Source organism: Bos taurus, chromosome 24 (assembly GCF_002263795.3).
Source record: "Bos taurus isolate L1 Dominette 01449 registration number 42190680 breed Hereford chromosome 24, ARS-UCD2.0, whole genome shotgun sequence".
Classification (NCBI taxonomy): Eukaryota; Metazoa; Chordata; class Mammalia; order Artiodactyla; family Bovidae; genus Bos; species Bos taurus.
In genome coordinates, this window is record NC_037351.1 from 38,669,268 (window position 1) to 38,740,925 (window position 71,658).

General features: G+C 43.1%; 1 long non-coding RNA gene and 1 pseudogene across 1 annotated transcript; both read left to right on the forward strand.

Annotated features, from left to right (window-relative positions):
- The first annotated feature begins 35,450 nt into the window (after positions 1–35,450).
- On the forward strand, positions 35,451–41,728 carry LOC132343773 (uncharacterized). Its single transcript, XR_009492726.1, has 4 exons — positions 35,451–36,253; positions 36,626–36,826; positions 38,187–38,390; positions 39,536–41,728. It is a non-coding gene; the product is annotated as an uncharacterized lncRNA (long non-coding RNA).
- Positions 41,729–48,660: 6,932 nt separating this feature from the next.
- LOC781066 (small ribosomal subunit protein eS7-like) lies at positions 48,661–49,544 on the forward strand (annotated as a pseudogene).
- Positions 49,545–71,658: the final 22,114 nt, after the last annotated feature.

Consider the following 71,658-nt stretch of genomic DNA (forward strand, 5'->3'; position numbering starts at 1 on the left):
GGTAGCCTACTAAGCTCCGCGGTCCATGGGATTTTCCAGGCAAGAATACTGGAGTGGGCTGCCATTTCCTTAAGAAAATGTGGGAGAGAAATAAACAGATGAACCTGCACAGACTTCAGGGAGAGTGAGAGGCAGCTGTGAGAGAGACACTGGAGCAAGTGGGATAAGGGATATTTCAGGAGAGGAAGGGTCTTTGGAGATGTGTTGAGATATGTGCTGCTATGGTTTACACGTTGAATACCCTCTAATGATAATGACATTTCCTTTTATTACCTTGGGTTGCTGTTAGGGCTTGGGTTTTTTTCCCCCTTTATTTTTAAAATTTTTGTTGGAGTATAATTGCTTTTCAGTGTTGTGTTAGTTTCTGCTGTACAGCAAAGTGAATGAGTTATATGGATACATATATCCTCTCTTTTTGGATTTCCTTCCCATTTAGGTCACCACAGAGCACTGAATAGAGTTCTCTGGGCTATACAGTAGGTTCCCAGTAGTTACCTATTTTATACATAGCATCAGTATAAGTCAATCCTAATCTCCCAATTCATCCCACCCTCCCTTTCCCCCTTGGTATCCAAATGTCCATGCTCTATATCTCTGTCTATATTTGTGCTTTGTAAATAAGATCATCTATACCAGTATTTTTCAGATTCCACATATAGGCGTTGATATACAATATTTGTTTTTCTCTGCTAGGGGCTTCTTTGATTGTGACTCCACACATTCTTAGACCACATAGGAATCTAGCTTATGTGTGTGACAGTCGTGGTGGTGACAACAAAGACAACGGTGATGACTGTACGGCGCTCTTCTTGTATGCAGATGTGTGCTGCCGTGGTGGTCACTACTTTTCCATGGAAACGGCATACTGTTCTGAAGTCAAAGTTTACTCAAAGAAGAGAGCACCAGAAGAATATTCTGGGTCCCACGTGGGAAACTGATGCTATTTCTTTGAAGAATTATAAGCAAAATTTTAAGAAACTTTTAAATGTTTGCCACAATTATTTATCTAAAACCCCCAAATCAGACAACAAAAGCTAGCCAGAGGCTCCTAAAAAATTCTGACATATAAGAAAATATACTGGGCAATACAGAATAGAGAAAGACAAAATCAGATCAAGCAACAATAGATAGCAATCAGCATTGACAAGAAGAAATTCTTGGTTCTCAGTTTCCACACTTGTAAGACAAAAAGGGTAAAACAGATCATGCTGCCCTACTAACCATTAAGGTCCCATGGAGTTGCCTTTGAGATGAAAATGACTGGGCTTCCCTGACAGCTCAGGTGGTAAAGAATCCAACTGCAATGCAGGAAACCTCGGTTCAATTCCTGGGTCAGGAAGATCTCCTGGAGAAGGGATAGGCTACCCACTCCAGTATTCTTGGGCTTCCCTTGTAGGTCAGCTGGCAAAGAATCTAACTGCAATGTGGAAGACCTGGGTTCAATCCCTGTCTTGGGACGATCCCCTGGAGAAGGGAAAGGCTACCCACTCCTGTATTCTGGGCTAGAGAATTCCATGGACTATAGTCCGTGGGGGTCACAAAGAGTTGGACATGACTGAGCAACTTTCACTTTCAAGTTGTAAGGGCTCCAATCCTTCATGCCAACTTCAATCAAAGAGACATACCCTCTGAACCTTACTTGACTGAAGATAATGTTACATTTGTATTCTTTTTTAAAAAAAGAACTCTCTGGCTTACTTTTTTTTCAATATTAAATTAGCAAGTTTACTCCCTGCTGGATCTAAAGCATTCCCAGACCTACATGTGTTTTTAAAATTGCTATAAACAATATTTCCCATCTAAAATGTGTGCAAATGGATTTTATCAGTGATTCATTCAATGTTTACAGAATGTGATTTTATTAAAGAATACTATTTGATGGGAAAGTTCATTTTAAATCAATTAAGCATTCAACTGTAGAATTTAAATACAGAAGAGCAAAGCAAGAGCAATGACATCAATAGATAGAAAAGAAATGAATTCATATGATAAAGGTAAAATTCTTATCACAATGCCTGACACAGAGTAAGTAATTACACCTCTAGCCAAATAAAGATAAAAGGTTAATTCATAAATTAAAAAGCAAAAAAAGTAAAGCAGCACTTCATCCAAAAGCAGGATCTAGAAAGGAATTGTGTGGGGTGTGGAGAAGTAGGGTTGTTGTTGCTTAGTTGCTAAGTGGTGTCCAACTCTTCTGCAATCCCATAGACTGCAGCCCACCAGGATCCTCTGTCCATGGAATTTTCCGGGCAAGAATACTGGAGTGAGTATTCTCCAGAGGACCTTCTCCAGAGGACCTTCCCAACCCAGGGATTGAACCCACATCTCCTGCATTGGGAGGCAGATTCTTTACCACTAAGCCATCGGGGAAGCTCAAGAAGTAGGGTAGTGTCAGGAAGCATTTAACAGGAGGCTTCCTGTGTGCTGTTTTGGATCTGTCAGGAATTCTCTACTCCTTATTAATTCCTGAATATTCAGGAATTAAGAGGAGAGGCAAGCCTCTCCCGGGACTGAGGAATCCAGGCATTTCCTTCAGTAGTGTTTCTATATGATGATAAGTACCCTCTTCCTTCTTGTGAACCATATGGTAAAAGTGATTGTTTACAAATCTCTCTCTTTAATATGGACTGACTATGTTTTGTACGTCTAGAATTTTAATCATTATCTTTGCTGAGAATAACTACTTTGTAATACAGTATATATGCCACGGAGAAGGCAATGGCACCCCACTCTAGTACTCTTGCCTGGAAAATCCCATGGACAGAGGAGCCTGGTAGGCTGCAGTCCATGGTGTCGCTAGGAGTCAGACACGACTGAGTGACTTCACTTTCACTTTTCACTTTCATGCACTGGAGAAGGAAATGGCAACCCACTCCAGTGTTCTTGCCTGGAGAATCCCAGGGATGGGGGAGCCTGGTGGGCTGCCGTCTCTGGGGTCGCACAGAGTTGGACACGACTGAAGCAACTTAGCAGCAGCATATATGCCCACACCATGTTGATTAAAACACCTTTGCTCCATCAGAGCTCTGGTCCCCGTGTCTTTCTTTCTTTCTCTCTCTCTCTCTCTCTCCCCGCCCCCTCTCTCTCTTTTTCAGGCTGATCCCCTGGAGCACAGAGGCTATCTGAGTTCACTTTCCTGCCCGGGCTTCTAAGACCCTCTCAAGAAGGTGCTTTGCGCCTTCACCCCATCGAGAGGGTGCCTGAGGCCTCCATGAACAGAGCAAGTCCTGTGTCAGGGGCTTTATTAGCTTTCTGTGTAAACCAGGGAATATCATCCTCTTTCTCTCCTCTACTTTCTTATCGTCGACTCCAGACCACCAACTTCCGGTCCATTAAAGGACCTCAACAGGGTAGGAGACCCTAAAACAGACCAAACATGGTGGATCTGATCAAGGAAAAACAAAACTGCAATCTAAATAAATATCATTAGAAAGAAAATGACACAAGTGATGTAAAGAGATTGAGAATTATCATCATCTTTAAACAAGGTGAGAGCATTTATCTAAACTAGGAAAAGCACACAGAAACATGAGGATTCAACGTTTCTGAGGGTTCCTTATTTGCTATTGGTCATGAGGAGGGAACGTGTGAGTAGATTTTGAAGATTTTGAAGATTTCAAAGGCACTTGAGTAGTCTTGACAGGTGGTATTTGCTTTCAACTAGAAAAAGCCATAGCTCTTATTTGTGAAGGTTTAGAAGCCCCAGGAAATTCAATATATCTGAGTGTACACAAAGGTCTAGATCCCACGTACAAATATTCTATTCTTGCCAAATCAGGGCCCTGACTTTGTCACAACAGACGTGGGAAGGTTAAAAATTCAAATTTTCCGGGACTTCTAAAACTCTTACAATCAAAACACACACACTACACACACACATGTAACAAAATATAATAAATATATAATTAAGAAAAGAAATAAATCTAAAAATAAAATAAGCCTGAAGGACTGAATTCTATGCTTCCTTTTCTTCTGTGTGTACAGGGTATTTCCAAAAGCAACACATGAATAACTGAATGAGTGAATGATTGCTTGTTAATTATCTGCACATAAAGAAAACTTACACTGCCTCAACAAAAGGAAATATTAAAAACTGTATCAGGGTTAATCTAGAAAATCTAAATGCAAAAGGTGCTAGAAAATTTTTCTTATAAAATTTCTTATAATTTTTTGATATATACCACTCTTCTAAGCCACACGAGTATAAAAGTCAAAAAGAAATTACTGGCTAATTTGAATATTTCAAATCAATGTATTGAGAGAAATCACGTCATAATTATATTAAAATATAGGTAAAACAGGGAGAAGGCAATGACAACCCACTCCAGTACTCTTGCCTGGAAAATCCCATGGCAGAGGAGCCTGGTAGGCTGCAGCCCATGGGGTCGCTAAGAGTCAGACGCGACTGAGCGACTTCACTTTCACGCATTGGAGAAGGAAATGGCAACCCACTCCAGTGTTCTTGCCTGGAGAATCCCAGAGACAGGGGAGCCTGGTGGGCTGCCATTTCTGGGGTCGCACAGAGTTGGACACAACTGAAGCGACTTAGCCACAGCAGCATAGGTAAAACATTGTATTCTTATCCCTTCTTCTGTCCGTGTGTTCTTCCCCTTTTTTAGAACAGGCTTTGCCAACAGTCCTTGCTTTTCACCCTCCTTTCTTTAACCTTGAGATTAGAAGTTAAGTTCTTCACGTGAGAAGCAGTTGATGCTCAGAAGCCTTGTGAACTGATTTTGAAAACCTCTTGAGGTCTTTAATGCCACTTTAAGGCAGTTCTTCCTATCAGTAGGTATTTGAAATCTCTCTCCTGTCTATTACCATTTCTCTTGGTTCACAAGTTCAGAAATAGGTCAGGGATTTGAAAAATTCAAAGTCAAGTCCCCTGATAGAAAGCAATGTGATGACATAGAGAACTCAAGAGTCTAATCAGTTTTGATGCCTAGATGGGTCATGAACTGAGCAACGCAGTTAAGTCTTTGGCTCTTTCATTGTGTAAAACCAAGAGAAGCAAGTGCTTGGATCTGCCAGTTTTGTAGGAGAAATGAGATTGTCAGGAGCAATGGTTGCTGGAAGTGAATGCACACCTCAAAAGACAACCCAGAAATCCATCATTCCTCCACTTTGCCAACCTGAGCATGATTCTTTGCTTCTTTGTAGCCCCATGGAAATATGTGCTTAGTCACTCAGTCATGTCCAACTCTCTGGGACCCCATGGACTGTAGCCTGCCAGGCTCCTCTGTCCCTGAGGATTCTCTAGGCAACAGTAGAGTGGGTTGTCCAAGCCCTCCTCCAAAGGATCTTCCCACCCAGGGATTGAACCCAGGTCTCCCGCATTGCAGGCAGATTCTTTACCATCTGAGCCACCATACTATTAAATAAAGGTTTGAGTGGCATGCAGCCAAGAGGTAGTACTAAGGCTTGATTGGCATATAGCTCCAATTACCAATACTTTTCCCTCAGAAACCCAGCTTGGATATTACCAGGAAAGAGGAGGCATTTAGATTGACCAAAAAAGTATCATTAGATGCCCTTCTCAAAACTACCTACTCTGTCTCTTATCACATTCCATCAATTCAAATTAATTTAGATAAAAAGCTTCACTTTAGGGCTATAACTGGGTATTAAATATAGTATAGTATAAATACAGTAGTCATTTACTCCTTAATGTTGAAAAGCACAAAGTTAGTTCAGGGTCAATAATCGGGAGTTATTTTTTATTAAAGGAAACAGAAGGAAGAAAAGCAATCATGAGAAGTGCATTACTTAAGATGGAGGTGTAGAGCAGAGCACATGGGAACTTGAGAACTTGAGAACATGTCAGTACCAAGTGGACACTGGGAGCAGGAGGTTGGGGTGCGTATGAAAGTAAAGAGGAAAAAGGAGAGAAGTGGCCGTGGTTTGCCAAGTAAGTGTCCCAACACATATTTGTGGGAAATCTTGTTGGAGGTTCCTCTGACTAATGTCTTGATTGGAGTAATGCAGCACATTTGCTTGGAAAACTGCGATCTTCTGTTTGCCACGATTTATTTCCCACTCCCCAGTCCTCAAGTATCATTCCAGTTCCTGCCTCCTTGGGGATAAAAGTGAAAAAGAAAATGGAAAAGAGACGGGGGAAGGCCAGTTGCCTGCAGACACAGGAAAAGGTAGGTTTCTCCTGCTCCGAGGACCTGCACTCAGTCCCATTGTTGTTGTTATTCAATCACTAAGTTGTATCCGACTCTTTGCGGCCTCATAGACTGCGACATGCCAGGCTTCCCTGTCCTTTATCTCCCAGAGTTTGCTCAAATTAACATCCACTGAGTCAATGATGCCATCCAACCATCTCATCCTCTGTCCCAAATCTTTCCCAGCATCAGGGTCTTTTCCAATGACTTGGCTCTTCACATCAGGTGGCCAAAATATTGGAGCTTCAGCTTCAGCATCAACCCTGAATATTCATTGGAAGGGCTGATGCTGGAGCTAAAACTCTGTCCCATAATATTCTATTAAGATTTCGCCTACTCATGTGAGCCACTAGAAATTATTCTCCATAAATGAGTTAGATCTCCAAGACTGACATAATTCAGAATAGAACTGCCTTACCACAGGTCTTTTTCAAGTGGTTAGGGCGATTTAATTTTTTTATTTTTATTTATTTACTGTTTTGGTTAGGGCTATTTAGACACAAGGAGGAGTCATTATAAAGTAGAATCAGTCTTAGAATGGTCACTGGGTAGAGGCGTAAGACAAGACGAGAAAGATTGCAAGGCCAATGTCAATTCCTAAGTTAGGATCCACTAAGGAGAGAGATGGAGAAGGAAATGGCATTCCAGTATTCTTGCCTGGAGAATCCCATGGCCAGGGGAGCCTGGTGGGCTGCTGTCCATGGATGGGGTTGCGTAGAGTTGGACATGACTGGAGCGACTTAGCATGCACAGCATGCATGCAAGGAGAAACCACGTAGTAATGTGAATGAGAAAAATGTAACATAAAGGATTACTAGCATGGAATTGGAATAGTGGAGAGCTGGCTAATAAGAATTAAAGAGAATTCTTAAGAACCAGGAGGAGCAGATATAATACATGGAGCACCCAGTATCCTTAAGGTTGAAATGGGTACCCCCAGAAGGGTTGAAAGGCAGTCCCCACTGGGAAGGGCAAAACCATGCCCCTCTGGATGGTGGGGAGTGGCTAAGGTGCCTCATTAGTGCGATTTGCAGAAAACCTGCCCTCCAGGCACCACGGGAAACTGTTGGCCTCTAGGAGATGCTGAACCTGGGAGCCCCAGGAAGCCTTCACTGCAGGAGCCCACTGCAAGAGACCAGGACTCTGCGGGCACCCAGAACAAGAGGAAGCCAAGCCATTGCAAGCACAGAGCACCAAGCAAAGTGCACCATGAAGGGGCCAGGATGGAGAACATGAGGTTGCTGCAGAAATCACACTCTCCAGGAGCCCAATACTGGAGGCACTGGAGATGCTGGCCGAGGCGAATGCACTGAGCGTGTCGTGGCCAGTAGCACACTCATCAGCAGGGCACCAGGAGGCCTTAGGTGCAGGATGTCCACATTGGGTGGTCACCAGGCCAGAGTTAGGGCCAGGGTCTTTCAAAATGATGGTGTGCTCCAGGACAGAGAGCTTGAGTTGAGTGCCACTGGATGGTACGTTCACACACACACACACACACACACACACACACACGTGATAAATTCACGGAGAAGTAGCCCACAGCTGCAGAACTAGGAAGCCCCATCTTCTATTGCCACCCTCCTTATTTAACTTACATGCAGAGTACCCTGTGTGAAATGCCAGGCTAGATAAAGCACAAGCTGGAATCAAGATTACTGGGAGAAGTATCAGTAACCTCAGATATGCAGATGACACCACCCTTATGGGAGAAAGTGAAGAGGAACTAAAGAGACTCTTGATGAAGGTGAAAGAGGAGAGGGAAAAAGCTGGCTTAAAACTCAGCATTCAAACAACTAAGATCACGGCATCCGGTCCCATCAGTTCATAGCAAATAGATGGGGAAACAATGGAAACAGTGAGAGACTATTTTCTTGGGCTCCAAAATCACTGCAGATGGTGACTGTAGCCATGAAATTAAAAGATGCGTGTTCCTTGGAAGGAAAAATATGACAAACCTAGACAGTATATTAAAAAGCAGAGACATCACTTTGCTGACAAAGGTCCATCTAGTCAAAGCTGTCATTTTTCCAGCAGTCACCTATGGATGTGAGAGTTGGACCATAAAGAAGACTGAGTGAGGCAGAATTGATGCTTTTGAACTGTGTTGCTGGAGAAGACTCTTGAGAGTCCCTTGGACTGCAAGGAGATCAAACCAGTCCATCCTAAAGGAAATCAACCCTGAATATTCAATGGAAGGACTGATGTTGAAGCTGAAGCTCCAATACTTTGGCCACTTGATGCGAAGAGCAGACTCATTAGAATTAGCATCAGGGACTCATCATTCCCCGATGCTGGGAAAGATTGAAGGCGGGAGGAGAAGGGGATGACAGAGGATGAGATGGTTGGATGGCATCACCGACTCAATGGACATGAGTTTGAGCAAGCTCCGGGAGATAATGAAAGACAGGGAAAGCCTGGCGTGTTGCAGTCCATGGGGTCACAAAGACTCGGACACAAGCGAGTGACAGATCATCTACCATGTCCCTCTAGCTCCCCCTACTGGCAAAGCTTGACATACTTGTGTCAGAGAAGGTAGTGAAGGGCGAATAGGCAGCTGAGAAATAATAGATTGACAGTGGTCACTGTGCCTAGCAAAGAACTATAAAACTCAATTGAATGTAACTATAAACACCACTACATATGTAACCCTGAGATAACTTCGTGTTGTGTTAGTCATTCAGTCGTGTCCAACTCTTTGTGACCCCACGGACTGTAGCCCATCAGGCTCCTCTGTCTATGGGATTTTCCAGGCAAGAATACTGGAGTGTGTTGCCATTTCCTTCTCTATGAGATTACTAGGAAAGCCCAATTAAGGTATAGCCTTGGATAGGTAATAACTAATAACAGTCTCTTGGGGATTCCCAGGTGGCTCAGTGGTAAAGAATCTGCCTGCCGAGCAGGAGATGTAGGTTCAATCCCTGATCTGGAAAGATCCCCTGAAGAAAGAAATGGTAAGCCACTCCAGAATTCTTGCCTGGGAAATCCCATGGACAGAGAAGCCTGGCAGACTACAGTCCACAGGGTCACAAAAGAGTCAGATATGATTTAGCAATGTAACAACAACAATTATCTAGTTTACTTTTTATTGAGATATAATTGACATATGACATTAGTTTAAGGTGTGCAACATAATTTGATATTTGTATATACTTTAAAATGGTCAATACAGTAAGTCTAGTTAACATCCATCACTATATAGAATTATAACTTTTTTCTCATTATGAGAACTTTAAGATTTGCTCTCTTAGCAACTTCCAGATATTCAATACAGTATTGTTAAATGTAGGCTCTGTGCTGTAAATCACACACCCCTAAATTATTTATTTTACAACTGGAAGATGGTACCTTTCGATTGTCTTCATCCATTTTTCTCACACCCCAACATGGCTCACCTCTGGCAACCACCAGCTTGTTCTCTGTATCTATGAGCTTAGTTTTTTTATTCTACCTATAAGTGAGATCATACGGTATTTGTTTTTCTCTGATTCATTTCACTTAGCATACTGCCCTCAAGATCCATCCCTGTTGTCACAGAAGATTTCATTCATTTTTACAGCTGAATAGTATTCCACTGTTTATATATACCACATTTTCTTTATCCGTTTATCCATTGTTGGACACTTAGGTTACTGCTATATTTTGGCTATTATAAATAATGCTGTTTTTTTAAATAAACACACAAATGCAAAATTTCTGGATGATATAGTAGTTGAAGTTTTATTTTTTTGAGGACTCTCCATGACATTTTCCATAGTGGCTGCATCAATTTACGTTCCTACTAAAGCTGCATGAGGGTTCCCTTTTTTCCACATCCTTGCCAACACACTTTATTTCTTGTCTTTTTGATGATACCTCTTCTCATGGGTGCGAGGTAATAACTCACTGTGGTTTGGATTTGCATTCCCTGATGATGAGTGAGGTTGAACACTTTTTCTTGTACCTATTAACCATTTGTATGTCTTTTCTGGAAAAATGTGTATTCAGATCCTTGGCTCACTTTTTAATCATATTGTTTGGGTTTTTGCTATTGAATTGTAAGAGTTTTTATATACTTTGGATACCAACCTTTTAACAGATATACAATTGCAAGTATTTTCTTCCAGTCAGTGGGCTGCCTTTTAATTTTGTTGGTAGTTTCCATTGCTATGCAGAGGGTTTTTAGTTTGATGTAGACCTACTAATTTATTTTGTTTATGCTGCCTTTGATTTTGGTGTCAAGTCCAAAAATGCACTGCCAAGACTGATGTCAAGGAGATGACTGCCTATGTTTTTTTCTAGGAGTTTTATGGTCTCAGATCTTACAGTCAAGCCTTTTGAGCTAATTTTTGTGTATGGTACAAAAGAGTGGTCCAGTTTCCTTCTTTTGTGTGTGGATGTTCAGATTTTCCCTCACTGCTTACTGAAGAGACTGGCCCTTTCCTTATTGTATATTCTTGGCTTCTTTGTCACTAGCTTTAGTTGTACTAATTGCAAACCATGCATCACTTACCCAATTCACTAACAGAATCTAGCAAATGAAAATGGCACAGTTCAAACTCATCACTGGTCATGACCCCAAAAACTTCCTTCCTCATCCTCCAAAGACCCAAGCTTTCAAGTTGTGTGTGATTCTTCTGATTCCACAGCCCTTCTGCTGCTCCCAGCATTTCATGAATCACCACCATGGTTGTTTATCTTCATTTTTACTGCTAACAGTTCAGAAAATTTGCTCTTAACAGAATGATTTTTATAATAGGTTTTTGGTTCGTGTTTCTATCTTCCCATTTATATAGTGTATAATAACTGTCACTGCAGTATTCTTGCCTGGAAAACCCCATGGACAGAGGAGCCTGGTGGGCTAAAGCCCATCGGATAGTGAAGGTGGACACAACTTAGTGACTAAACAACAAGAATAACAAACTGTCACCCTTTAATCTCTCAAAACACTTTGACTATAGCACATTTGTTTTAAAAAATGAATAACCATACTTATTTGCTCAAATTAAACTTTTAAAAATTTACATAAAATGTACTACACCCATGGACCTCAGATGACTTTTCCAAAGCTATTTGATTAAACAGCCCTTCTGCTTTGTATCTTTCTATAGGATGTGATTTTCTAGGCCTTCCAGTATTTCTCCCTTGTCTGATAAAACAGGAAACTGATGCTTTACTCTCCTCGAAGAAAGTGGTCTCTGGGTGCTCTCTCACTAACCTTTTTGGTACAGCTGAGAAAAGGAAATGACAATACTTGACTCGGCTGTAGACATCCTTTTTGGAAAAATGTGTCCTCGGGTGCACGCATTCTCTGCTTCTCTGGGTAGTTACCTTATAGAGGCATAAATCTGCTGCTCCGAGAAATCAATGTACCAAGCAGAGAAGCAGCGGAATGAAATGTAAGAGGTACATTGGCTGCCGATCTCAACCACATTTTCCAATCCAGCTTTTACAAAATTAAAATTTATAAGATGGAAATGTGGTCTCCATCTGTTTTTGTAACATATTTTACTTTCATGTGATTCCAGATTTTGGAGAGGAAGAAGAATGTTACTTAGCTTTGTGCCTGAGCCCCACTCCTGTGCCTGGCAGGGGACCCACAGCTCACAGCAGGACACAGGTAAAGACTCTGGTGCCCAAAGAGGTTAAAACGACTAGCCCAACTGTGTGCCCATCTAGTGAAACAATGATTCGTGCAGTCCAGATTTCAGAAGTCCAAGTGTAAGATGACTGGTAATAAACTATGATTCTTTCTATGTGGGAGTCACTGGGGATCCCTTCAAAAATCTAGTGAAAGCAAAGAACCCTCTCTTCTAAAAAAATGCACATTATCACAGTAACATTTGCAACAATTTCAGGAGGATTGCAGACTCCCTAAAGCCTAAAACTGACTCTCACGTGTTCCATGGAGTCCAGGGAAAGGACTTCAAATTAACTTTTATTCTGTTTCTACCTTTTTAATTTATATTTATACTCTTCCTTCTGCTTTCATTTCATCTTCCTTCCTAAAAATCTCACTGTTTCTACAATGTCCACTGGTTTATTGGTCATTTAACTTAAAATTTTTAAAGCATTAGCTAGCATGTTTCCCAAGTCCATATTCCTAAATGAATGGCATTTAATCATAGAAATGACTAATATCCTGTCCCCCCAATCCAGACAGCATGGCACAGCTATTAAACTGTATACAAATGTTCCCTCTGTACACAGACTCATGAAACTGGCTTTTGATATAGTTGAACTGAATCTAATTTTGAATATTGAAGCAATGACTTTAATTCACACACAAAAAACACTCAAATTCTAAAATAAGTAGGTCTCATAAATTTGGAACACACAGGTTTGGTCAGCATCATCAGGATGCCTAGAATAGAAGTGACCAAGCATTTTAGGTTGAATTCACATATAAAATGGAAGAATAAGAACAGTTGGCAGTACTCTAATATTCATTGATTCTCAAATCATGCCAAGTTTTTTTGTGTGTAGACTGAAACATGCAAATTAAAGTTATTCATAGTATGCAACGTGAACATAACAGCATCTGTCATCCTCTTCATGAAACGGGGAGTTAAGTGCAGGTCTCACCTGAACACTTAAGGACATCACATGGTACCTTCAAAAGGAAGAGGGAGACCCCATGCAGAATTCATAAAGGAGATGACAGAAGCAGTTCATAAGCCTCACTCCCATCCCACACACATGAAGTGAATGAAAAAATTTAATTTGGATATGGAAGGAGTTATCTTGAGGGAGTATCTTTGGAGAGAGTTCTCCCTGGAAAAATAAAGACAATGGATGTATCTCCTCTTCAAGTCAAGAAAAAGAGGCTTTATGTGTCCCCTAAGTTAGAGTTTGTAGTTAAGTGCCATTTTGTTCTTGCCTAGGAGACCCAAGGTATAAGTTCAGTTCAGTTGCTCAGTCGTGTCTGACACCTTGTGACCTCATGGACTGCAGCATGCCAGGCCTCCCTGTCCATTGCCAACTCCTGGAGTTTACTCAAACTCATGTCCATTGAGTCAGTGAGACCATCCAACCATCTCATCCTCTGTCGTCCCCTTCTCCTCCTGCCCCCAATCCCTCCCAGCATCAGAGTCTTTTCCAATGAGTCAACTCTTCGCATGAGTGGCCAAAGTATTGGAGTTTCAGCTTCAGCATTAGTCCTTCCAATGAATATCCAGGACTGATTTTCTTTCGGATGGACTGGTTGGATCTCCTTGCTGTCCAAGGGACTCTCAAGAGTCTTCTCCAACACCCCAGTTCGAAAGCATCAATTCTTCAGCACTCGGCTTTCTTTATAGTCCAACTCTCACATCCATACATGACTACTGGAAAAACCATAGCTTTGACTAGATGGACCTTGTTGGCAAAATAATGTCTCTGCCTTTTAATATGCTGTCTAGGTTTGTCATAACTTTTCTTCCAAGGAGCACGTGTCTTTTAATTTCATGGCTGCAGTCACCATTTGCAGTGCTTTTGGAGACCCCAAAAAAGTAAAGTCTGTCGCTGTTTCCACTATTTCCCCATCTATTTGCATTGAAGTGATAAGACTGCATGCCATGATCTTTGTTTTCTGAATGTTGAGTTTTAAGCCAACTTTTTTATTCTCCTCTTTCACTTTTATCAAGATGCTCTTTAGTTCCTCTTAACTTTCTGCCATAAGGGTGGTGTCACCTGCATATGTGATGTTATTGATCTTTTTCCTGGCAATCTTGATTCCAGCTTGTGCTACATCCAGCCCAGCATTTCTCATGATGGGTGACATATACAGGGTGACAATATACAGCCTTGACATACTCCTCTTCCTATTTGGAACGAGTCTGTTGTTCCATGTCCAGTTCTAATTGTTGCTTCCTGACCTGCATACAGATTTCACAACTCAGGTCAGGTGGCCTGGTATTCTCATCTCTTTAAGAATTTTCCAGAGTTTGTTATGATCCACACAGTCAAAGGCTTTGGCATAGTCAATAAAGCAGAAGTGGATGTTTTTCTGGAACTCCCTTGCTTTTTCGATGATCTAGCAGATGTTGGCAATTTGATCTCTGGTTCCTCTGCCTTTTCTAAGTCCAGCTTGAACATCTGGAAGTTCACAGTTCATATACTGTTGAAGACTTGCTTGGAGAATTTTGAGCACTACTTTATTAGTATGTGAGATGAGTGCAGTTGTGTGGTAGTTTGAGCATTCTTTGGCATTGCCTCTCTTTGTGATTGGAATGAAAATTGACCTTTTCCAGTCCTGTGGCCACTGCTGAGTTTTCCAAATTTGCTGACGTATTGAGTGCAGCACTCTCACAGTATCATCTTTTAGGATCTGAAATAGCTCAATTGGCATTCCATCACTTCCACTAGCTTTGTTCATAGAGATGCTTCCTAAGGCCCACTTGACTTCACATTCCAGGATGTCTGGCTCTAGGTTGGTGATCACACCATTATGATTATCTGGGTCGTGAAGATATTTTTTGTATAGTTCTTGTCACCTCTTCTTAATATCTTCTGCTTCTGTTAGGTCCATACCATTTCTGTCCTTTATTGTGCCCATCTTTGCATGAAATGTTCCCTTGGTGTATCTAATTTTCTTGAAGAGATACCCCACGTCCAAGGGCAGAGGAGTCCCAGCAAGATGGTAGGTGCTGGAGCAGCTGCTCTGAGAAGATACCCCATGTCCAGGAACAAAGGAGAAGCCTCAGCAAGACATTAGGAGGGGTGAAACCATGTTTAGAATCAAACCCCATACTCACAGAAATGCTCAGAGGGCTCAAACAAACCTTGTGTGCACCAGGACCCAGAGACCCCACAGAGACTGAGACAGAACTGTGTTTGAGCATCTCCTGCAGACATACGGGTCAGCAGTGGCCTGCCACAGGGACAGGGGCTCTGGGTGCCGCAGACCTGGGTATGGCATAAGCCCTCTTGGAGGAGGTCGCCATTAATACCACCATACAGCTGCCAGAACCTACCCAGGACTGGGAAATAGACTCTTGCAGGGCACAAAGAGAACCTTGTGCACCAGGACCCAGGAGAAAGGAGCAGTGACCCCAAGAGACTGACCCAGGCTTGCCCATGAGTGTCCAGGAGTCTCTGGCGGAGGCGTGGGACAGTGGTGGCCTGCTGCAGGGTCAGGGGCACTGGGTGCAGCAGTGCGTGCATGGGACCTTCTGAAGGAGGTCGCCATTATCTTCATTACCTCCACCATAGTTTGGCCTCAGGTCAAACAACAGGGAGGGAACACAGCCCTGCCCTTCAACAGAAAATTGGATTAAAGATTTACTGAGCATGGCCCCGCCCATCAGAACAAGACCCAGTTTCCCCCTCAGTCAGTCTCTCCCATCAGGAAGCTTCCATAAGCCTCTTATCCTTCTCCATCAGAGGGCAGACAGAATGAAAACCACAATCACAGAAAACTAACCCATCTGATTGCATGGACCAACAGCCATGTCTAACTCAATGAAACTATGAGCCATGCCGTGTATCGCCACCCAAGACAGACAGGTCATGATGGAGAGTTCTGATAAAACGTGGTCCACTGGAGAAGGGGAAGGCAAACCATTTCAGTATTCTTGCCTTGAGAAACCCATGAACAGTGTGAAAGGTATAAGACAGAAGCTTTGATGGCAGAGCCAAGGAAAATTCCTAGATCTTAGATGCCTTGCAGGCAATGAGTTTTCAAGAACAAAGAATGTGTGCGTTTGGGGTGGATCAGATGTGGGAGGACACTCATGGGAGACCCAAAGTTTGCTCTTGTCTGAAAGAGCTGGCTGATTGAGGTTTAAACCCCTGCCAAGTACACAAGATGCCCTGGAGAAGGAAACAGCAACCCACACCAGTATGCTTATCTGGGAAATCCCATGAACAGAGAAGCTGAGGGGGCTTCCATGGGATCACAAAAAAGTCAGACATTACTTAGTGACTAAACAACAAACAAGTGTGGAAGTACAGATGCCAGGTCGTGGAAGAACCATCAGATAAAAATTTTCTTGATCTCCTTTCCTTAACTTTCTCCTTGCAAGCAACCCTGTGTAATAGAAACAGAAGTAGGGAAAGAGACAAGGAGGGGAATCAGGCCCCCCACCCAACCCAAACCATTGCAGAGAGATAGGTCCAGGCTTGGGGAGAGAGCCCACCTTTACATGGTAGGCACAGTTGTGAATATCATGGGGGTCTGGATGTGTTAGTCTCTGGAATGAAGCCACTTACATTTGCTGGGAGAGACCAGAAAACCCAACAAACATGACTTATATTTAATCCTGGGCAGGAGAGAAACGAGGGCCAGTGGGAGCCAAAAATAAAGTTGCTTATGATTAGATCTCCCAGAAAGTGTTTGCTCAACATTTATTTAATATCGTAAAACTAAAGGAGAGAAAATTTAATCTCCGTCCCTTTTCAAAAATAAATTAAGATCTAAAACTGGCCTCAGAGTGCTCTAGAAACATGTAAACAGAAGTAAAGATAAGCAGACCTCTGCCAGAGGGGGGAAAAATCCACAAACAGTGGAAAACAGGCCGATCAGTTTATACTAACTGACATCAGTGAAATGTAATTATCTCATTCTTACGTGATTTTAAACACATAAGCATAACATGGAGTACATGAACTTGGAGGAAAAATAACTAGCATTATGGTTATTGCCAGGGTACCAAACAGGGCAGACTGAAACACCAACCCAAACTTCATATTTAACAACAAGATAATAAAAGATAAATGCATTATGAACCCAACATCTGTGGGAAGATATTACTGCAAGATTAACCCTGAAGGAGGCATGAGGCAGACTAAAGAGAAGGAACATAGGAGGAAAATGTGTTTGGGTTTGGCATTTATGTGGGCATATCTCATTTTACTGCATTTTGCAGAGGTTCCTTTTTATCTTTTTTTAAAAAAACAAATTGAAGGTTTCTGGCAACCTTGAGTTGAGCATGTCTTCTGGCAGGCACCATTTTTTCAACAGCATTTCCTCTGCACATCCATGCACTGCATGTTGGTAATTCACACCATATTTCAGACTCCGTTGCTATTATATTTTTCATGGTGATCTGTGAGTAGCGATCTTTGATGTTGCCATTGTCATTGTGTTGGGGCACCATGAACCACCATAAAAGGGCAGACTTAACAGATAAATGGATGTGTGTTCCCAATGCTCCACTGATTGGCCACTCCCCTGTTTCTCTCCCTTTCTCTCCCTCTATTCTCTGAGACACAGCAGTATAGAATTTAGGCCACTTAATAAGCCTACAATGGCTTCTATGTGTTCAAGTGAAAAAAAGAGTTGCACGTCTCACTCTAAATCAAAAGTTACAAATGATTCTGTTAAGTGAGGAAGGCACACTGAAAACCAAGAGAGGCCAAAAACCAGGCCTCTTGCCCCCCAAAACCAAGTTGTGAATGCAAAGGAAACGTTCTTGAAGAGTATTAAAGAGGCTGACTCCAGTGAACATCTGAATGATAAGAAAGTGAAATAGCATTGTTACTGATATGGACAAAGTTTCAATGGTCTGGGTGATCAACGCAGCCACAAGATGTCCTTAAGCCAAAATCTAGTCCAGAGCCAAGCCCTAACTTTTTTCAATTCTATGAAGGCTGAGGCAGGTGAGGAATTAGCAGAAGAAAAGTTTGAAGCTAGCAGAGGTTGGTTCATGAGGTTTAAGGAAAGAATCCATCTCCATAATGTGAAAGTGCAAGGGAAGCAGCAGGTCGAATGTAGAAGCTGCAGCAAGCCATCCAGAAGGTCTTTGTTGCTGTTGTTTAGCTCCTACGTCATGTCTGACTTTTTATGACACCATGGACTGCAGCACACCAGACTCCTCTGTCCTCCAGTATCTCCCTGAGTCTCCTCAAACTTATATCCATTGTTTAATGGAAAGAGTCGGTGATGCTTTCTAACTATCTCGTCCTCTGCCGCCCCCTAGCTAAGATAAGTCATGAGGGTGGCCACACTAAACAACAGATCTTCAATGTAAACAAAACATCCTTCTATTGCAAGAAGATGCCATCTAGGACTTTCATAGCTAGAGAGGAGAAGTCAACGCCTGGCTTCAAAGGTCGGGCTGACTTTCCTATTAGGGGCTAACGCAGCTGGTGACTTCTAGTTGAAGCCAACGCTCATTTATCATTCAAAATCTTAGAGCTCTTGAAATGATGTTAATTGTACTCTGTCTGTGCTCTATAAATGGAACAACAAAGTCTAGATGACAGCTCATCTGCTTACAACATTGTTTACTGAGCAATTTAAGCCTATTGTTCAGACCCCCTGCTCAGAAAAAAAAAAAAAAAGATTCCTTTCAAAAATATTTCTACTCGTTGACTATGCACTTGGTCATCCAAGAGCTCTCATAGAGATGTACAAGGAGATTAACACTGTTTTCATGCTGTTAAAACTTTAACAGATGAGGCGATGCTTCTGTTGGAAGAGCAAAGAATGTGGTTTCTTGGGATGGAATCTACTCCTGGTGAAGATGCTGAGAAGACTGTTGAAATCACAAGGAAAGATTTAGAATATTAGGTAAATTTGGCTGATTAAGCAGCTGTGGGATTTGGGAGAACTGACTCCAGTTTTTAAAGAATTTTGACTGGAAGTAAAATGGTATCAAACAGCACTGTAAGCTACAGAAAAATTGTTGGTGAAAGGAAGCATCAGTTCACGCAGCAAACTTCACTGTTGTCTTATTTTAAGAAATTGCCACAGCCACACCAACTCTTAGCGGCCACCACCCTGATTAGTCAGCATCTGTCAGCATCGAGGCAGGAACCTTCACCAGCAAAAAGATCACAGCTTGCTGAAGGCTCAGGTGACGGTTAGCACTTTTTAAGCAATAAAGTATTTCTCATTAAAGTATTTATATTTTTTTAGATATAATGCTATCGCATGCTTGAGAGACTATTGTAGTATAAACATAACTTGTACAAGCACTGGAAAACCAAAAGGTCATGTATCTCACCATGTTGCAATCTTGTGCTGGTGTGGAACTGAAATCACAATATCTCCAAGGTTTGTAAAAAATATCAGAACCAGGTTTTCTACCAGGGAACTTCTTTCCTAGTGGGTAGTGGTGTGCTGGTAAAATTCATACAACTGATTCTTCTGGGGAGGTAAAAGCCCCAGTTTGTAGTGTATACTGATTTCCATAGTGTAACTACTTCCACCTTGCTGACTTCAAGCTACAAAGTAAGTGGGGTCACTGAGCAGAGATGCACACTCACTCACCTGTGTCTCAGCCTTAAAGACCATAGGAGGAAATTACCATCAATAAAGGGCTTCCCTCATAGCTCAGTCAGTAAAGAATCTGCCTGCAATGCAGGAGACCCGGGTTCGATTCCTGGGTCGGGAAGATCCCCTGGATAAGGAAATGGCAATCCACTCCAGTATTCTTGCCTGGAAAATCCCACGGACAGAGGAGCCTGGCGGGCTACAGTCCATGGGGTCACAAGAGTCGGACACAACTTAGCGACTAAACCACCACCACCATCAATAATAGTAAAAGTTGTGATTAGAAAGTCATGTTTCTGAGAACTTATTGCCATTTGTTCCTAATATTCATTTAATTTATATGCTTATATGGTTTGATTTCGGAGAAGGCAATGGCACCCCACTCCAGTACTTTTGCCTAGAAAATCCCATGGACAGGGGAGCCTGGTAGGCTGCAGTCCATGGGGTCGCTAGAGTCAGACACGACTAAGCAACTTCACTTTCACTGTTCACTTTCATGCATTGGAGAAGGAAATGGCAACCCACTCCAGTGTTCTTGCCTGGAGAATCCCAGGGACGGGGAAGCCTGTTGGGCTGCCATCTATGGGGTCGCACAGAGTCGGACACGACTGAAGCGACTTAGCAGCAGCAGCAGCATGGTTTGATTTTATAGTTTAAATGTAATGTTTAACAACAAGCACAAAGTCTCTGGACTTTTCACAGTAGATTTGGTGAGCCCACCAAGCCAGCTCCAGCACACTCATCAGCTCAGGCATCTGGTTTCTCCTGCTGACTCTGGGCAAAGATGGTGGCAGGGGAAAAGAAAAAGGTTTCTGGCAAAAGTCCAAAGGCTTGACAACACACTCGGTAGGTCAGGCCACGGGGAAGACATTGACACGCACACGTTTTGGGGGAGGAGGGGTGGGTTAAAATGGTGTGACCACTAAGAGTAAAAAGGCTGGCTTAAAACTCAACATTCAGAAAACGAAGATCATGGCATCCGGTCCCATCACTTCACGGCAAATAGTTGGGGAAACAATGGAAACAGTGACAGACTTTATTTTCTTGGGCTCCAAAATCACTGTGGACAGCGACTGCAGCCATGAAATTAAAAGACACTTGCTCCTTCGAAGAAAAGATACAACAAACCTAGACAGCATATTAAAAGGCAGAGACATTACTTTGCCAACAAAGGTCCATCTAGTCAAAGCTATGGTTTTTCCAGTGGTCATGTATGGATGTGAGAGTTGGACCATAAAAAAGGCTGAGCGCCGAAGAATTGATGCTTTCAAACTGTGGTGCTGGAGAAGACTCTTGAGAGTCCCTTGGACTACAAGGAGATAAAACCAGTCAATCCTAAAGAAAATCAACTCTGAATATTCATTGTAAGGACTGATGTTGAAGCTCCAAATCTTTGGCCACCTGATGCAAAGAGCCAGCTCATTGGAAAAGACCCTGATTCTGGGAAAAATTGAGGGCAGGAAGAGAAGGGGGTGACAGAGGATGAGATGACAGTATGGCATCACTGACTCAACAGACATGAGTTTGAGCAAACACCAGGAGATAGCAAAGGACAAGGAAGCCTGGAGTGCTGTGATTCAGGGGGTCGCGAAGAGTTGGACATGACTGAGCGACTGAACAACAATGTAATAATATACATATTTGCCCTTTGTCTCAGCAATTACACTGTGGGGCAATTATACTTTTAGGCACTTCTACAAGAATGAAACATATGTGCAAAGTTATTCATTGAGGCATTGAGCAAAATATTGTGAACAACCCAAATTTAGATTAACAGGGAATTGGTTGGATAGTCTATGTAATGTCCACATGATGAAATGCAATGCAGTCATTAAAAAAGAAATAATTCAGGATATATTGTTAATTCTTTTAAAAAGATGCAGTAAAATATATGTAAATACTCATCTATCCTTATAAGGCATAAGGCAATACATGAAATTAATAGTGTGTTAGTTTTCTTACTGTATAACGTTGCTTTCAAAGACACATACTATCATTCAAAGCCTCTCCAAGAATTAAAAAATCTACATATCAGCCTCTCAAAGCAGGTCAGTGGTTTAAAAAAAAAATGTAAATGTTTCCAATACTGCATCATGAATCTGACTGTAATACTGTGTTCCATAAAAATTTTATTATGGTTAGTGAATAGGCTTTGCTGCATGACCACAAACTCTCTTCATGTCTGATGTTTGGTTACGTTGAATTTGATCTGATGGCTGTAGCACACAGCATCAAATCTGAATATTGACTTCAGCATCCACGAATAACAGAAATCACTCAGCTTAACTTTTCCATTTTTAAATTGAGCATCAGTTTGTGTGTGTGTGTGTGTGTGTATACACACACGCCTGTGTGTGACCCTGCTACCAAAAACACACTAACACACGCTTGCTGTAAGCTCAGGTTCAGCAGAAACCAATGAACCTTAAAAAGAGTCTTTTCAATCTTGGGCTGGGAAAAACAGCAGATTACAAGGAGCAAATCGTTGCTCTAATAGCAATTTTAATTGCTGGTTATACTTCGAATCCACATTACTTTGAAAGAAAAGGCAGTGCTGATACCTAGTGCTATCAAATTTGGAGGTCTAAGCGGTTCAGTCAAATAAATTACTGAATCGCCCACTCTCAGCATCATTCTCTTGTTTTCCATCCTCTTAACCTCATGTGTCAAAGAAGGATGAATTCCGGAAATAAAGGAAGTCATCTAACATCTAAATCTCACATTGGAAAAATACTGAGACTTTAATTTTTCATGGCAAAGCTATACTAAATATTCATAGAATTTGGCTTTCCTTGACACACACGCAGGCAGCAGAAATAAAACTGACTGACAGTGGATAAAGAACACAGGCAGACAGGCACAGTTCATCAATCTCCTCTTTGAACCTGTAGCCTCACTGAAGCTCCCAGTAATACACCTTTGGGGACAAGCTGTTCCGGATGGTACCTTCCAGAACCTAAGAGGCTGGCTCCTCTGGGAAGTTGTTCCCTATTTGTTTGGTTGGCAGCATCAAACAATGCTAGTGACAGGTGTGATGTGGGGTGTCACACTGTGGGAACCGCCAGCCCCCGTGTCATCTCTCTGGACTGTCTACCCCACCAGGCTGTGTAGTCCTGGGCTCAGCTGAGCAGCCCTCCTGAACGGGGGCTTCACCTTGAACTAAAGGCAATGAAATGCTTCCACCAACACCAGTCCCCCCAGAACTGTCTTTGAGCCAGCCTATCGATCTTCTTGAACTCTCCAAGCAAGGGGGAATCTCCTCCTCCTTTGTATAAGGGGGTTTGAGGGGTGTGTGTGTGTTTTATGCATCAGATCTCATGTTATCCTCGTGGTGAAATGTACGAGCATAGACACCAAAAGTCATAGGGCTGGAAAGTGCTTTAAAACTGAACCTGTCACGTATCCAGCCTACCACGTCTTTACTGGAGTGGATTCCGAAAGTGAAAGTCACATCTGACTCTTTGTGACCCCATGGACTATACAGTCCATGGAATTCTCCAGGCCAGAATACTGGAGTGGGTAGCCCTTCCCTTCTCCAGGGGACCTTCCCAACCCAGGGATTGAACCCAGGTCTCCTGCATTGCAGGAGGATTCTTTACCAGCTGAGCCACCTGGGAAGCCCAAGGGAGGAAGAGGATTCTAGAAGAGGGATTTGTATGTTGGGAATGAGTGGGCTTTGTTTCATTTTGTCACTTCCTTTGGAAAAACCCCAAACTTACAAGACAGTTGCAAGTACAGCTACGTATCTTTTACCTGCATTTACCAATAGCTAACATTTTGCTACATTTGCTTCATCATATAATGGCACCCCACTCCAGCACTCTTGCCTGGAAAATCCCATGGACAGAGGAGCCTGGTGCACTGCAGTCCATGGGGTGGCTAAGAGTCGGACACAACTGAGCGACTTCACTTTCACTTTTCACTTTCATACATTGGAGGAAGAAATGGCAACCCACTCCAGTGTTCTTGCCTGGAGAATCCCAGGAACGGGGGAGCCCGGTAGGCTGCCATCTGTGGGGTGGCACAGAGTCGGACACGACTGAAGCAACTTAGCAGTAGCAGCAGCATAGATAGATAGGCAGGCAGACATATATACATGTAATAATTATTGTTATAAAATTAATTAAATGTTGCAGACAATATGACCTTTCGCCCCTATAAATGCCTGTTTCAGCATATACTTCCTAAGAGCAAGGTTATTATCTTACATAGCCACAGCAATCAAATTCAGAAAATGTAACACTGACATACTACTACACTGAGGCTGTATAAGTGCTCTATTCCCCATTAAACTTTGACTCAGTTTTAGTATCCATTGATATTTGCCAGAATCAATTATACCCATGATAGTTGCAAATAGTGGAAGGGTTTTTCACTGGCGTTCTACTCTAAGCAAGTTTCTCCAGTTATTTGTTGGTAGTTTGTTTTGAAATTCATATATTTATTCTTAATAAAACTTTATATTATTGCATATGGACTATGGATTGTGATGACGATTTACTTTCAATCTGTCCGAGATTTGACCACTGGCAGTTTGCACTGTTTGGTTATTACAAATAAGGCTGCTTTAAACATTCCTGTACAATTTTTGTTTGAACACCTGTTTCAGTTCTTGGGGTCTTTCCTGTCCCATTTTAAAACCATTTGGCTATTTGGGTCTCCTTGAAATTCCTTATGAATTGTAGAATTGGTTCTTCCATTCCTATAAAAAAAGCCATTGGGACTTTAAGAACAATTTGACTAACTCTATAGATCACTTCAGTTGTCATCTTAACCACAGATAATTTACCAGTTTTTCTACAATACCACCACCCCCTTTCGGGTCTATTCACTTTAGAGTTAGCTCTACACATAAATGCAATTTTATATCCTGTTTCTTGGAGTCTTTCTTTTTAAAACATGTATTGATTATTCATGACACAAACTACAGCTCAAAGAAATCAGAAGTGATTCCTATAAACATCTCCCATGAGTGGAAATATATATTTTCTGAAAATGGAAGTCATTCCATAGTCCAAAAGCAGTGAAAACCTATGAAACCCAATGACCCAAGTGTAATAAAAAAACAGGCATCCCAATGTAAACTGTTTAAGATGCTTAACAACAAGAACAACATTCTCTCTCTGCTCCTTCTTCTAAGTAGTATCTCCCAGAAAGAAGCTTGTACTCTGCTCATCAGAAAGTGTTAATTGTTCAATCGTGTCCAACTTTCTGTGACCCCATGAACTGTAGCCCACCAGGCTCCTCTGTCTCTGGGATTCTCCAGGAAAGAATACTGGAGTGAGTTTCCATTTCCTTCTCTAGGGGATCTTCCTAACCTAGGGATTGAACCTGGGTCTCTTGCACTGCAGTCAGATTTCTTTACCACTGAACCACCAGGAGAGCCCTCACCCTCCTCTGAAACTGCAGTTTCTATGGCTGCTGCAAACCTTATAGAGCTTGCCTGGCTCTGGTGGCTGGCGGGGGCTTGTCCTGGTGGTCCCACAGGACCACTGGAGACAGAGTCCTCAAATAGTTACCACCCTCCAGGAAAAGCAAGAGACAAACATTGGAGGAGCCTGGTTTTTCTGCAAAGAAGCACATTCACTTATCCTCACAGCTGCAGCCTGAGGGGCATCTTCTAATCAAGCTTATCTAGGGCCTAATACAATCCTGTCCAGAGACATTGGAGTGCTCCTGTCTTCTTCGTGTTCTCATCCTTGGCTGTGCTACAGAATGCTTATTTCCCAGAGGGCAGCTTTCACATGTGGTTGGTGCCCTGGTTTTTGCAGCTGCTGCCCGAGGGTGGTGGGGGTGGGGGGGCGGGGGAGATGTAATCCCCCTTGGTTACCTGGCTCAGGTGGCCACGGGGGCCTTGTGTTCCTGTGTCCCTTGGGACAGTAACAATCAGAGACAGTTCTTGGCAGGCTCCCAGCCCCAGGGCACCACAAAGACAGCTGACGGAAATGCTCCCAGGCTTTCTGTGAAAGAGGCCTATTTGCTTGTCCTGGAGCTTAAGCTCAAGGGTAGGTATCTCGTGTGGCCCACATCTCCCAGGAGGCCCGGGCCAGTGGGCATCGGCTTAGCACTGTCACTGCCTTGCTTCAGCTTGTCAGCATCCCTTGGAAATGAGTTTGTACATGAATCTAGTGCCCTGGATTTCATGGCTGATGCCCAGGGAGGTCCCTTCATTGCCTGGTTCTGGTGGCCAGCAAGGCTTGCATGCCAGTGTCCCACGGGATTGTGACAAATGGGGACAAAGTTTCTAGCCAGCTACCACGCAGGGCACAGCACAGACAGCAGACTGAACACACCCCCAGTCTCTCTGAGAAAGAGAAAGGCTCACCCTGGAGCTCCAGGCTGAGGGGCAGGCTTCAGGTTCTAACACACCTAGGGGTGCACAGAGTTGCAATCCAGGGATGGAGACCAGTGGGGGCCACCTCTGCACTCTCCCTCTGCCTCACTTCTGGAAAGGAGCTTGTACACTCACCTGGCACTGATTTTTGTGATTGCTGCCAAGGCGACACCTCTGGATCGCCTGGCTCTGGTGGCCAGTGGACTTTTGCTACAGTCCCGTGGGGCTGCGGGCTTCCCTGCTTGCTCAGATGGTAAGTCTATCTGCAATGCAGGAGACCCAGCTTTGATCCCTGGGTTGGGAAGATCCCCTGGAGAAGGTAACGGCAATCCACAACAGTATTCTTGCCTGGAGAATTCCATGGGCAGACAAGCTGGTGGGCTACAGTCCATGGGGTCACTAAGAGTCAGACACAACTGAGCAACTAACACTGTAAAGGCTGCTGCCTGAGGAATCGGCTTCCCGTCAGCCCGAATCTAAGTGCTAAGATTCTCCACTTTGGCCCTTGACAGGTATTGGCACACCCTCAACTACTGGGAGCCACTAAAACAGTCACTTAGACAATCACAAAAGTTTAAGAGACAATCAAGAGCAAGGGCAGAGTTAACGCTCATTTCCTACACAAGGCCACTTCTTCAAGACCGGGAGAGGGGGCTACTTTGTTTAATGCTTAGAAACAAACACAGAGAGTCAAGTAAAATGGAGACACAGAGGAATAGCCAAAAAAAAAAGAGGAAGAGTAATCACTTTCAAATCAATTTATGAGGCCTACATTACCCTGATACCGAAACCAGAGAAGAACACCACAAGAAAATAATAGGCCCATATGCATGATGCGGAGAAGACAATGGCACCCCACTCCAGTACTATCGCCTGGAGAATCCCATGGACAGAGGAGCCTGGTAGGCTCCAGTCCATGGGATCGCTAAGAGTCGGATACGACTGAGCAACTTCACTTTCACTTTTCACTTTCATGCACTGGAGAAGGAAATGGCAACCCACTCCAGTGTTCTTGCCTGGAGAATCCCAGGGACGGTGGAGCCTGGTGGGCTGCCATCTATGGGGTCGCACAGAGTCGGACACGACTGACGTGAAATAGCAGTAGCATATGCACGATGAACAAGATGTGAAAGTCCTTGACAAAATACTAGCCAATGAAATTCAACAATATCTTAAAAGGATCATATGCTGTGACCATGTGGGATTTATTTCAGGGATACAAGGATGGTTCTACATTCACAATAATCAATGTAATATATCATATTAACCAAAAAAAGACAAAAATTATGTGATCATATCAATAAATGCAGAAAAAGCATACAATAAAATTCAATACCCATCTTATAATAAAACTCTCAACAAAGAGGATGCAGAGAGAATGTATCTCAACCTAATAAAGGCCATACATGACAAATCCATATAATATGCTGTGTAGGACATCATAGTCAATGGTGAAAAGCTGGACGTTTTTCCTCTAAGATCGAGACAAGGATGCCCACTTTTGCCACTGTTATTCAACATAGTATTGGATATTCCAACCAGAGCAATTAAATAAGAAAAAGAAATAGGCGGTATTCACATCTGGAGAATTCCATGGACAGAGGAGCCTGGTGGGCTACAGTCTGTGGGGTCACAAAGAGTCAGACACAATGATGCGATTAACACTTTCACTTTTCACATATCAGAAAAGATTGTATAACTGTCACTATTTGCAGATGACATGAAATTACATATGAAAAATCCTAAAGATTCCATACACAGAAAAACTGTAGAATGCATTCAGTATAGCTTTGGGTTACAAAATCACTATACAGAAATCTAATGTGTTTCTATACGCTAACCTTATGCAGTTTCCATAAATGTTATGGTCAAATTCAAATAATGCATTTCTTCGGGTCATTTTCAGCCACAAGAAGAACCATTTCATTTCAGTAATCAAATGTCCAACTGACGTTAAATAACCTTATTACTTTAAACCAATTCCTCTCCTCTAGCTTTGGCGTAATTTGACCTTGAAGGCTCATTCTTAGCCTGCTCTGGTTTTCTGCACCTGCTTTCACTCCCTAGGCTGCCCCTAGCTCCCACAGTGCTGACCAGGGACTGGGAAGAGCAGAAAGGAACCACTGGCAAAGACACTCTGTGTGTTTACTGTACCATATCCTCTTCCTTCATATATGGGCAAACTACATTTCCCAGCTTCCTCTGCAGTCAGTTGGGCTAATAAAAGTCACTTCCAGACCAAGTCAGGAGCCTGTGTACCTGGCCCACTCATCCTAAGGTCCCTCCTGCAACAGCCTTTGCGACCACGTGTTGTAGATGATATGGCAACAAGATGCAGCAAGGCACTCAAATCCCATCCATCCCTATACAAGCACAGAAAGAGCTTTCACTGTGTTAAGCTGATGTGACTTTCAGTTAATTGACGATTGCGGCATAATCAATTCTTCTATGACTGATACCAACAGTCGGTAGCTGCAACGGTTGCAACCATGCATTGTCCTCTGGTGCGGCAATTTCCAGACATTGACTCTTCCTCACCCAGGGGCACTTTCACAAGATCCTCAGATAGCCCCACCCGCCAAGACGCAGGCAACGCCGCTCCTCTACCTGGCTGCTTTTGACTCCTCAGCCGCTGACTTTCCCCTTGGTCCCTTCAGCCCTCCAGACAGCCCTCTTGCACAGGGTTTTAAAGGACTAGGCTGGTCATACCTGGTCCAGAGGTGCCACATACATGATGCTCCTAATACAAGCCCATCTTTCCCTCTTTCTGCTTCTCTAGCCAGCTTTCAGAACCACCTGAGTTTAGATATTTTTTAAGCCATACCTCAGATCCCAGTTCTTCTGTGACCTGCAAACTACAGGAGACGCATCAGACTTTTTGGGTGACTCCCTCAAAGCCCCACACGCACACACACTTGGCTTGAAATAAGGAGAAACAATTTCCTGTTCTGTAGCAAACACAGGAAATGCTACAGTTGTGTCCTGCTTTTCTCTTCTGAGAGATTCCTCCGCCAGGGTCTTGAGCCTACACTGTTTCTCCTGGAAATGGATGACCAACAGTGCTAACCAATCTCCCTCTGTCTCCGATCTTGAATTTGGACCTACTCTGGGGGCTAATTAACTTAGTGAAAGTAGCTCAGTCGTGTCTGACTCTTTGCGACCCCATGGACTACACAGTCCATGGGATTCTCCAGGCCAGAATACTGGAGTGGGTAGCTTTTCCCTTCTCCAGGGGATCTTCCCAACCCAGGGATTGAACCCAGGTCTCCCGCTAGAGATACTTACAAATCACAACTGAACCTGAGAGGAAAAATAGCCTTACATCCAATTACATCAGTTTTTTTGTTACTTCAGTTATCCAAAACCATCTGAGAGTTACTTTGCTAAAGACTCTGCTTCTTCATCAATAAAATGAAATCATGCATTCAATAAATGTTCTTAGTTTTATTATCACATGGAAACTAAAGAGGATTGTGTATACCAAGTGAGATAAAGCATGTAGAAATATTTTATAATATGAAAAGGACTATTTTGTGTAGGAAATATAGGAAACCTATATTATTTACACAGAAAGTATGGGAAAGAACACAAACCTACCAGCACAAGCTATGATGGTAAAAAAAATTGCTGTTATATGATATGCTTAAATTGCTAAAAAAAAAAAAAACACACACACACAGAAGTTTCAAGGCAACCTATGAAAATGTGTTTTATGTAATCATTTAAAATTTATTTACTTATTTATTTTTGGCTGCACTGGGTCTTCATTGTGTGTCTTTCTCTAGTTGCAGTGAGTGGAGGCTACTCTTCATTGCTGTACCCGGGGTTCTCATTGCAGTGGCTTCTCTTGTTGCAGAATACAAGCCCTGTGGGCTTCCCAGTTGGTGCTAGTGGTGAAGAATCCTCCTGCCAATGCGGGGGATGCAAGAGACCTGGGTTCAGTCCCTGGGTCAGGAAGATCCCCTGGAGGAGGGCATGGCAACCCACTCCAGTATTATTGCCTGGAGATTCCCCATGGACAGAGGAGCCTGGCGGGCTACAGTCCATAGGGAACCAAAGAATCAGACACGGCTGAAGGAGTTTAACACGCATGCACGCACATGCACAGGCTCCAGGCACACAGGCTTCGGCAGTTACAGCACGCGGGCTCCAGAGTGCTGGCTCAGTAACTGTGGCCCGAGGGCTTAGCTGTTCAGCAGCATGTGGGCTCTTCCCGGGTCAGGGATCGAACCTGTGTCCCCTGTATTAGCAGGTGAATCCTTAACCACTAGACCACCAGGGAAGCCCCTACCAAGATTTTAAGCAGCAAAAATGCCAGGAATACCAAGGCCTTCTGTGACCACTGCTCCCCTCTCTAAGAATCTCTATGCCCCAGAGAGGCCAGTAACAACTGAGCGTTCCCTGGTCCGCATTCCATAGAAATCCATATCCTCCTCTCTGGGGTAAAGATTTCTCCTAGTAGGCAAATACCACTCCTAAACTCAGGTTTTGAATAAATCAGAGTTGCGTGTAACAGAATACTGATGAAGACTCAGGCCCTTCTTGACTTTTGACTTCAAAAAGCCACAGTGTTGATTTGGTTTCTTTCTTCCAAGCGCCTGTTGTCTTCCTGAATAACTTTAGGTCAGTTCTTTATCAATCATCCAAGAAGTGAATGCAATTATTTCTGAATGAAATGTATTTTCTTTTCCAAATGTATTTCCCTTCTCAACCTCATTCAGAAATCAGAAGCTGGATGGCTCCCATTTTGATGGCAAACGGCCTGGTTCCGTCAGTTTTGGCAAAAAGCAAGAACAAATAATTCTGACCTGAAGCTAATGGCTCCAGGCTTCATAGGACATTACAAATAGAAGGAAGCCAAAATCCTTGCCCAATGAAGTGTTGGGAGGTTACAGAATAAATTATTTCAAATTTATGTACTTTTTTTTCAGACACATGCATAAACCCACTAATTTTCATTATGAAATTACATTCATAAATATAGTTCAGCTTCTAGATCTATATTACAGAAATGCTGGCTCAAATATACTGAGATACGTGTATAAGATACTTCTACCCTGAGATACTCATTCAGTTTGCTTGGAACGCTCTTGGGTCAAATACTCACAGCGGTGGCCCCCTGACTTTACGCAGTTCTCTGTTCAAACGGTACTTTGCAGAGAGAACTTTCCCGAACCCCCTACCTAAAACAGATCCAACACTCCCCATTCTCTGCCACTGTGTTCAGTGGCACACACTGTGAACCTCACTGGTCTACCAGAACACTGCGCTGACCAGGGAGGTCATTTGCCCGGGTTCTACACGCATGTGTGAATGTCCACAACAGGAAAGTTCTGGGAGCCTCTTTGCCTCATGACAGTCAAGAGATGTTTCCAGGTGCTGTTTTTGAAACACAAATGGATAATTTTGCTGACAGATTCAACTTTTTAATGTTCTAAAAATAGGCTTAAAGTCATAGAAGTTACAAAGAAAGCACACCTTTATATACCTGACTTAGCTGCTAGAAGTCAATGTCAACGCCTTTACACTTATGTAACATTTTACAGTTTAGCAAAACACTTTTACACAAATCATGCCTTTATCCTCACCCAAATCCTCTGATGCCAAGCAGACAAAATCCTCATTTTACAAATAAGTGAACTAAAGCTGAGACTAATTACGTGCGCTGTTTACATTCACCCAGCTAAAATCGTACATTCAGTATAAGAATCCAGGAAACGTGATCTTTAATCCCTGACAAGTAATTAATGTCTACCTCCTGACTACATTTTTTTAAACGCAAACTTACAGAATTTTGCTTAATAAGGAAAACACTAAAGTAACAAATTTATTTGTAGGTAGTCAAATGTTTAATGAAATAATGAGTGAATAAGCAAACAAAATATTTTCAAGGAATAGCAACTATTGTTTTCAAATACACAACAACTAAACTAAAGCAGCAAAAAGAGATCTTTAGGAATCTCTCACAATAAACAGACAAGTGGTCCTTTATGATCTGTACTTGCAAATTATGTATCTATTAGGTTAGCCAAAAAGTTTGTTCTATTTTAAGTAAAAATGAAAGATAATTTTCATATTCACCAAGAACTTTATTGAACAACGAATCCACTAACCAAAGGAACATTTTGGCCAACTCAATATAAGACCTCCTTGTAAACAACTGTTTGTCAACCATGAATGGATGTACTTAGGCAAACTGATATGTAAAAAGTAATTCAGCCAAATCCTATAGGAGTAATAAAACAATTAGAATCAGGGCAGCCGGAAGCTAAAGTTCTATATCTTAGGAGTGCTTCCTCTTCAGCTTTCCTGTCTCTAAATTATTAGTATGTTTTCCCAAGTTTAACCTTTGCTTTTCTTGTAGGTACCATAAAAAAAATCCCATGAAAATTAATTGCTATCATGGGAAAAATTCTCCATGAAAATTAATTAGGATTGTAAAATTAAAGAACCAGTGCCTACATAATACTGAGCACTGTGGTGCTATTCGTACTCTTTTCCTTGATGACTTTATGGGGAAAAACCATCCTGTCCCAGTTCCTTGCTGGACCACAGACATCCCAGAAGTGCAGTATCAGCAAAGTTAAAACAGAAGAAAGTAGGGATTTCACAGCCACTGGTAGGGGGTGGAGGGGGGTCGTTAATTAGGGCTTCCCAGGTGGATCTAGTGGTAAAGAACCCACATGCCAATGCAGGAGACGCAAGAGACCAGGGTTCGACCCCTGGGTCAGAAGGATCCCCTGGAGGAGGGCAGAGCAACCCACTTCAGTCTTCTTGCCTGGAGAATCCCATGGACAGAGGAACCTGGTGGGTTACAGACCATGGGGTCACAAAGTCAGAGACAATTAAAGTGACTTAGCATGCATGTGTGCAAAAGAGCTGATTAGAGAACAACTGTGATAACAAAACATAGCTCTGATGGGCTGATCCAAAACTGGTCTCCATCTAAATTTTGCTAATTATATCTATACTGTTGACTTAAAAATAGTCTTGTTATGATGTATCTATTTTCTGCCAGGGACAGGAAAGGCTCTCTTATGCTAAGAGGCAGGGAAAAAAAATGCAAACATAAATCGTGGCATTGAATATCAAGCAAGATACAAAAAGCTTGGAGAAAAGAAAGGTCAGAATAGGTTGCAGTCCACAGGAAAGTGGACAGAATGAATGCACATATGCTAATGAAGTGGCAAGGCTGAGGGAGAAATTGTTAACAGGTGAGGAAGTGAAAGTGAAGTCGCTCAGTCGTGTCTGACTCTTTGCGATCCCATGGACTGTAGTCTACCAGACTTCATGGGATTTTCCTGGCAAGAGTACTGGAGTGGGTTGCCATTTCCTTCTCCAGATCTTCCTGACCCAGGGACAACAATGAAGATAACAGGTGAGGAGGGCCCCTCAAAGGGAAACAGGGGTGACAATGAAGATAAAGCAGAGATTTGGAAGCATGGAGCAATGGATGAAAAACTGTTGCCTGCCTTATCAGCAAACAAAGGATGCTGTGGCCATTAAGCCATCAGCCACGCCCAGCAGTGCACCCTGAGGGGACTCAGGATGGAAAAGAGCAAGATACTGGCCCCAGATAGCTGAGGCGCACCCAACGGAGCAGTATCCCTGAGCCCAGACTCTTGCATCTTTCATATATATGCATGCTAAGTCCCTTCGGTCGCGTCTGACTCTGACCCAATGGACTGTAGGGTCATGGGGTTCTCCTCTGTCCATGGGGTTCTCCAGGCAAGAATAGTGGAGTCGGTTGCCATTCCCTCCTCCAGGGGATCTTCCCAACACATATATATGGAAAAGCCTAAATTCATTAACTTAAAATGCCTGGTAGGGAGTAGGAGTGGGAGGGAGGCTCAAGAGGGAGGGGATATATGTATACTTAGAGCTGATTCCCATCACAGCAGAAACTAATATAACATTGTAAAGCAACTGAGCGAGTGTTAGTCACTGAGTCATATCCAACTTTTTGTGACCCCATGGACTGTAACCTGCCAGGCTCCCCTGTCCATAGGATTCTTCAGGCAAGAATACTGGAGTGGGTTGCCATGCCCTCCTCCAGGGGATCTTCCTGACCCAGGGATCAAACCCAGGTTTCCTGCATTGCAGTCAGATTCTTTACCATCTGAGCCACCAGGTAAAGCAATTATCCTCCAATTAAAAATAAATAAAATAAAATGTCTGGTTCTGATGTTCTGACTACTTGGTTTTTGTTACAAAAACCCCTATCCACCCTGGCTCCTCCCTTACGTCTTTGGAGCCCTCCCTCAGAGTGATCTGAGAGGCCATCTTACAGGCTTAAGTCCTCAGAAAATCTGCCAAATAAAACATAATTCTCAATGTTTAGGTAGTGCATTTTTTTTCCCCCAGTCAACAGAACTCAATTTCTAGAAGAATGGTTTTCCACTGACAGAAAACCAGCTTTCATCCTAATTTCAAACCTTAACATGTTTAACAGCAGTGTTTCAAACTCTTACCTACGTGTACAGGCTTAAGATTAGGGGGGCTACAGCTTAATGAAATGGCAAATTCCCCCCCAGCCCACATGTCAAAATATATATACTCCATGTTGAAATATAGATGTGCCTTTATATCTGCTACCAAAGACACAGTCCTCTTGTATACAGTCCTGCTGAACCATGGGTAACACCTCAAGACGAATATCTAACCTAGGTTATAACCAAGTCTCCCACCCAACAGATGTATGTTCTTCGATAAGAGCATCCCTGGAGTATTTGTAATGTCAGCTACAAACTGGCCCTTGCCAAGGGTGCTTGTCATCTACTTCCATAAGGATTGGATCATGTGCTGCTGCAGCTGCTGACCTTCAACACCCCCTGAAGGAGTTGAGGGTGGAGAGCAGAAAAGAGTCACTGTGCTCAGTGGGGAACTGGCAGGACAGGTCTTCAGATAGTTAGATGTCCTCAGGAGTTGATTTTATGAGCCCAGTTCTTGTCTCTCCTCCTGTCTAGAAAAGCACTAAAATCCTTCATGGTGACACTATGCCTCAGGACTAGCAAAGTCTTCATGAGACTAACAGAAACCTTCTGGAAAATACGTGCTTGATTGCATGTACTCCCCCTTCACCAAAGTCACATCTATACTGACCTTCCCCCATGCCTCTGTGGAGCAGCTCTCAGAGCTATCTGAGGTGCTGTCTCCCAGGCTGCAGTTCTCATTTTGCCCCAAATAAAACTTAGCTCACAGCTCTCACATTATGCATCTTTTTAGTCGACAGCACATTCTTTAGTGCAGAAGGGGCTGAGTGGCATCTTCTGAGCTGGGACAGTACCCTTCTACAGCTATTTATCTCCAAGATAAGTACAGACACATGTCTAGGCTATCTGGGGAATTCTAATAAGACAAACATTTCTAAAGGCCACTGAAACACTGAAGTGTGCCAAGACCTTGTATAGTCTCCTGAGGTTTGATTACAAAGTAAAACATTTGGGATGAGATGGTTACATCCATGCCTTAGACAAAACCATTGGTAGAAAATAAAGTAAAATACCTAAATGTCTAGGTGTTAGCATTTCTTTAACTCTTTCTCTGAATTTATATAATCTAACTGAGTCTGTGTATATGTTTTCCAGTTCTACTAAGAACTAGTATAAAAACATTCCTAAGCTTTTTTTTCCATTACACATAAGCCACTAATCCCTTTAACACTTATCCAGTTTTTTCAAATATCATTACCATATTGAATTCTTAATGCCATACTTCTAAACTACTTCCAGAGCTTTGGAATCACTCACACTGCTTCACACTGCTGCTGCTGCTGCCAAGTCGCTTCAGTCGTGTCCGACTCTATGCGACCCCATAGACGGCAGCCCACCAGGCTCCCCCGTCCCTGGGATTCTCCAGGCAAGAACACTGGAGCGGGTTGCCATTTCCTTCTCCAATGCATGAAAGTGAAAAGTGAAAGTGAAGTCGCTCAGTCGTGTCTGACTCTTAGCGACCCCATGGACTGCAGCCTACCAGGCTCCTCCGTCCATGGGATTTTCTAGGCAAGAGTACTGGAGTGGGGTGCCATTGCCTTCTCCACTGCTTGACACTAATCTCCTTCAAATCATCTTTGTATTTAGCTTCAAATTGTTTCTTCCCAAAGCACCAGTGGGCTTCCCTGATGGCTCAGCAGGTAAAGAATCCGCCTGCAATGCAGGAGACACAGGGACGCAGGTTCGATCCCTGGATCAGGAAGATCCCCTGCAAGAGGAAATGGCAACCCACTTCAGGATCCTTGCCTGGAGAACCCCACAGACAGAGGAGCCTGGTAGGCTCCAGTCCATGAGGTCACAATGGGTTGGACATGACGTGGCAACTAAGCACAGCAAAGCACCAGTAAAATTTTTATTTAAGTATCTTAGTGACGGCATCATTTCTGTTCAACCAGGTAGCCAGCCACCCTGCTTGGCTGCGCATCCAAGGATTCACCTGGAACAGATAAACCTCTAGTTTTGCAGTCTCATCTATCTCCCCCTTTCCACAAAGCTCTGCTCCAGCCCATCAGAAGTACTGCCTTCCCTGAACCAGCTGTGAACTTGGCTCATTCTATGTCTTCTGTCCCTGCTCCTCCTTCAAGATCTGGTAAGTCAGAATCCATCCCTGAGCCCCCTCTCCTGGAAGCACCCAGGGGCATGGGCAAGAGTCAGAACCGGCAGTGTGCATGGACCTCAGACTCTACTTCTCCCAGGGCTGCCCTGACACGCCCCTGTCCTCGGCCCACCTCCTGTAGACTCTGCTGTCTGATTTATCTCCCAGCCTTTTGCCCTTTAACCAGGTGTTCTGGTCCCTCTGACTTTCCTCCTGTCTCTGGTTTAACCTCTGTGCCTCAACTCAGTATCAAAACAATCCTGTCCTCCCGCTCCAGACTTTTGGGTGATTTTTTATTATCTCTTCCTTCCGCTCCTCCTGACTGCCTCCCAGCTACTTCAGCCTGATCCTTTCCCCCACTCCTAGGGAAGAACTACTATGAAATATCAGCCCTCCTCCAGGAACCTCTAGAAACCCCACCCACGGTCCAGCCTGGAAAAGGCCAGCCAGTGGCTCCTGCAGCCCCTTCCTGGCCGTGACTGCCATCTTGTGGACACAGATAGTAACTGCACTGGGGCTGGCCTCAAACACCACCTAAGGACCAAAAGACTTCTCATGACAAACAAGGTACCTTAAATACTGCCTTTCGCACCATGCCTATACTGGGTGTTCCAGGCAAATGAAAGTTCTGTTGTTGTTGTTCCATCACTAAGTTGTGTCTGACTCTGCAACCCTATGCACCACACCAGGCTTCCCTGTCCACTATGTCCCAGAGTTTGCTCAAATTCATGTCCATTGAATCAGTGATGCCATCCAACCATCTCATTCTCTATCATCCCCTTCTCCTGCCCTTCATCTTTCCCAGAATCAAGGTCTTTTCCAATGAATTGGCTCTTTGCATCAGGTGGCCAAAGTATTGGAGCTTCAGCTCCTTCCAATGAATATTCAAGGTTGATTTCCTTTGTGAAATGCAAGTTCCAGGTTTGCTCAAATACTACCCCTGGTAGGGGTATTGGGGTACCAATCTCATAAAACATCTCATATAAAACCCTCTATCCTGCAGAGCACTTAGCACCATGCTTTCTCCTGAGCTCTTACTAAATGTTCTGGAAAATTCCGAATCTGGCTGTTCAAACCACGGCCCTATAATTAACTTGGAGGCGACGTACCTCAACTGCAAATCAAATGCCAGGACACTTTGCCTACCGATAGACTAGATTCCAAAAGGCTATTTTTAGCTTCATGTGTTTTGTGAGAAATTTAAGCTTGCAGTCTCTAGATACAATCCCACTAAATATGAGTGTGGATCAGACCTTTGAAGTTTTAAAATAAGGCAGATTCTCATGTTCCTTGTGAACATACATTCTGTAGACAGCTCTTTTCTCTTTTTTTCATTCTGCTACATTTTCTGTATTTGCCCTTTGTCCTGGAGATTCTGTTTGCCTCCCTGCCCTCCCCACCTTCCACCCACATCATATCTTTCTCTTCCCTGCTCTGTGGCCAGGAGACTGAGCAATGCAGATGAAACCCCCGAGCTCTCTGACTTCCTGTGGAGTTGGGTCCTTGAAAGGAAGAAACACCTTCAGGAAAGCCATGTATTAGTTGGCTGGGGCTGCATAACAGTAAACTGGCTTGACTAACAGAAGTTTAATTTTTCACAAATAGGGAGGCTACAAGTCCCAGATCAACGTGTCAGCAGTGTCTGGCAGGGTTGATGTGTTCTTATCAGGAAAATACCTAGATAGAGATAATAACCAGCCTCTTTCCATATCTCCTGAGCCCCTGTGACTTGTGAATCAGTAGCTTCATGGCCACAGGGGAGAACTAAGCCAGCCTAAAACAGAATAGTCAACTTCTGAGTGAGGCAGTTGACTGTAAGGAAAGAATAATAGTCTGGAAGAATGGAGGAGGATTTGAGAGAGGCAAGAACTTGGGAAAGAAAAGTGTTGGGAATACTATCAACTTGGTTTTTTTGTTGTTTATCAAGGACAAAATATGGATGAGCCGGCAATTCCATTTCTGGGTATTGATCTAAGGGAAATGAAAACACTAACTCAAAAAGCTATCTGGACCCCCATGTGCACTGCAGCGTTATTCACAATAGCCAAGGCATGGAGACAGCCTCGCTGCCCACCAGGGGACGGACGGATGAAAAGGTGGCACACACTCGGGGCTTCCAGGTGGCTCGGAGGTAAGGAATCCGCCTGCCAATGCAGGAGATGCAAGAAACGCACTTTCAGTCACTGGGTCTGGAAGATCCCCCACAGAAGGGGATGGCCACCCATTCCAGTATTCTTTCCTGGAGAACTGCATGGACAGAGGAGCCTTGGCAGGTTACAGTCCACGGGGTCACAGAGTCAGACAGGACTGAGTGACTGAGCACATATACATACATATGCAAGAGAGGTAGACAAACACGACATACATACACACAAACTGAGTGACTATTTCATATGTACATACACATGCTTACATGCACCCATACATATATATGCACATTATACACAATACACACAATCGGTATGTATGTACATATAAACGTTTATATGCATATGTACAATGTATGTGTCAGTTTAGTTCAGTTGCTCAGCCATGTTCCAACTCTTTGCAACCCCATGGACTGCAGCACACCAGGCCTCCCTGTCCATCACCAACTCCCAGAGCTTGCTCAAACTCATGTCCATCGAGTCTGTGATACCCTCCAACCATCTCACCCTCTGTCGTCCCCTTCTCTTCCTGCCTTCAATCTTTCCCAGCATCAGAGTCTTTTCCAATGAGTCAGTGCTTCGCATCAGGTGGCCAAAGTACTGGAGCTTCTATGATGTGACAGGAACTTCGTTAACATTTTTATGTATCAAGGTAGAGGTGGCACACAATATTATGCTAGTTTCAGGTGTGCTGCTGCTGCTAAGTCGCTTCAGTCGTGTCCGACTCTGTGCGACCCATAGACAGCAGCCCACCAGGCTCCCCCGTCCCTGGGATTCTCTAGGCAAGGATACTAGAGTGGGTTGCCATTTCCTTCTCCATCTCCAGCATCAGAATCTTTTCCAATGAGTCAACTCTTCGCATGGGGTGGCCAAAGTACTGGAGTTTCAGCTTTAGCATCATTCCTTCCAAAGAACACCTAGGACTGATCTCCTTCAGAATGGCCTGGTTGGATCTCCTTGCAGTCCAAGGGACCCTCAAGAGTCTTCTCCAACACCACAGTTCTCTTAGTTCCCTTCATATATTTCACCCACCCCCTCACCTTCCTTTCCTCTGATAAGCCCCCTTTTGTTCTCTGTATCTGTTCTCTGGGTCTATTCAGGTTTTGTTTTGCTTGTTTTGTTTTTATAGATTCCACATATAACTGGGATCATACGGTATTTCTCTTTCTCTGATTTACTGCACTTGGCATAATACCCTCTAGATTCATCCATATTGCTTCAAATGGTAAGATTTCGTATTTTTATGGCTGAGTATGAGTGGATACTTTGCTTTCATATCTTGGCGATTGTAAATAGAGCTGCAGTGAACATTGGGGTATAATATCTTTCCAAATTATTGTTTTTGTTTTCTTCAGGTAAATACCTAGAAGTGAAATTACTATATCACATGGCAATTTTATTTTTAATTGTTTTGAGGAACCTCCTTGTGTGGAATAATTTCTCTTGATGCCAAGGAATTTATATTCTAACAAAGATGAAAATCACACCACGATTGCCTGAGCTGATTCCAGTAGTACTTGTCAGAAGGCGAATGATGCAATTCACCATAAGAGTTAAATGGTCTTATTAGTATTTGGGGAAACTAATCATGGGGAAGATAGCTTTGAGGAAAGCAAGAATTAAAGAATAGCTAGAAGATGAGCATTGTTGTTCAGTCGCTCAGTTGTGTCTGACTCTTTGTGACCCCATGGACTGCAGCACACCAGGCTTCCCTGTCCTTCACCATCTCCCAGAGTTTGCTCAAACTCCTGTCCATAGAGTCAGTGATGCCATCCAATCATCTTATCTGCTGTCATCCCCTTCTCCTCCTGCCTTCAATCTTTCCCAGCATCAGGGTCTTTTCCAGTGAGGCAGCTCTTCACATTAGGTGGCCAAAGTATTGGAGTTCCAGCTTCAGCCTCAGTCCTTCCAATGAATATTCAGGCTTGATTTCTTTTAGGATTGACTGGTTTGATCTCCCTGCTATCCAAGAGACTCTAAGAATCTTCTCCAGCACCACAATTCGAAAGCTCTGATGGTTAGATTCTATTTTCCGAATTAGGCCTCCCCAGGTGTTACATGTCCTCACAAGTGCAGAGGAAGCTTAAAGCATGGTGTCAGGCTCTACCTGGTCAGACTTTATGCTAAAGTGACAGCGTGAACTGCTGACATCAGAGTCATCAACTGACTCGGTCTTGGCACTTCAGGATTCAAAACGAGATAATTCACAGGGATTTCAGTTTAGAGAGTAGTTACAAGCACGTTAGTTACCCCAAAGAGTTGAGGCTCAGCAAGAAATTCAACAAAGCAGAGCTTTGGAACTTAAAGACAGTAGAATAAGACAGTGAAATGGATCGAGAGCAATTTGGCATCTTCCCAAAAAGGAAGAAGGAAATGGGGAAAGAGTGCTAGTTTTTTATTCTACATCATTTGATTTTAAATGGCTCTGAAGCATACCATCCTGTTTGTACAGTTCTGGAAATATTCAAGGCACTCTTGTGTATCCACCGACACACTTATCCTAACAATATTCTGTCTTCTGCCAGGCATGTCTCAATCATGTCTGCAAGTTATATTATGTGATTTAATCTTTCCAGTAAACCCACAAGGTGCATTCTAATGGAATTCTCACTTTACATGCAAGGAAACTGAGGTTCAGTGAGGTTTGATCATTTGCACAATAATTTTACAGCTAGAAAATGACAGTTGTTGTTTAGTCTCTAAGTCATGTCCAACTCTTTTTCAACCCCATGGACTGTAGTCCACCAGGCTCCTTTGTCCATGGGATTTCCCAGGCAAGAATACTGGAGTGGGTTGCCATTTCTTTCTCCAGGGCATCTTCCCGACCTACGGATCAAACCCATGTCCCCTTTATGGGCAGGCGGTTTCTTTACTGTTGAGCCACCTGGGAAGCCCTAGTCCATCGCAGAGCTGCCATCTAAATTCAACTTCGCTGGCACTAAGTTGTCTACTTATACCATAAAATGGATTATTAACTAGTCATATGCCAGGGCCACCTTCTGGCTGTGCCACTTTAAGGTCTTGATACCTCATCTGTAAACTGGGAAAGCTGCATGCAATTTGCTCTAATATCGCTCTGGCTGTAAAATTATTTGGTGTCTCTTAACAATGGTGCAGGAAGCAGACAACAAGAGCCCCAGGGGGAGATATAATTGTAATTTCAGAATGTGATCACCAGATGACAGCATTGTACTTCAGGCTGACATGGTTCTCAAGGACAGATTTTGCCACCAAGGAACTCCGCCCATGGGCCTGTTAGGAAAAGCAGGATCTTTCTCCTAAAGGCATCTGCTCAGCATAGAATTATCCAGACTGTATACAAGCTGGGGACAAAGCAAGGGCTTCCCTGGTGGCTCAGATGGTAAAGAATCTGCCTGCAATGCAGAAGACCCAGGTTTGATCCCTGGGTTGGGAAGATCCCCTGGAGAAGGGAATGGCTAACCACTCCAGTATTCTTGCCTGGAGAATTCCATGGACAAGAGGCACCTAGAGGGCTAGAGTCCGACAGTACTGAGCCACTAACACTTTCACTTTCAAAGCAGGGCAAATCACTTCCACCCTTTCTCAATCATTTTTAAATAATCTGTGCAAATTTTAAAAGAACACGAAAATAGTCATTCTGGTGAAAAAATCAGAATTTCTTTGACTTCCTCACATTTGCTTACCATTTAAAATTGATTTCCTCTTAATTTATATGGGTTGGCTACAGAAATATTTCTACTTCTTAGGGTCTTTAGAAGCCTTAGTCTGGCATTGATCGAGTGACTGATAAACAACATGCGTTTTGCATCTTTTTTATATTCATGAACAGTCTTTTTCAGAAATGTAATACTTCACAAGGAAAGATGTTGGCTCATTACTTCGAGTTGGAAGTTTCTCCAACCTTATACAGACAAAGCTGTGAAGACACTTCTTACTTGACCTAGATCCTCAAATCTCTCTCTTAAAAGATACAAGACTTCCTGCCTGCTCTGAAACTTCTCTGAACACAGAGAAGAGATCACCCCTTTTACTCGAACACCATGTTTCTTCCTTCCCTAAAACCTCCAGGTCTGGGCACTTTCTCCATCAAAATTAGGATTTCAGACACCCTCTTCCTTGCATTTCAGCCGGGAGCCCTGGGCGACAAGATGGTTCTGACCCAACTGTGCCCACCCACCTGGTTCTCTTTAAGGTGGGCAGGGGCTGCCCATGCACAGTGACCCAGGAGAAACTGACCCAAGATTAATGTTGCCTAAAAACTCCCAACTCACAGACGTCAGTTGTGAACTGCGAGAGTCCTGTAAGCAGAAGGGGAATATAAGGTGGCAGGCACTTTCTCTCACTGCAAAATATTAAGTAACCACACATCAGAGACATGGAACAGACATACAGAGTATCATTAAACAGGGAGGGAAAACTGAACCTCTCAAGAGCCACTGGAGAACAATCGCAAGTTTCATTTCAATGAGGGGTCCCAGGGAAGAGAGAACAGAACGCACAGAAATTGTATAAAGTGCAGGGAGCATCGTTAAAACTCACAAGTGACTGTTGTTTTTGATGCCGGGAGCCGGCATATTGCATATTGAGTGCATATTGCATATTGAGTGCAGCACTTTTCAGGATCTGGAATAGCTCAACCGGAATTCTATCACTGCCGGTAGCCAGCGTGAGGAACTCCACCCATGACAAAGGTCATGAGGAAGGAGGCTTGGCATACGCAAAGGCGGGATCAAGCCTCAGGAGTCTCCCTGGAAATTCTCGAGCAATCTACCCCCAAAACCAGAGTCTGCCTACTTTCTGCTTTGTGCTTTCACCTACACCTCTGACTTTACGGGGGGCTGTCCCCCACTACCTCTCTGAAAAAAGAGTTAGCTTACAGCTCCAGTTAATAATTCCTGGGTGTGACAGTGTTTAACCTACAAACTCCTTTGGAAATCGTCTAGCCTGCCTGAATAGGTTTTTCCGGCCACATGTGATTGTTCAGAGCCTCCCAACTGTGAGAGGCAGGAGATGTCCTAAACTGTCTAAACACAGATTCTTTTGAGTAGTTAAAAGATTGATTAGAAATTGTATTGGTGAAGGGATTTTCACTTGTTGGGCCAATGTTTGCTGCTAAGTTTCCATATCCCTTACCTGCTGTGTCCCTGGCAGTGTATTGATTAATATAATTGGTGTAAATAGTAGCTTTAATGTTTGTAACCTGGGACCCTTGAGTTAATTCTTTTTCTTGTTATAGCCCACCACACCTTTGCGCTGTAGGAATGCAACTTTATCTAATGCTTTTGGAGGGTGGCTCCTGACCAATCACCTTTAGAGAAAAATAAGTTTTCTGAAGAAAAGGTCTTAAAATGTTAACAGGCCTCTGGGCCAGAAGATGATGCAAATCACCTAAGCTTTTGCATATGATAAGTTTGCAGGAAGAAAGCCTGGCTTGCTGCCTGACTCTACCCCTTCCCCCATTATCCTCTATGCATAACTTAAGGTATAAAAACTACTTTGGAAAATAAAGTACGGGCCTTGTTCACCGAAACTTGGTCTCACCATGTCGTTCTTTCTCTTACCTTCTGGCTGAATTATTCAGCCTCTTTTCTACACTGAATTTCCTCACTGAGCTATCCTTATCTCAGCCTCTTTTCTCCACTGAATTTTCCTACTGAGCTATCCTCATTCTATTACTCTTTATATCCTTAATTAACGTTTAATTAAGCAATTGTTTCCTGATCTTCGCCTACACCGTCTCTCCTTCGAATACCCTGGTTCAGCCGGGGCTGGTCCCCGGTAGTTTTTCAGTCGCCAAATTGTATCCAACTCTTTGTGACCCCATAGATTGCAGCATGCCAGTATTCCCTGTCCCTCACCATCTCCTGGAGTTTGCCCAAGTTCATGTCCATTGAATCAGTGGTGCCATTCAGTCAATCTTAGGAAATCAACCCTCAATACTCATTGGAATGACTGATGTTAAAGCTGAAGCTTCAATACTCTGGCCACCTGATGTGAAGAGCCAACTCATTGGAAAAGACTCTGATGCTGGGAAAGACTGAAGGCAGAAGGAGAAGAGGGTGACAGAGAATGAGATGGTTGGATGGCATCACAAGTGACAATGGTCCTTTATTCTTGACATCTCTGGGGTTTCACCCTGAGCTCTAGAAAAATCCATTTATTGGTTGCTAGGAGAGAAGGATGGTTACCCTCTGCATTTCAAAATCCCCTCCAAGCTGCCCTCAATAGGATAGAGGAGGCAGCGAATGAGACCTCAAATTCCCATGACCTCCGCTGGCCTCTTTGCATCTGTCTTTGGCTTGACCTGACCTGAGGATATATACTCATGACCTAGCACATCCATGTTTACTTTATTATTACCTCTTCTCCTGGATTCAAGGATAACACAGCTGTCATGCCATCACCTCATTGTCTGGTTTCCAAAATAGACATCAATATTCACCCTCCTCTACTTTAGGGAGGAAATATCACCTACCCATGAGATCGACATAATTGTCATTTCAAACCGAGACATTAATTGGTTTCAGAAAACATTGGCCCCAAAAATCATAACCAAAGAACACACATCAAATTTATAAAGTAGATCATTCAGTCCCTTAAAACAATTCCTAGCGAACTGCTTGACCACTGGGACAGGCACCACCTAGTCTAAATTGTTTGTGATGCTTAATTGAACACCATAGGCTAATGACTGACTAATTCAGAATTCCTGATACTTCAGACATACAGGGCTCTCATTCACTCATTCATTCATCAAGCTTTCATTCAATATTAATTAAGTGCATGTCTGGCACCTGTCACGGATTGGGGATAGCATCGTGGCGAGCTCAGTGTGCACTCACATGGAGGTGAGAGGCTGCCGTCAGTGCCGTGATAGACACATTCAGGCTGCCCCAAGAGCCCAAGTCCCCAGGAAGGAAGAGGGAGGGGAAGATATGAGGGATTTTTAGGAATCTGAATGGGCTGGAGTTGGCACTTGGGCCTAAAGCTGAGAAGAATATGTTAAGAACAAGTCCTAAATTTGTAGTTCAAGTTCATGTAACAAAGATGAAAGCATAGACTATGGAGAACAGTGTGGGGGTTCCTTAAAAATCTAAAAATAGGGGGAACCCACCCAGAGGCCTGATGAAAGAGAAGGGAAGTAAGCACCCAGTGAGGCCACTGGGCTGGTTTAGGGCCGCGTGAAGAGTGAAGCCTCAGTTTCAGGCGGTCTTTTTGCGGAGCTCCAAGCAGAGCGTGCTTCAACTCGAAGCTCCAGTGGCAGGGAGAGGAGGCTTAGCATTGGGCTCTCCGGCTTGAGATGTGCTCGTATGAGTCTCATGAAATCAGGGATGTCACCTGCCCGTGTCTCTGGGACCAGCGCCTGGCATGAGGCAAGAATACTGAAGCGAGTTGCCATTTCCTTCTCCAGGGGATCTTCCTGACCCAGGGATTGAATCTGCATCTCTGGGGTCTCTTTCATTGGCAGGTGGCTTCTGCACCACCTGGGAATCCTCAAATGAGATGGGTGTAGTCTCTGGGGAGTTTTGAGGAAAAGAATCAGTCACCAAAAGGACCCCTCCAGCTGCTGAATTGAGAAAGACTGGAGGTGGCAGGAATGGCAGCAGGCTCTGAGAGAGAGGCCAACCAAAGGGTGCTGCTGGGAACCGAGGTGAGCGACTGTCTTCTCACTTGAGACACTTTTCTTGGACAATGTGAAGTACTCCGGCTGCCGTGGTTGTAATGGTCATTCATGTGCTAATGTCCCAAGTCTAGTTCTTCCAGCCCAAATCTATCTCCTGAGTCTTAGTCTCACATATCCAAAGATCTACTGGTCATCCCCTCTTTCAGTGGGTCAAGGGTGCCTCAGGCTGCACTTCATTGTCTGAAACATTAGTCTTCTCCTGCGCTCAGTGTATTTCACTACTGAGGTCATGTGGCCACGCCTCTTGCTAAAGGCTCTGTCTTTTAGAGGCCACTGCTAACTTACGTTAGTGGACAAATCTGTGCTGGCCCATGAATGCTCCATAAACACATCGTTATGGTTTTGTTGATCAGATTCTCTGCCCATACTGCTGGCTTGAAGGATTGAACATAGCATAGGTAGGTTTGTTTTGTTTTGTTTTTCAATTGAAGAAATTGTTTTACAGAATTTTGTTTTCTGTCAAACCTCAACATGAATCAGCCATAGGTATGCATATATCCCCTCCCTTCTGAACCTCCCTCCCATATCCCTCCCCATCCCACCCCTCCGGGTTGATGCAGAGCCCCAGTTTGAGTTTCCTGAGACATGCAGCAAGTTCCCCACTGGCTATCCATTTTACACATGGTAATGTAAGTTTCCATGTTACTCTCTCCATAGGTAGGTTTAACTGGGACAGGATGATGGGGTGATGCTTTAGAAGACAGTTCAGGACAGGGTGCCATAGAGGTCAGGTGTTGAATACTCAGAGGATAGAGGATCAGAATTAGAGTGGATTCTTTATATTTTGCAGTTTTGACCAATAGGGGCTTTGACATTGGACAGATAATTCTGACTTTGTCACTTTTGTTACAAATAGTAAACTTACCATGAAGCCAATACACAAGTTAAGGCTCTGTGGATATTATAGAATTTTAAAATGTGAATTCAGTTTTCTTACATCTCTCTTGGGAATATTTTTTGTCTACTCCCTATTATAATTTTAGAATTTAGCATTCATTCTTTTGACTTTAAGCAAAGGAGTTAATTTTGTTCTGAAAAACATTTAGTTGGAAGGGTGTAAAATTCCCTGTTCTGTGATCTTTTTAAAAAACATATAATTTGTGTGTAAAGGAGCTTAAGAAATATCTTCATCTTTTTTTGTCTCTAATAAATGGTTTTTAAAAAGACTTCCCATGTGGTCCAGTGACTGGGACTCCACACTCCAAATGCAGGGGACCTGGGTTCGATCCCTGGTTGGGGAACTAGATCCCACATGTTGCAACTAAGCAACCAAATAAATAAAATAAGAAATACTAAAAAAACAAAACCTAAAAATAGAGCTACCATATGATCTAGCAATCCCACTCCTGGGCATATATCTGGAGAAAACTCTAATTCAAAAAAATACATGCACTCTAGTGTTCATTGCAGCACTATTTACAGTAGCCAAGACAAGTTCAGTTCAGTCATATCCGACTCTTTGTGACCCCATGAATCATAGCATGCCAGGCCTCCCTGTCCATCACCAACTCCTGGAGTCCACCCAAACCCATGTCCATTGAGTTGGTGATGCTATCCAACCATCTCATCCTCTGTCATCCCCTTCTCCTTCTGCCTTCAATCTTTCCCAGCATCAGGGTCTTTTCAAATAAGTCAGCTCTTCACATCAGGTGGCCAAAGTACTGGAGTTTCAGCTTCAACATCAGTCCTTCCAAGGAACACCCAGGACTGATCTCCTTTAGCCAAGACAAGGAAGCACCCTAAATGTCCATTAACAGAGGAATCGATAAAGATGTGGTATATATACACAACAGGTATTATTCAGCCATAAAAAAGGAATGAAATGATGCCATCTGCAGCAACATGGATGGAACTATAGATGATCACACTAAGTTAAATCAGAGAAAGACAAATACCATATGGTATCACTAATATGTGGAATCAAAAAGAAAATGATACAAATGAACTTATTTACAAAACAGAAATAGACTCATAGACTTAGAAAACAAATTTACAGTTACCAAAAGTGAAAGGGGGATAAATTTGGACTTTGGAATTAGCAGATACAAACCACTGCACATTAAAGAGATAACAAGGACCTACTATATATCTGTATCCAAAATCTTGTAATAACTTATAATGGAACAGAATTTGAAAAAAATATTTACATGTATGTATAACTGAATCAATTTGCTGTAACCTAAAAGTAATATAATATTGTAAAACAATATTGTAAATCAACTATACTTCCATAAAAAAAAGAAAAAAGTGGTGGCATAAAGCATAATATAAAGTTGGCAACATAAATCACCATGATTTTTAAGACGATTTCTAAATCTATTGGTAAACATAGAAATATAGGAGGGGAGTTACTCAAAATGTCAGGGGACTGACTGCTTCCAAGTTAATATTTCTGAAGTTCAGAAATCTTATATAAAGTAAAAAAATAAGTAAATTTTTAAAAAATAAATAAAAGATGAGAAAAAAAATAAAATAAAACCTCTCCACTATCAAAAAAAAAAGAAAGAAATCTTAAACTTCAGCTCTTCCTAGGCCTGCTAGTGTTGGCAGTGGCAACAAGTGTTGGCCGCATCTGCAAGGTCGAGGCCATGTTCGGTTCCAGTGCTAAGATCGTGAAGCCCAATGGTGAGAAGCCGGATGAGTTTGAGTCCAGCATCTCCTAGGCCCTCCTGGAGCTGGAGATGAACTCAGCCCGCAAGGCCCAGCTGTGGGAGCTGAACATCATGGCCGCCAAGGAAACTGAAGTTTGCGGTAGCTGGAAAGCTATCATCATCTTTGTTCCCGTTCCGCAACTGAAGTCTTTCCAGAAAATCCAGGTGCAGCTCATGTGTGAGCTGGAGAGGAAGTTCAGTAGAAAGCATGTCGTCTTCATTGTTCAGAGGAGAATTCTGCCTAAGCCAACTTGAATAAGCCTTATGAAAAATAAGCAAAAACATCCCAGGAGCCGCACCCTGACCACTGCGCATGACGCCATCCTGGAGGACTTGGTTTTCCCAAGTGAGATTGTGGGCAAGAGAATCTACAAGAAGTTAGACAGTAGCCTACTCATAAAGGTCCATTTGGATAAAGCACAGCCGAACAACATGGAACCCAAGGTTGAAATACTTTCTGGTGTCTTATAAGAAGCTCACGGGCAAGGATGTTAGTTTTGAATTCACAGAGTTTCAGTTGTAAACAGAAATGACTAAATAAAATATTATTCACGATTAAAAAAAGAGAAATCTTAACTTCATAGTAACAATATTTTTGGAAGACACTTTAGCCCATAAGGCAACAGTACCCAAAAAAGGGATGCAGATTACAGTAAGGATTAAGGAATATTTACAAAGTCTACTGTTTCAGTTCAGTTCAGTTCAGTCGCTCAGTCGTGTCTGACTCTTTGCGACCCCATGAATCGTGGCACGCCAGGCTTCCCTGTCCATCACCAACTCCCAGAGTTTATTCAATCTCATGTCCATCGAGTCGGTGATGCCATCCAGCCATCTCATCCTCTGTCATCCCCTTCTCCTCCTGCCCCCAATCCCTCCCAGCATCAGGGTCTTTTCCAATGAGTCAACTCTTTGCATGAGGTGGAAGAATGTATTGAGCATCCGTAATCAATTCATATAAATTAAAACTACTTGGTTTTATCTGCAAGTGAGAAGACATAATGTTGCAAATATCTAATACCATAAATGCACTGAATTTTTGCACACATACACACACAAAATCAAAACTCACATTATGTATTGCATTTTAAAAGTCAGAGAAAACTGTGGAATATATACAGAGATTTTGCATTTCTGGACATCATTACTGACTGGTGGGTAGGAGGGTGACAATAATCACTCACCATCAGAAGTGATCCTCGTTAATATCCCTCAGTATCCTCTGCTTGCTCTGGCTTCATCTTTCTTTCCAAATTGTGCTTGTCTCTCCACCTGGAATATCTCCTGCTCTAGAGTAAATGCCCTTTGTTCCATGTAATTTACAAGATTTTCATAACATCGAACAACATCTGACAAGGTTGTGTTTCATGTGTCTGTTACAAACCCCAGCCCGCTGTCTGGATCATGGAGCTCAGACCACTGAGACACAGCCCCTTGTATCTTGGCAAATCACACCCTTGTGCCCTGAAGCAGACTGCTCTTTCATTCCTGTGGTGGTGTGATGCCAAAATGGATAATCATAATAACAGAACTCTTTCAGAACTACCCCAGTGTTTGGATATCTTTGGTGTTTATCCTCTTAAAAAAAAAATAAAACTTCTTTCAGGCAACACGTGTTTTATTGAGAGCATGTGAACAACGGTCGCTGTACTCAAGGAGCGCACAGTCTCTTGGAAAAGATGAGATGAATGCACATGAAATTGCAGTGCGTTTTCCAGGTGCTTGCGACAGAGCAGCAGAGCCTTTCAGTTCCATGGGATCTCAAGGGAATGGTCAGATGAGGTTGCTACTGTGGGGACCTCAGTAGGGGCTGGAGGCAAATGAAAAGGGCAGAGAACTCCATCAGGAATAAAACAGGAGGGAAAAGCTAGAGCTAGTCTTCCCTCCCTCAATGTAAAGAAATCCAAGCCACACCAAGTATCACCTCACACCAGTCAAAATGGCCATCATCAAAAAACCCACAGGCAATGAATTCTGGAGGGGGTGTGGAGAGATGTGAACTCTCTTACACTGTTGGGTGGGAATGTAAGCCGCTGTAGCCACTATGGACAACGGTATGGAGGTTCCTTAAAAAACTAAAGATAAAACTACCATGTGGTCCAGCAATCTCACTCCTGGGAATATATCTGGAGAAAAACATGGCTCAAAAGGATGTATGCACCCCAGTGTCCACTGAAGCCCTGTTTACAATAGTCAAGACATGAAAGCAACCCGAATTCCATCGACAGAGGAACAGATGAAGATTCGGTGCATATATACACAATGGAATATTACCTGGCCGTTAAAAAGAATGAAACAACGCCATTCACAGCAACATGGATGGATTGTCATATGACTGAAGTCAGAGAGAGAAGTATCATAAGATATCACTTATATGTGGAATCTAAAAAGACACAATACAGATGAACTTATTTATAAAACAGAAACAGACTCACAGACTTAGAGAACGAACTTATGGTTACCAGGGTGGGAAGGGATAGTTAGGGAGTTTAGGACTGACATGTACACACTGCTGTATTTAAAGTGAATAACCGGGATGGGGTGGGAGATGGGAGGAAGGGTTAAGAGGGAGGGGACGTATGTACACCTATGGCTGATTCATGTTGATGTATGGCAGAAACCAACACATTATTGTAAAGCAATTGTCCTCCAATTATAAAGATAACAAAAAATGAAATAGATAACCAATAAGGACCTACTGTATAGCACAAGGAATTCCGCTCAATGTTATACAACAATCTACATGGGAAAAGAATTTGAAAAAGAACAGATTCATGTATATGTGTAACTGAATCACTTTGTTATACAACTGAAACTAACACAACATTGTTAATCAACTATGTTCTGTGCTTAGTTGTGTTCAACTCTTTGTGACCCCACAGACTGCAGCCCACCAGACTCCTCTGTCCATGGGGATTTTCCAGGCAAGAATACTGGAGTGGGTTGCCATGCCCCACTCCAGGGGACCTTCCTAAACCACGGATCGAACCCAGGTCTCCCACCTTGCACGTGGATTTTTTACCGTCTAAGCCTATTCCAATGTAAAATAAAAAGTTTAAAAAAAAAAGAAAGAAAAGAAATCCAAGCCACTAAGAATTGTTAACAAAAGTCCATTACCAAGCAGTAGGTGATAACAAGGTGTCAGTGTTAAGTTCATCACTTATAACCAACATCCCCTCTGGTGGGGGATGTGAATGGCCAGGGAGGCTGTGCATGTGGGAAACTGGGGATTTATGGGAAATCTCTGTACCTACCTCTCAATTTTGCTCTGAATCTAAAAGCGCTCTAAAAGATAAAGTTGGGTTTTTTAAGGGGTTTCCTTTAAAAACTGTTTCTCTCCAGCCCAGCTTCTCAGTTGAGTGCAACCTGACTCCATGTGGCCTCAGGGCTGGTGGCGGTGCCCTGACCCCAGTCTTCTGCTCCATTTCCCAGTGGTGACTCTGCAGTGTTCTCCTTATAGGAACTTGGCCTGCACTCCCCAGCCCTCCCCTGTGTTTCTTCTCCTGAGGAACGGTGGGTGGATTTGTGAGGAAAGCATTCTGTCTGTTTCCTTTCACTCCGTGCAAATGTGCTCACGGCTAGGCCGGCGCCAGCCGCCTGCACTCCTCCAAGTGGGGCCACCCAGAGGCTGAGCTGGGCTGGGGTCCGGGACTCTGCCAGTTGCGGTTCCAGCCCCCCTGGATCCCACGACCCACACCAAAGTGTGTGCGGGGTGCCAGAGGGTCCGGGCTGCCAGCTGGCAGTGACTTGCCCACATGCCCATCTTCCAAAGATGACAGCCCTTTGGACCAAGGAGTATGTCATGTTCTGAAACTAAAATCTCATCATGGGCCTGGCTGTTTTATCACTATCCCCCACTACACACTGCTTAGCAGGACTGGTGGAAAAACAATCCACGCTGGTCTCTGTCCCAAAATAAATAGGACAATTGGCATCACACTGATGAGTTTGGAGTGAGGGAGAGGAAAAAGTAACCTGCCAGCCAAGAGACAACATTGAAATTTTCAGTCCCAATCCAAGACAGAGTTACTGGTGGCTGCAGCTTATTAGACCATTTACAGAGACGGCCATTCGGCCACTTCTATTCGAGTCAAAGCCCACAGGCTTCTTACTCAGCAGTGAAGATGCACAGGAATAAACAATTCTGTCTACAGAAGGAAGGACAGGGTTAACTTATCACCCAAGAGCCCATCTGATCTTGCCTGCTGGGATGGCTGCTTCCCACAGGTTTCCATGGTGCTCGAGGGCATTAGGGTCCCAGACAGGGGAGCTCAGGGCTTTAGGGATCACAGAGCTTATCGGAAACCCATGAGGCCACCCAATAGATCCCCAGCCTCTCAACATTTGCTGCCATAGCTCCCGTAAATGAGAATGAAAGTTTGGGACCGACATGTACACTCGGCTATATTTAAAATGGATAACCAAAAAGGCCCTACTGAATAGCACATGGAACTCTGCTCAGTGCTATATAGCAGCCTGGATGGGAGGGGAGTTTGGGGGAGAATGGAATCCTCAAGTGATGGAAAATCTTTGATACAGTAGAAGCCCAGAATTTATCTCTAAGAGACATACATAATGCAAGACTTTGGAGGGGAAGCAGGAAAACAGGGAAACAGTATCATTTCTCCAAAGGCCAGCTTTCCCGGTGGTGTGTGTGGGCGTGCTCTTTGCACCTCTGACTCTGCAACTCGGTGGTGATTTGACCCAAAGAAGAGCCCTGGTGGCCTTCATGCAGATACAAAACTCCACTCTGTCACACCAAGTCAAGAGATGCAAGAAGAGAGACCCGGCCAGGACAGTTTTCAGTAATTAAGGGTCCTGGAAAAGTCACTGTTATTGAGAGACCTGTGGGTGTTGGACAGGAAATCATTTGTCCCTTCCAATCACTGAATGCACAGTGAGCACAAGTGGGAGCCTGGGTCACCTCTGGGAGAACATAGAGGGTAGGTGTGTCATCTACCATCAGTGAATATTTGGAAAAAGTACATGCCAGTCCTTAACTGGACAAGAACCAAGGCAGGAATCTAGCCCTAGTGAGGAAACAGCAGGACGGACAGGAAGGCACCAACAGCTGAGTCAGAATGAGATGTGTCCAGTCGGGTGACAGAGACATGTAGGACATAGTGGAAATGCAAAGAGGGGCACCCAATCCAAGGAGTGGCCCCTGAGTGCCATCCTCCACAAGACAGAAGGAAGTGGGCCTCGAGCGAGTTCAAACCGTGATACCGACCCTAGTTCTGTCCACTCCAGGTTCCCTGAGCAGATCACTCGACCCTCCTGAGCCTCAATTTTCTACATAAACTGAGCTCAGTGATTTGTTCTAACATCAGCCTGGATGTTGCTGTGGAGGCATTTTGGAGACATGATAAACATCTACCATCTTGCCAACAAAGGTCTGTACAGCAAAGCTATGATTTTTCCAGTAGTCATATATGATTCTGAGAGTTGGACCATAAAGAAGGCTGAGCATCGAAGAAGTGATGTTTTTGAACTGTGATGTTGGAAAAGACTCTCGAGAGTCCCTTGGACAGCAAGAAAATCATATTCATTGTAAGGACTTGCTGAAGCTCCAATACTTTGGCCACCTGATACAAAAAGCTGACTCATTGGAAAACACTCTGATGCTGGGAGAGATTGAGGGCAAGAGGAGAAAGGAATGACAGAGGATGAGATAGTTGGATGGCATCATTGACTCAATGGATATGAGTTTGAGCAAACTCCAGAAGACAGTGAAGGACAGGGAAGCCTGGCATGCTGCAGTCCATGGGGTCACAAAGAACTGGACATGCCTGAGCTACTGAATAACAAAGTCAGTCGACTTTAAGTAGATCATTCCCAACAATGTGGGTGGGCCTCAGCCAATCAGCTGAAGTCCTGAAGAGCAATGACTAAGGTTTGCTTGAGAAGGAATTCTACCTCAGGACTGTAACTGAAAAGTTCCCCCTTGGGTTTCCAGCCTGTGTGCCCAATTGCTCAGTTGTATCCAACTCTTTGCAACCTCAGGGACTGTAGCCCGCCAGGCTCCTCTTTCCATGGGATTCTCCAGGCAAGAATACTGGAGTGGGTTGCCATGCCCTCCTCCAGGGAATCTTCCCCATGTATCCTGTGTCTTCTCCATCACATGCAGGTTCTTTACAGCTGAGCCACTGGGGAAGCCCCAAGTTTCCAGCCTGCCAGCCCCCAGAAGCACACGAGCCAATTCCTTAAAAGCAGATCAATACATCTCTCCGTCAATTTCTATCCCTCTCCCCTTCATTGGTTTTGTTTCTCTGAAGAACCTTGACTGATTCAAGGATTGATTCAGTAAAAAGAAAAGTGATGAGAGGGATTTAAAATTATGTAATTTCATAAAACTAAGAGATTAAGAGAGGAAAAATCCCTCTCAAAGAATTGAGCTGGGGACTTCCCTGGTGGCCCAGTGGCTAAGACTCCATGCTCTCAATGCTTGGGGCCTGAGTTTGATCACTGGTTGGGGAACTAAGATTCCATGTGCTGCAACTGAGATCCAGTCCAGCCAGACAAATAGTTAAATAATTATATTTTACATTAAATTTAAAAAAAAAGAATTGCCGTAGGCATCAGTAGGAAATATTCCTTGTAGATATGAGAGCCGTCCACCCATGGATTGACTGAACTTTATGAAGACATCTTTGGGTCATATGGATAAAGAAGTTGTCACACATATATACAATGCAATATTACTCACTCATAAAATAGAATGCATTTGAGTCAGTTCTAGTGAGGTGGCTGAACCTAGAGCCTGTTATACAGAGGGAAGTCAGTCAGAAAGAGAAAACCCAACATAGTATATTAATGCATACTTTCAGAATCTAGAAAAATGTTATTGATGAACCTATTTGCAGGGAAGGAATGGAGACCCAGATGTAGAAAATGGACTTGTGGACACAGGTGGGGAGCGGGAGAGTGGGATGAGTGGAGAAAGTAGCATCAACATATATACACTCCCAGGTGTGAGACGGATAGCTGGTGAGAAGTCGCTGTGTAGCACAGGAGATCAGCCGGGCGCTCTGTGATGACCTGGAGGGCTGGGATGGGGGAGGGGAGGGAGGCTAGGGAGGGAGGGGATGTACAATCATGGCTGATTTGCCTTGTTGTATGGCAGAAACCAACACAACACTGTAAAAGTTTTTTTTTTTAATATATTTAAAGAAAAAAATAGAGTACATCTTTGGCACAAAACTGGGGAAGTGACTGCAGCCACTGGACAGTTCATTTAAAACCTGGTATCTACAAAAGCAGGTCCCACATGTTAATCCGCATCAAGCTAGATATGGGATTAAGCTGGACACCACAAAGAACCACCAAAACAGATGGAAGCTGCAATGCCCAGCAGAGGGAGTGATGCCTTGGTGCAAACAGTGGTCGCCAGGGGTCTCCTTGTGGCGGCTGACCCTTCCTGTTGGGGAGGACCTGGACACAGTCTGGGGACTTTCAGAAATCCCTGAAGTGACTTTGCAGGAGTGGAATCAGCTTGAGCATGCCTTCGCTGTGTGTTGCCAGCCAATAAAACACAATTTTCAGATAGTTTTGTTACTAAACCACAATCAATTGAAACATTTGGAGGTACATGGTTGTGGCGGGTAGGCTGTAAGCTTAAGTGCTGTGTGTTATGTATCATGCAATTCCTGTGTGTTTATTCACTCTTCAAAACTTCAATATCCACAGAGCTGCAAATGAGCTAGTAGCACCAAGGCTCAGCCTGAGTGAGGTTTTCTGTCTAGAGAGGTATTAATACAGGGATGCATGCATGCTAAGTCACTTCAGTCGTGTCCGACTCTGAGACCCTGTGGACTATAGCCCGCCAAGCCTCTGTCCATGGGATTCTCCAGGCAAGAGTACTGGAGTGAGGAGCTAGTTCCTTCTCTAGGGCATCTTCCTGACCCAGAAATTGAACCTGCATCTCTTGCATCTCCTGCATCGGCAGGCAGGTTCTTTACCACTAGTGCCAACTGGGAAGCCAAAAACAGGGATACCTAAGTCAAAATGACCTTTTTTCATTGCACCCAGAAATCCGTCTCTTGATAATCGGTCCCTTGCTTTAAGGCTTAAACAATCTCAAAATCTTCACAGGTTTAAACACAAACAACCCGGCAGAGCACACAAAGAAAAGTCTTTTTTTCTTTTCCCCCAAGTGATGACTCATTCTGTCGTCTGGGACTAAATGCAGCACACATTTCACGAACGAGAGCAGGTTGGTGCATTTAATTCCGGCCTGGAGAAGGACTTGCAAACCGCTTCACCTCTCAAAGCAATAAGAACTTCAACCAAGAGGACATTTTAGAGTCATTCTTATTTCAAGTCTTCTATCCTGGCCTAAAGTGGGTCACTGAAACTCAGATGAAAATTATAGAAGTGGGGACTTCCCTGGCAGTCCAGTGGTTAAGACTTCACCTTCCAATGCAGGGGGTGTGGGTTCAATCCCTGGTCAGGGAGCTAAGATCCCACATGCCAGAAAAACAAAAGAGAAAATAGAAACAATATTGCAACAAATTCAGTAAAGACTTTCTAAAATAAATTACAGAGGTGGTGGTTGAAAATACCAACCTACTACATTGCTATTGACATATACACCCAAGCTAATATCTGCTGCTATAATCTGCTCCTGTTTAGTTGCTAAATCATGTTTGACTCTTTGTGACCCCATGGGATTTTCCAGGCAAGAATACTGGAGTGGGTTGCCATTTCCTTCTTTGTGCAAAACTCTTCTTTTTTTCCTTCTCTCTTCCCTTCCTTTACTTTTTTCTTCCTTCATCTCCCTGGGCCCCCATCATGTACCTTCCTTAACTCTTAAACCCCCTCCTGCCCACAACCATAGGCAAAATAGAAAAGTGAATCAGCATGTGACCCATTGCTAAGTCTAGAGTAAAAACATCACCCAGATTATCTCCCCACTAAAATAGCTGGAATTGCCACAGTCGGGAAGGGAGAGGAGGCAAGTGACATTCCACCGTGCGTTTCTGGAGGACTGCTTCCAGTGGTGGGAGTTACAGAGGATTGCCTACGACTTCACAGGGCATAAGTGGTGGGAGTTACAGAGGATTGCCTCAGACTTCACAGGGCATAAGTGGCGGGAGTTACAGAGGATTGCCTCAGACTTCACAGGGCATAAGTGGCGGGAGTTACAGAGGATTGCCTCAGACTTCACAGGGCATAAGTGGTGGGAGTTACAGAGGATTGCCTCAGACTTCACAGGGCATAAGTGGTGGGAGTTACAGAGGATTGCCTAAGACTTCACAGGGCATAAGTGGTGGGAGTTACAGAGGATTGCCTCAGACTTCACAGGGCATAAGTGGCGGGAGTTACAGAGGATTGCCTCAGACTTCACAGGGCATAAGTGGTGGGAGTTACAGAGGATTGCCTCAGACTTCACAGGGCATAAGTTCTGCCCTTGCTGGAACTGTGAGAACATCTGTGGGTCGTAAATCTTTGAGGAACAGTTGACACTGTGGATCCCACAGCAGTAGGCATTTGGCAAGAATCACTTAAATCCATCACTTGCTTAAATGTACCTATCAAATGCTGGGTAAAGTGATGACAAGCTAGATACAGAGGTTCCTTCCCTGAAGACGTGTGTGGCTCAGTCATGGCAAAAAGTCCTAGAGATTTTCCTTCATTTGCTCATTTCCTACATGCCCAAATAACAGGGGAGTGTTTGGGACTCGTCCAGGAAACAGAGGGGGCTTCCCTGGTGGCTTAGTGGTAAAGAATCCACCTGCCAATGTAGGAGATGTGGGTTTGATCAGGAAGATCCCTTCTTGGAGGAAATGGCAACCCACTCTAGTATTCTTACCTGGAGAATTCCATGGACAGAGGAGCCTGGCAGGCTACAGTCATTGGGATTGTAAAGAGTTGGACAAGACTTAGTGACTAAACAACAAGAAGGAACCACAGAGGCTCAGAAATGACCTCACCAAGAAACACCCAAGGCCAGTCGTAATGATACGTAGAAAACAGGAGACAACATTGGAGAACTCCGTTTTAAACATATAGATTTTAAAACTGGAAGGATATACCAAAAAATGTTATTGGTCATTATCTCTGAGTGGGGTATGATAAATATTCTCCTCTTCTGCAGGTAACTCGAGCAGCTCCCGCTCTCTCACCGGGATCAGACCTCTTCTCCATTCTATTGTGGAGCACAGCCCCTCCTCTCATAGGCATCCTTTCTGTGAGTTTGAGGCACTTGACCTTCCTTTCCCCAAGCAAAGGAAGGCACGTGACCAGGACCAGCCAGAGGATGCTGGTCAATGGCTGCCCACAGTGGCTAGGTCAGGGATGTGCATGGGCTCTGACCTTGGACATCAGCACCTTCCCTGGAGCATCAGGAAAGAGGCATGTCTTCTCTCTGGGTCACTGTCAGCTGGTGAAAGTGAAAGTGGTTTGGTCGTGTCCAAGTCTTGGCAGCCCTATGGACTGTAGCCCACCAGGCCTCTCTGTCCATGGAATTCTCCAGACAAGAATACTGGAGTGGATTGCCATTCCCTTCTCCAGGGGATCTTCCCGACCCAGGGATTGAATCTGAGTCTCCTGAATTGCAGGCAGATTCTTTACTGCCTGAGCCATCAGCGAAACCCAAAACTCAGCTAACAAGGCCGCCGTTAACCTAGAACTGACAGCGTGACTTTTCTTGTGGTGGTGGTTTTGCCACCTCATTAAGACAGCCTTCTGACACAAAGCCAAGATGCAGGAAAGTAGAAACAAAATAGGAAGAGAGAGAGACTCGCTCAAGAAATAGGACCTCTATGTAGGAAAAACTTAGGGTTACCAGGGCTTCCCTGGTAGCTCAGATGGTACAGGATCTGCCTGTGATGTAGGAGACCCAGGTTTAATCTCTGGGTCAGGAAGATCCCCTGGGGAAGGGAATGGCAACCCTCTCCAGTATTCTTGCCTGGAGAATTTCATGGACAGAGGAGCCTGGTGGGCTCCAGTCCATGGGGTCACGAAGAGGCAGACACAACTGAGCAACTAAGCACGCACACACACCCACACACCCACACACACACACACCCACACACACCCACACACACACCCACACCCACACACACACCCACACACACCGGGGAGTAGCGGGAGGGATAAATTGAAAGATTGGGACTGACATATACATATGAATATAGGCCTGGCGTGCTGCAATTCATGGGGTCGCAAAGAGTCAAACATGACAGCGACTGAACTGATATATGAAATAGAGAACTAATAAGGACCTACTGTATAACACAGGGAACTCTACTCAATACTCTGTAATGACCTATATGGAAAAAGCATCTAAAAGAGTGGATGTATGTATAACAGATTGCTGTACACCTGAAACTAACAACACTGTACATCAATTATACTCCAACAAAAATAAAGAAATATGGTATTGGGTTTATGGGAGAATGGACACACGTGTGTACGGCTGAGTCCCTGCCCTGTTCACCTGAAACTACCATAACATTGTTAATTGGCTCTACCCCAGTACAAAATGTTTTTGATGTTTAAAAAAATATTTTTAATGTGATCTCTAGAAAGAATATCATCTTTCAGTCCAACATTACCGTTGATCCAGAGTTTTCTATTAATAAAATCTCACCAAAGCTCTTGACTTTTTTCACATTGAGTCATACATTTTCCTGTGTTCAGATGAGCTTGGATGGGTTTCTGTCATCTGACAAGAAGAGATGCCTGACACATCCTTTATGTACTTTTTTCACTTCCCAGATTTTGATTATGAATATACATTGTTTAAGTAGTCAGATATTGTTGGTTTATTTTTTAAAGATAATTACACAAGAAAGTCTGTAATTCTGGTTAGAGTTGTCATACTGCCTAGTCTATTGCATTTTTTTTTTTAACTGGGAAAAGAAAATAATTTTTTATTGATTTCTCCTAGGTCTTCACAAAGATCTTTCTTAAAAATACTCTGTATTGACCTATATGAGAGAAGAGTCTTAACAAGAATGGATATATGTATATATATAAGCTGATTCACTTTTCTGCACACCTGAAACACAGCATTGTAAATCAACTATACCCCAATAAAATTCTTTAAACAGTTTTTGGAGTTAATATATGTTCTTTTGCATAAGGTGGTCAACCTCCAAGTGCCCTGTAAACCTACTCTCACGTAGCTCATTTCCAAGAATCTAGTGTATTATTTGTGGATTGTTTGTTCTCTCACCCTTTCTATACTGAATTTTTTCTTATTTTCACTATCTAGCCTCTGGGTAGCCTCCTTTTATAAGTGGCTCAAAAGCGTCAAAGAGACAAACTAGGTTTTCCAAGCAGACAGAGGACAGTGATGTAATAACTGCAAGTCCAAAGCCCCAGGGTATGACTCATGGTCTACAGGGTTGTCCGACTTAGTCTAGACCCACAGTCCTTTACAGAGGCAGGACTTGTCCTTCCAAGCATCACAGATGTCAAATCCCAGAGTTCATCCAGAAAAATCATCAGAAAGTCAAGAATAATGTCTGAGTCTCAACTTCCACAAATCAAATAAGGAAGGAAAACAGACTACAGATTTGTCCTCTTGCTAATATTTCAAGTCTGCTTTTTAACTGAAACAAACTAAGGCTGGGAAGAAAAAAAAAAAAAAAAAACTTGCCAAAAAAATAGCACAAATCCCACGATGACAAGGGAACAATAAGTCGGTCTGTCCAAGCCTTACAATTTATGGTGAAGAATCACACTGCATGTCATGTGGTAAGCTGCAAAAAAGAGAGAGAGAGAGAAACTTTAAGAAAGGAGATGATTCCTAAATCTGCACTGAGAGAGAGAAACCTTCAAACAACCCTAATATGGTCATGTTGTGAGTAATTGAACAACTAAATTGAGTCTATTGTAAGAAAACAAATTTGTTGAATACAATGTGGCAAGTTCAAAAGAGAGAGAGAGAGAAAGAAACTGTAAGAAGGGAGAGGAAAATTACTTTTTCTGAGATTTTTTTTTTAAAGAGGAAATAAGGCAGAAATGTTCTCATCTGATTAAGCTGGCGTAATGGGCCTGCTACAGGGTAACTATAGAGGAGAAAACTCAAGAAAAGGAAAAGAATATAAGTAATCATCACTAAAAATATTCGGCAGAAATTAAATCTCAATGTCTACTCAGGGAAGAACTTCCTTTTCTGAAGATGGCCTGATACTGCTTTTCAACAGCTTGAGTGACACCTAGTGTCCAGCCAGGGAAGTGAAGTAGTTCGCTAGTTGAGAATCACATGAAAGCTTCACATCCTCTGTGGAGGATTAGTTAAAACAGACCCTCTTTGTTCCTTTCATCTCAGAAACATTTAACAGAAGCTGCAGGCAGAGTTGTTCAAGTGACCAGCATTGTCAACATTAAGCATCATGACTGTGGGCAAGTCACTTGACTCTGGACTAAATACCCCGGTGTTTTCCCTTCAAGTCACAAACGGCTATTTGTCAAAAAGTTTCCATGGAGAAACATACTGCAGAAACTGTTGGTTAAATAAATGCCGATAGGTTTCATTACTGCAGAATTTCTCAGAGTTTCTTTTTAGGTTCCTGTGCATTGTCAGTTTCCAAGAGTGAGCTATGAAATGCAGTGTCTTCCAACTTGACTGCATGGAGAACAATTTTTTTCCCCCAGAGCATCTTGGAGGACAAGGTTCCAACAGAACTCTGAGAAATGCTATGTTGAAAGTCCCTTCAGTTCTAACATTTTATGACCACATGTGGTTAATTATAAATTATTAAAGGCAATACCATCACTAAGGCTACACAGTTAAATGCCATAGTTTAGACATGTTGTATCAAATTTTCACACACATTAAAAAAAAGCAATCAAAGTCAAAATACATCAGTGTTTGAACTCTAGAACTTATACATTAAGTGCTTTAAAATCCAATTTCAGGGATGGAGATTCAAGACGGAGGGGACATATGGATGCCTACAGTTGATTCATGTTGATGTATGGCAGAAACCAATACAGTATTGTAAAGCAATTATCCTTCAATTACAAATAAATATGTTTTTAAAGCCCAATTTCAATCTAAATTTTAAGGCAACTTTAGATTCCATCAAGCTTATTTTCCTATTAGTTTTTGTTCCAAGAGCTGTTAAAGTATATCTCCTGATGGGCTATATAATTCATTCCATTTAAACTTCATGTTAATTCACTTATTTAAAAAAAAAAAAAGGCAGGAGGACAGGAGGTGGGGGAGGGAGAGAGAGCAGCCCCTTGATAACTCAGTTAGGTAATCCTGCACCCTTAATTAGATGAGAAAAACCTTAACTTTATCCCCTATTTGACAGGAGCACAGAGATACATTCCAGATACTGCACCAAAAAAAAAAGAAAAGAAAGAAAAACCTTTAGCAAACAGATGGTATCATTCTGTAACTAAAAACATTCTCTAATCATATTTAAATTACTAATATGCATTTCAAGGCTTATTAACAAAATATAGTATTGATCAAGACCTTCTAAGGCCAATTAACGTCTCCAATGTATAGATGTAAAGACTTCGCAAATACTTCTCTCTCTACTTAAGAAGCAAAAGGATTCCTCTTCTTCCCACATCCTACTCCCAGCCCCCTGGACTCGGAGTCCCAAGATTTCCAGGGAAATCTGAAGTTAACCCCAAGCCCTCAGGTTCCTCAGTTCAGTAAACTCGCTGAGAAGGGAACCTCCCCACCCTTCGCCAGCCTAAACTCCCCACTCGCACTCCTCTATTTACTGAGCATTTCAAAAATATACTGACTTTTCTGCCAGATATTTTATAGTTACCTTGGTCTAAACCTAATCCTCACAATTGTCTGGCAGAAGGACGGGAAGGAGGCTGTCACCCTGTGTATTTACCATGTGAGGACACTCAGGCTGGGAAAGGAGAGGGACCCAGTCTCCCAGAGCCTCCCACAGGATTCCCACTCCATCGGGCTCCACACTAGGCTGCGGTCCCGAGCAAATAGCGGGATGCTTCTCTTCAGATTCTGACCTCACCATTTATTAGATGATGGTTTTGGTTAAGTTCCTTAACCTCACTAAGTATCAAATGGGCATATTGTGGCAGACACTTTATAGAAAGAGAAGGATTAAATTGGTTAGTACATGCAAGAAACTAATCATGGATTTTAGAACATAATAAATGCTAATTAAAGTTTCTACTAATGACTTAATTTCTTTATTCTTCCAAAATATGTATTGAGCACTCACTCTGTACAAAGCAAGGGAGCTGTTGTCATTGCCCTCATGGATGCTGTAGTTCTTTTATTATCATTGTTATCATTTACATGAGCTCTTGGGCTTCCCAGGTGGCTAGTGGTAAAGAACCTGCCTGCCAGTTCTTTACCCAGGAGATGAGGGTTCGATCCCTGGGTCAGGAAGATCCCATGAACAGAAGAGCCTGGAGGGCTACAGTTCATGGGATCTGCAACTGAGCACACACACACACACAGTAACAGGATTTCTTGAGCTAATCCTCTAAAGCAATGTAATAGTATACTTTTCCCTCTAGAGGGAGCTCGAGGAACTGCTTCACTCCACCTTTAAAGAGTTGTTTTTTGTGTAGGTCAAGGACAAAAGAGAATCCTAATATATAACTAGATCATTAATCACAGGATATAACTTTTGTGAGACTAGGTGTAGCCTTTATGGGTAGTACAAACAGAACTGAATTGGAAAAAATATATATTTTTTGGAATCTTTTCTGCATGAAACCAATTTTTAATTGTTCTTGTCTATTCATGTATATGGTATGAGAGACTTTTCCAAGCATTATCCTTATCTTTTAGCCTTTTCATACTGTTCATGGGGCTCTCGGAGCAAGAACACTGAAGTGGTTTGCCATTCCAAATCAACCCTGAATATTCATTGGAAGGATTGATACTGAAGTTGAAACTCCAATACTTTTGACCATCTGATGTGAAAAGCTGACTCACTGGAAAAGACCCTGATACTGGGGAAGATTGAAAAAAAAAGAAGAGGGTGACAGAAGATGAGATGGTTAGATCACATCACTGAGTCAATGGACATGAGTTTGAGCAAACTCTGGGAAACAGTAAAGGACAGGGAGGCCTGGCATGCTGCCATCCATGGGGTTGCAGAGAGTCAGACACGACTTAGTGACCAAACAATACTCCCTATCTTTGGAAGCCCAGAAAGAATAAAGGTGGGCTTTAAAAAAAAAAAAAAACAAAGCAGGTATACAGTGGGATGCTTCGGCTTTCCACTAGTCTAGGCAACAAGGTTTATCCTGCTGGCCTGACCAGGTTAACAAACCACATAGTGGGTTTGGCTTTGATGTCTCACTAGGATTAAGGATGCATTTGCCTCAAGAGCGTTCCATTCACTTAACTCTTGGGACCCTCATAGGACCGAATGCAATGACGCCAGCGTTTGGATACTGTTCACAGACCAGCTAATAATACAAAGGAGAATTTTGTAACTTTTGTATAGACGGAAAACAGACTTGTGCTTGCCAAGGGTGAGGAGGTGGAGGAGGGACGGATTGGGAGTTTGGGATTAGCAGATGCAAACTAGTTTATAGGATGGATAAACAAAGTCCTACTGCATAGCACAGGGAACTATGTTCAATATTCTGTGATAAGTCATAATAGAAAAGGATATGAAAAAGAAAGCATATATATATAATATATGTATAACTGAGTCACTTTGCTGTACAGCAGAAATTAACACAGCATTGTAAATCAACCACACTGCAATTAAAAAAAAAAAATCAGACCCATATAATGATCCTGTTTCTCTGAAATAATGAAAACTAGCACTAGAAAGATAAACTCATTTGCTTCAGGTCACAAATCTAATTAGTTTTGAACAAATATCAGCAGAATGGTTTGTAATAGTTTAATAGTTACATTATTTCAACAGGAACTCCAATTTTCAATAAACTCTTCATGTAATCAAAATAAGTGACTTGAGACAAATTAGGATAGGAAGCTACTCCAAAAGGAAAATTATTTTAGTAAAGATGATGGAAGGTATTTTTGTTCTGTTGCCTTTGTTTTGTTCTTTTTAAGACAACAGAAGGACTCTGAGTTCATACATCAATCTGAATGAAAGAATTTTCTTTAGAAGCCTGGCTGACAAGGTTGCCAGGAAATCAAGAGGTCATGTGTCTGAAGAAGTGAAGTCGCTCATTCGTGTCTGACTCTTAGTGACCCCGTGGACTGTAGCCTACTAGGCTCTTCCATCCATGGAATTTTCCAGGCAAGAATACTGGAGTAAGTTGCCATTTCCTTCTCCTGGGGATCTTCCCAACCCAGGGATTGAACCTGGGTCTCCTGCACTGTAGGCAGATGCTTTACCGTCTCAGCTACCACGGAAGCTGTGTCTGAAAAAAACCACTTCTAATTGTGCTAATGCCACAGAAGAGTGCAACTCAAAGAAATTATTTTTAATGCAAATTATTTAATACTTATGAAAATTGTTATAAAACACGCCTGCTTTTCATTTAGAACCAAGATCAAAACTATTAACTTAATTTTATCCTCCTTATGCATGTTCAGACCTAGAACATAAATACACCCCAATACATACCAACGCACACATACAGCACACACATGCGTGTCCTTGTGGACGTGCCCATAAACGACATTTCCACTCAGAGCACTAATCTCACTCCCTTCCTGATCTGCGTTAGCCTTCTCCCTTCCCTTCTCATTAAGGCGTGGTGGTGACACAGAAGCTGGATGCAGGCAGAAAAGATGATTGCAGTGGAGAAAAGGAAAATTTGCAGAATGTTGGATAAAACAGATGAGAGATGAGAAGGGCTATTCTCTAATAGCACTTGATTCATTTATTACCTACCTCGACATGATTTTAAGTGACTACGATCTTATCAAAACTTCCTTGTTATAAAACACTATCAGAAAGCACATCAGTGAAGTTACTCAAGGTTGCCCCATATTGTAATTCTAAAACAAATGGAACAGAACTGGACTTTTGTTCTTTTCTTTGATCCTAGTCGATCTGTAACTGGTATGACATCACTGGTGCCATGTCTAGAGTAATAATTCACAGAATCAGAGGATTTCTGCTTCAGGAAAGAACACAGCCCAATGCTCTTGCCTCAGCAACTAGAGGTAAAAAAGTGGATGAATTACCAAGAGCATACTTCAAATAGGGCTTCCCCAAGGTCTCAGTGGGTAAAGAATCTACCTGCAAGTGCAGGAGACACAGCAGACCCGGGTTCAATCCCTGGGCCAAGAAGATCCCCTGGAGGAGGAAAAATGGGCAACCCACTCTAGTGTTCTTGCCTGGAGAATTCCACGGACAGAGGAGCCTGGTGGGCTACAGTACAAAGGGTCACAAAGAGTTGGACACAACTGAGCAACTAAGCACGCATACTTAAGATAAAGCAGAGTTATGAGGTGTGATGGGAACTGGGTAAACAGGAGTCACAAACCAGGGCAAGTCTTTCCAGGGGAGGGGGTGGGGTCTTGGCTGATTCTGGATGAGGACTGAGGAAAGTGAAATCAGCAAGGATTCTGGCAGTCTGATGGACTGATTAGAAACAAGAGATATCCAAAGGGGGCGAGGCTTTCCCCCAGAGGACTCATGCTGGATTCTGGCAGAACGGGAAGGAGGCTGGGAAGTGAAATTCCCCATAACTCATGTTTCAGGAAACACAGTCCCTCTAGAAGGATGAGGTCTGCCTCAAACATATGAAGCAATTGGAACTCTCACATGTTACTACCACACTGGAAACCCCTTTGACGGAATCTAGTAAACACATATATGTGATGATCCAGAAATTCTACTCCTGGCTAACTACCCAAAGATATGGACAAGGATGTTATTTGTGATATCCAAAACTGAGGGGAAACCCTAATGGAGTTGATAAGTAGAGATATATTTACATAATAGAATACAAAGCAAATTAAAAAAAAAGATTACCACTATTTTCACCAACATGAGTGGATCTCAGACAAAATGTTGAGGAAAAAACTCACCCCAAACAAAAAAGAGTGCATACTGCATGATTCCATCTTTAATGAAGTTTAAAAATGAGCAAAATCCATCTTCAATTATACAGGTCAAAATAGCAGTTAGTTTTATGGAGGTATCAATTGGCCAGGGGCATGAGGAAATGTGCTTATATCAATCTAATGGTACTTCCCTGGCTATACACACACATAAAAATTCATCAAGCTGTACATTTATATAAAACCTCAATTTAAAAATTAGAGGGAAAAAAAACCCTACGTGGAATAATTTAATTTTAGAACCAGAAAGAAGCTTAGTGATCATCTTAGCCAATTTTTATTTTACATTTTGGAAACCAAGTCTCAGGAAATTAAGAAACTTGTTGATACTATGCAGGTAATGTATTCACTTGTTCAGCAAGTAATTACTGGAAGCTTACTCTTTGCTGACACCATATGAAGATACAGGTTATCAAGACAGACACGTCACCTGTTTTCATGAAATTTCTGTTTCTAGCTGTAGAAACAGAAATTAAGCAAATAACCTAAAAAATAAACATGTAATGGCAGATTGTGATAAACGGTGTGAAGGACCAACACGTGGTGTCTGAGTGATCACACCTGGAGCACTGGCCCACCTGGTGGACAGATTCCTGCTCCCTTGCTTCCAACAACACTGCCTTTTCCACCCACTTTGAACTTTTAAAAAACTAGGAAGAAATTCTAAATCTTCATGAATTTATTCTGGAGAATGTCTCCAGACTTCCAATTTCTCCAGACTTCAAAGGGCAACCTTTAATTATAAACCACAGGCAAAACGATAAATAAATGTCAAGGGGGGTGACCCTCTCAAGAATTGCCACAAAGGACTCCATTTTGTCAGGAAAGGAGCTGCTCAAGTTTGGGGACTTGACATTAGCTTCCTGTTACATCTCAGCTCTTTAGATTCACTAGGTGGATGGCCCGGCAACAGTACCTCAGCCCCTTTTCCCTCCCTCTTCTGTTTATATGACATTTATGTAGGTTCAATTGTTATAAATTAGCCAACTTGGAAAACAGGACCAAGATAAATCAATATCAAGACAGCCAAGATCTCCATAATAAAGTTAAAATACACACCACGTCTGATTTCTTCAGCAACTCACAGTCAGTGACTTCAGGGATTTGTTTCAAATGACGCCGGCTTCCGCTCAGGCAGATTATCTTTCCAAAAAAGCTGCTCAGCTTTGCCTGCAACAAACATGAGTCTTCAGTGAGTTCAGTTTTCTTTGATAAGAAACACCCATAGAACCACTGAACTTCCCAGATGGCTCAGGGGGCAAAGAATCTGCCGGCCAATGCAGGAGACACAGGAGAGGCGGCCTCAATCCCTGGGTCCGGAAGAGCCCCTTGAGGAGGAAATAGCAACCCACTCCAGTATTCTTGCCTGGAGAATCCCATGGACAGAGGAGCCTGGCGGGATACAGTTCATGGGGTCGCAACAAGTTGGACATGACTGAGTGACTAAGTGCATAGTACCATTATCTTAAGTTTGGGTTTCTGAGATGAAGATTTGAGTGAAAGTAGTTCATTTCGGAGCTTACCCAAGACATCACCAGCGGGAAGATGGCGGAGTGAAAGAGAGAGACGGAAGGGAGGGACTGCGTACACCTGAAATGAATCAGGCTGGTCCTGATAAGAGCCTCTGGATTGGTCCACCCAAGGGCAAGGAGGCTGGGGTACTTATTACCATCCATTACCATCCATCAGCGTTTGAAAGCCTCACCTGGGGACCTAGCTCCCTGGCGCCTCCAGCTATCCTTGTGTGGGCTGAGCACACAAGTGGAGGAAAACGGCAAATGCTAAGGGATTATGAGTGCCCACCAACAACGCTGGCCACACGTGCAACAAGTAGTTGAGCATTAGTGCAAGAGTGTGCAGGAGGTTGGTTCTTAAACACGAGTATCAGGCGTGTAGAGGAAACTGGTTAAACGGTTCGGTAGAGAGGATTCAGTTGAGAGGATCTAAGGCACATTCTCTTTCAGAAAACAAAAATCATGGCATCTGGTCCCATCACTTCATGGGAAATAGATGGGGAAACAGTGGAAACAGTATCAGACTTTATTTTTTGGGGCTCCAAAATCACTGCAGATGGTGATTGCAGCCATGAAATTAAAAGACACTTACTCCTTGGATGAAAAGTTATGACCAACCTAGATAGCATATTCAAAAGCAGAGACATTACTTTGCCAACAAAGGTTTGTCTAGTCAAGGCTATGGTTTTTCCAGTGGTCATGTATGGATGTGAGAGTTGGACTGTGAAGAAAGCTGAGCGCCAAAGAATTGATGCTTTTGAACTGTGGTGTTGGAGAAGACTCTTGAGAATCCCTTGGACTGCAAGGAGATGCAACCAGTCCATTCTGAAGGAGAACAGCCCTGGGATTTCTTTGGAAGGAATGATGCTAAAGTTGAATCTCTGATACTTTGGCCACCTCATGTGAAGAGTTGACTCATTGGAAAAGATGCTGATTCTGGGAGGGATTGAGGGCAGGAGGAGAAGGGGACGACAGAGGATGAGATGGCTGGATGGCATCACTGACTCGATGGACATGAGTTTGAGTGAACTCCGGGAGTTGGTGATGGACAGGGAGGCCTGGTGTGCTACAATTCATGGGGCTGCAGAGTCAGACATGACTGAGCGACTGAACTGAACTGAACTGAACTGAAGGCACATTCTTGGCTTCCCAGGTGGCTCAGCGATGAAGAATCCACCTGCCAATGCAGGAGACACAAGAAGCACAGTTTCGATCCCTGGATTGGGAAGATTCCCTGGAGAAGGAAATGGCTGGAGAATTCCATGAACAGAGAGGAGCCTGGCGAGCTATACAGTTCATGGGGTTGCAAAGAGTCAGATATGACTGAGCACACACACAAGGCACATTTTTTACTTTAAAAATTGAAAAGCAGTATGTGAATTCAGATGGCCAACAGGCAAAGGAAAAGATATTCAACATCACTAATTATTAGAGAAAAGCAAATCAAAATGATGATTAGGTACCACCTCACTCTGGTCAGAATGGTCACCCTCAAAAAGTCTACAAATAACAAATGCTGGAGAGAGTATGGAGAAAACGGAACTCTCCTACACTGTTGGTGGGAATGTAAATTGGTCCGGCCACTATGGAGTACAGTATGGGAGTTCCTTAAAAACTAAAAATAGAACCACCATATGATCCTGCAATCCCACTATTGGGCATATATCCTGAGGAAACTATAATTAGAAAAGATATATGCATCCCAATGTTCATAAGAGCACTATTTACATACAATAGCCAAAACATGGAAACAACCTCAACGTCCATGAACAGATGACTGGATAAAGATGTGGTATGTTTATACAATGGAATGTCACTCAGCATAAAAAAGAAGAAATAATGCCATTTACAGCAGCATAGACGGACCTAGAGATTACCATACTAAGCAAAGTAAGCCAGACAGAAAAACATCATATGACCTATATGTGAAATCTAAAAAAAAAAGATACAAACGCACTTATTTACAAATTAGAAACAGACCCACAGACAGAAAACAAACTTACAGTTACCAAAGGGGAAAGGGGTGAGGCAGGGACGAATTAGGGGTTTGGGATTAGCATATACACACTACTGTATATAAAATAGATAACCAACAAGGTCCTACTGTAGAGCACAGAGAGTTATATTCGACATCTTGTAATAACCTACAAGGAAAAAGAATCTGAAAAATAAAATACACACATATATATATTCTGTAGCCCACCAGGCTCCTCTGTCCATGGAATTCTCTAGGCAAGAGTACTGGAGTGGGTAGCCATTCCCCTTTCAGGGGATCTTCCCGACCCAGGGATCAAACCCAGATCTGCTGCACTGGGCAGATTCTTTACCATCTAAGCTACTGCTGCTGCTGCTGCTGCTAAGTCGCTTCAGTCATGTCCAACTCTGTGCGACCCCATAGACGGCAGCCCACCAGGCTCCCCCGTCCCTGGGATTCTCCAGGCAAGAACACTGGAGTGGGTT